Source organism: Capra hircus, chromosome 7 (genome assembly GCF_001704415.2).
Source record: "Capra hircus breed San Clemente chromosome 7, ASM170441v1, whole genome shotgun sequence".
Lineage (NCBI taxonomy): Eukaryota > Metazoa > Chordata > Mammalia > Artiodactyla > Bovidae > Capra > Capra hircus.
Window position 1 is genome coordinate 68,867,104 of NC_030814.1, and position 72,089 is coordinate 68,939,192.

Here is a 72,089-nt window from a genome sequence, read left to right on the forward strand (position 1 = left end):
AGGCTGTATATTGTCACCCTGCTTATCTAACTTCTATGCAGAGTACATCATGAGAAACGCTGGGCTGGAAGAAGCACAAGCTGGAATCAAGATTGCCGGGAGAAATATCAATAACCTCAGATATGCAGATGACACCACCCTTATGGCAGAAAGTGAAGAACTACTAAAGAGCCTCTTGATGAAAGTGAAAGAAAAGAGTGAAAAAGTTGGCTTAAAGCTCAACATTCAGAAAACTAAGATCATGGCATCCGGTCCCATCACTTCATGGGAAGTAGATGAGGAAACAGTGGAAACAGTGTCAGACTTTATTTTTCAGGGCTCCAAAATCACTGCGGATGGTGACTGTAGCCATGAAATTAAAAGACACTTGCTCCTTAGAAGGAAAGTTATGGTCAACCTAGACAGCATATTAGAAAGCAGAGGGTTCAGGATGGGGAACACGTGTATACCTGTGGCAGATTCATGTTGATGTATGGCAAAACCAATACAATATTGTAAAGTAATTAACCTCCAATTAAAATAGATTTATATTAAAAAATAAAAAATGAAAAGCAGAGACATTACTTTACCAACAAAGGTCCATCTAGTCAGGCTACAGTTTTTCCAGTAGTCATGTATGGATGTGAGTTGGACTTTAAAGAAAGCTGAGCACTGAAGAATTCATGCTTTTGAACTGTGGTGTTGGAGAAGACTCTTGAGAGTCCCTTGGACTGCAAGGAGATCCAACCAGTCCATGCTAAAGGAGATCAGTCCTAGGTGTTCATTGGAAGGACTGACATTGAAGCTGAAACTCTAATACTTTGGCCACTTGATGTGGAGAGCTGACTCATTTGAAAAGACCCTGATGCTGGGAAAGATTGAGGGTAGGAGAAGGGGACGACAGAGGATGAGATGGTTGGATGGCATCACCGACACAACGAACATGGGTTTGGGTGGACTCCAGGAGTCAGTGATGGACAGGGAGGCCTGGCTTGCTACGGTTCATGGTATTGCAAAGAGTGGGACATGACTGAGCAACTGAACTGAACTGAAGATTTAAACAAGGTAAGATTCAAACAAAGTAGAAACATAAATAAAAGCAAACAGAAATTCTAATTCTAGAGCAAAACCATACAGTATCTGAACTGAAAAAAATTAATAGAGACTAAACAACTGACTTGATCAAACAAAAGAAGGAATTTGTGAGATTAAAGATAATTTATTTGAGATTACACAGTCAGAGGAACAGTAAAGAATAAAAAGTAGTGAAAAAAGTCTATAGCACATAAGAGATTACATATACCACCAATAAATGCATTACAGCAATACCAGAAGGAGAAGAGAAAGGGAGCAAAAAGCTTATTACAAGTAATATTGACAATAGCGACAACAAAAGTACCTAACCTAGGAAGCAAAATGAATGCCCAGATTCATGAAACCCAAAGAATTCATAATGAATTAGAGAAGCCTTTACTGAGACACATCATAATTAAAAAATAAAATATTTTTAAAATCATTAAAAAAATTTACACTGAATCTATATTACCTCTTCCCAAGTAAAAGGTGTAATTAATTTACTTACTGAAAAGTATAAGAACTATAATAATTCTTATGTCTTAATCTGCAATAAAATTGCTTTGTTGAATATTTTTTAAATACCATTACAGCTAAGTAATAACATTTTCATTATTTATTTTAATACATGAAAATTGTTTTATAGTTTAATGTGTTTTTCCAGAAGAAAGTAAATGTCTTTTTTTTTTTAATTATAGGTGGTTTACAATGTTATGTTGTTTCAAGCATACAGAAAAACGATTCAATTACACATATATCTGTGTGTGCGCAGACACTCAGTCATACCTGATGCTTTGTGACTCCATGGATTATAGCCCACCAGGCTCCTCCCTTCATGGGATTTCCCAGGCAAGAATGTTGGAGTCAGTTGCCATTTCCTCCCCTGGCGGATCTTCCCATCTCAGGGACTGAACCCGTCTTTTACATCTCCTGCACTGGCAGGCAGATAATTTACCACTAGTGCCGCCTGGGAAGGCCTATCTATCTATCTATACACACACACATATACACACACACATGTATATATTCTTTTCCAATTCTTTGACACTATAGGTTATTACAAGATACTGAGTATAGTTCCTTATGCTCTACAGTAGATTTTCATTGGCTATGTATTTAATATCGGTGCTCGTTTAGCCGCTAAGATGTGCCAGACTTTTGTGACTCTGTGGACTGTAGCCTGCCCGGCTCCTCTGTTCATGAGATTCTCCAGGCAAGAATACTGGATTGGGTTGCCATTTCCATTTCCTGGGGCTCTTCCCAACTCAGGAATTAAATCCAGGCCTCCTGCATTGCACACGGATTCTTTACTGGCTGAGCTATGAGGGAAGCATTTATATATTCAGTTCAGTTCACTCGCTCAGTCGTGTCCAACTCTTTGCAACCCCATGAATCGCAGCACGCCAGGCCTCCCTAACCATCACCATCTCCTGGAGTTCACTCAGACTCATGTCCATTGAGTCCATGATGCCATCCAGCCATCTCATCCTCGGTCGTCCCCTTCTCCTCCTGACCCCGATTCCTCCCAACATCAGAGTCTTCTCCAATGAGTCAACACTACGCATGAGGTGGCCAAAGTACTGGAGTTTCAGCTTTAGCATCATTCCTTCCAAAGAAATCCAAGGGCTGATCTCCTTCAGGATGGACTGGTTGGATATCCTTGCAGTCCAAGGGACTCTCAAGAGTCTTCTCCAACACCACAGTTCAAAAGCATCAATTCTTCGGCGCTCAGCCTTTTTCACAGTCCAACTCTCACATCCATACATGACCACTGGAAAAGCCATAGCCTTGACTAGACGGACTTTAGTCGGCACAGTAATGTCTCTGCTTTTGAATATGCTATCTAGGTTGGTTATGACTTTTCTTCCAAGGAGTAAGCGTCTTTTAATTTCATGGCTGCAGTCACCATCTGCAGTGATTTTGGAGCCCCTCAGAATAAAGTCTGACAGTTTCTACTGTTTCCCCATCTATTTCCCATTAAGTGATGGGACCAGATGCCATGATCATCGTTTTCTGAATGTTGAGCTTTAAGCCAATGTTTTCGCTCTCCTCTTTCACTTTCATCAAGAGGTTTTTTAGCTCCTCTTCACTTTCTGTCATAAGGGTGGTGTCATCTGCATATCTGAGGTTATTGATATTTCTCCCGGCAATCTTGATTCCAGCTTGTGCTTCTTCCAGTCCAGCGTTTCTCATGATGTACTCTGTATAGAAGTTAAATAAGCAGGGTGACAATATACAGCCTTGACGTACTCCTTTTCCTATTTGGAACCAGTGTGTTGTTCCATGTCCAGTTCTAACTGTTGCTTCCTGACGTGCATACAGGTTTCTCAACGGGAAGGTCAGGTGGTCTGGTGTTCCCATCTCTTTCAGAATTTTCAAAGGTTTATTGTGATCCACACAGTCAAAGTTTTTGGCATAGTCCATAAAGTAGAAATAGATGTTTTTTTGGAACTCTCTTGCTTTTTCCAGGATCCAGTGGATGTTGGCAATTTGATCTCTGGTTCCTCTGCCTTTTCTAAAACCAGCTTGAACATCAGGGAGTTCACAGTTCATGTATTGCTGAAGCCTGGCTTGGAGAACTTTGAGCATTACTTTACTAGCATGTGAGATGAGTGAAATTGTGTGGTAGTTTGAGCATTCTTTGGCATTGTCTTTCTTTGGGATTGGAATGAAAACTGACCTTTTCCAGTCCTGTGGCCACTGCTGAGTTTTCCAAATTTGCTGGCATATTGAGTGCAGCACTTTCACAGCATCATCTTTTAGGATTTGAAATAACTCCACTGGAATTCCATCATCTCCACTAGCTTTGTTCATAGTGATGCTTTTCTAAGGCCCACTTGACTTCACATTCCAGGATGTCTGGCTCTAGATGAGTGATCACATCATCATGATTATCTGGGTTGTGAAGATCTTTTTTGTACAGTTCTTCTGTGTATTCTTGCCACCTCTTAATATCTTCTGCTTCTGTGAGGTCCATACCATTTCTGTCCTTTATCGAGCCCATCTTTGCATGGAATGTTCCCTTGGTGTCTCTAATTTTCTTGAAGAGATCTCTAGTCTTTCCCATTCTGTTGTTTTCCTCTATTTCTTTGCATTGATTGCTGAAGAAGGCTTTCTTATCTCTTCTTGATATTCTTCGGAACTCTGCATTCAGATGCTTATATCTTTCCTTTTTTCCTTTGCTTTTCACCTCTCTTCTTTTCATAGCTATTTGTAAGGCCTCCCCAGACAGCCATTTTGCTTTTTCACATTTCTTTTCCATGGGGATGGTCTTTTTTCTTTTTTTTTCTTTTTCATTTTATTTTTTTTTGCATTTACTTTTTTATTTTTTTTAATTTTAAAATCTTTAATTCTTACATGTGTTCCCAAACATGAACCCCCCTCCCACCTCCCTTCCCATAACATCTCTCTGGGTCATTCCCATGCACCAGCCCCAAGCATGCTGTATCCTGCATCAGACATAGACTGGCGATTCGATTCTTACATGATAGTATACATGTTAGAATGCCATTCTTCCCAATCATCCCACCCTCTCCCTCTCCCTCTGAGTCCAAAACAGTATACTAACACATATATATGGAATTTAGAAAGATGGCAATGACGACCCTGTATGCAAGACAGCAAAAAGACACAGATGTGTATAATGGACTTTTGGACTCATGGGGATGGTCTTAATCCCTGTCTCCTGTACAATGTCACGAACCTCATTCCATAGTTCATTAGGCACCCTATCTATCAGATCTAGGTCCTTAAATCCATTTCTCACTTCCACTGTATAATCATAAGGGATTTGATTTAGTTCATACCTGAATGGTCCAGTGGTTTTCCCTATTTTCTTCAATTTGAGTCTGAATTGGGTAATAAGGAGTTCATGATCTGAGCCACAGTCAGCTCCCAGTCTTGTTTTTGTTGACTGTATAGAGCTTCTCCATGTTTGGCTGCAAAGAATATCATCAGTCTGATTTCGGTGTTGACCATCTGGTGATGTCCATGTGTAGAGTCTTCTCTTGTGTTATTGGAAGAGGGTGTTTGCTATGACCAGTGCATTTTCTTGGCAAAACTCTGTTAGTCTTTGCCCTGCTTCATTCTGTATTCCAAGGCCAGATTTGCCTGTTACTCCTGGTGTTTCTTGACTTCCTACTTTTGCATTGCAGTCCCTTATAATGAAAACGACATCTTTTTTGGGTGTTATTTCTAAAAGGTCTTGTAGGTCTTCATAAAACTGTTTAACTTCAATTTCTTCAGTGTTACTGGTTGGGGCATAGACTTGGATAACTGTGATATTGAATGCTTTGCCTTGGAGACGAATGGAGATCATTCTGTTGGTTTTGAGATTGCATCCAAGTACTGCATTTTGGACTCTTTTGTTGACCATGATGGCTACTCCATTTCTTCTGAGGGATTCCTACCCACAGTAGTAGATATAATGGGCATCTGAGTTAAAATCACCTATTCCAGTCCATTTTAGTTCGCTGATTCCTAGAATGTCGATGTTCACCCTTGCCATCTCTTGCTTGACTACTTCCAATTTGCCTTGATTCATGGACCTGAGACATTCCAGATTCCTATACAATATTGCTCTTTATAGCATCGGATCTTGCTTCTATCACCAGTCACATCCACAGCTGGGTATTGTTTTTGCTTTGGCTCCATCTCTTCATTCTTTCTGGAGTTATTTCTCCACTGATCTCCAGTAGCATACTGGGCACCTAATGACCTGGGGAGTTCCTCTTGGTATCCTATCATTTTGCCTTTTCATACTGTTCATGGGGTTCTCAAGGCATGAATACTGAAGTGGCTTGCCATTCCCTTCTCCAGTGGACCACATTATGTCAGGTAAGAAAGCAAGAAATTTATATATTAAATGCTATATATTTCATATATAGTAGTGTGTATATGTTAATCCCTAGCCCCTTATTTATCTCTCCAATCTGCCTTAACAGTTTGGTAACAATGTAATTGTTTTCTATGTCTGTGAGTCTATTACTGTTTTGTAAACAAGCTCATTTTTTTCCTTTTTAGTTTCCACATACAAGAGATATCTTTCTCTGAATGACTTACTTCACTTAGGGTGATAAATTCTATGTCCATCTATGCTGCTGTAAATGACATTGCTTTATTCTTTTTTATTATCATATAATATTCACTGCATCTTCTTTATCCATACATCTTCAATTGATGTTTAAGTTGCTTCCATGTCTTGGCTATTATAAATTGAAATTATGCAACCTAAAATAAAGATAAAATATAATATTTTAAGATTATGTGCTGATATGTTTTTATTGAATTAATTTCATCTTATTTGATTTCTTAAATTCTGGCCAATATAAACAGCACTGAGAAATAATAACATATGCAAGCATGTCATTATTGTGTATTTACAGACAAAAAATGCAAAAAAATATACAGTCAAAAAAGTTTACAGACAAAATAATATTGGAACAATCTAAATTAAAAAAAAATATTATTTCCCTACTGAATTGACCATAAATACACCATAGAAAACTTCTGTAGAAATTATCAGAACTCTATCACCAACCTTGGCTTATGGCCATCTTGGGTTCTTAGAGACTTAAACTACATTTTCTAAGTCTCAATGGACATTCAAAATTCTAACTGAAAAAGAAAAAATTAAATTAAATCTCCAGGTAAAGAAGGCCTAGAATCCAATCATTGTTACTCTTGAATTTTAATGGAGATACTTAAAATGTAAATTATATATTTGTTTATAAATTTTTCAAGGAAGCTTAATCAGAAAGCGACTTTGTTTATATGAAGAAGTTTGGACTACTTTCAACTAAGCAAGCCAGTAAGTATTGAAAGCACTGATATCATAAAATGTACTAATCTTAATTATTTTTGTTTCAATTCACCACAAAAGAGGTTTAAGATAATTTATTCAGAATTAGCTACTTCTCTTCATGCTAAACAATGAAAAATCCAGGTATGCTGTTATCCAGGGAACCAAAAAAAAAAAAAATCTTTTCTTGACTGAAGTTAGATTAAGAGATAAAGTAATTTATACTAAAATGTGTATCAGTAAAAATTAAGAAAAAAAAATATGGTCTACTCAAATGCTTCTTCACTTTTATTTAGAGGTGTGAAGTACTTTATAAACCAAAAACTTATTATTATACAATTATAATGCAATTGATGTCACTTAAAAAATTGTGAAATGCTAGTAAAATGTAGTGAAATTGATAAAGACACCTGCTGATATTGCCTATGAACTATGGTTCTGGATTTATGGTGACTATTACATGGGCTTCAGTTTAGTTCATGTGCTCAGTTATGTCCAACTCTTTGCAACCCCATGGACTTCAGCATGTCAGGCCTCCCTGTCCAACACCAACTCCCGGAGTTTACCCAAACTCATGTCCATTGAGTTGGTGATGCCATCCAACCATCTCATCCTCTGTCATCCTCTTCTCCTCCTGCCCTCAATCTTTCCCGGCATCAGGGTCTTTTCCAATGAGTCAGAACTTCACATCAGGTGGCCAAAGTATTGGAGTTTCAGCTTCAGCATCAGTCCTTTCAATGAACACTCAAGACTGATCTCCTTTAGGATGAACGGATTGGATCTCCTTGCAGTCCAAGGGACTCTCAGGAATCTTCTAAAATACCACAGTTCAAAAGCATCAATTCTTCAGTGTTCAGCTTTCTTTATAGTCCAACTTTCACATCCATACATGACTACTAGAAAATCTATAGCCTTGAATAGACAGACCTTTGTTGGCAAAGTAATATCTCTGCTTTTTAATATGCAGTCTACATTGGTCATAACTTTCCTTCCAAGGAGTAAGTGTCTTAATTTCATGGCTACAGTCACCATCTGAAGTGATTTTGGAGCCCCCCAAAATAAAGTCAGCCACTGTTTCCACTGTTTCTCCATCTATTTACCATGAAGTGATGGGACTAGATTCCATGATCTTAGTTTTCTGAATGTTGACCTTTAAGCCAAAGTTTTCACTCTCCTCTTTCACTTTGATCAATAGGCTCTTTAGTTCTTCAATTTCTGCCATAAAGGTGGTGTCATCTGCATATCTGAGGTTATTGATATTTCTCCCGGCAATCTTGATTCCAGCTTGTGCTTCATCCAATCCAACGTTTCTCATTATGTATTCTGCATATAAGTTAAATAATCAGAGTGACAATATACAGCCTTGATGTACTCCTTTTCCTGTTTGGAACCACTCTGTTGTTCCTTGTGCAGTTCTAACTGTTGCTTCCTGACCTGCATACAGATTTCTCAATGGGAAGGTCAGGTGGTCTGGTATTCTCATCTCTCTCAGAATTTTTCCAGTTTATTGTGATCCAAACAGTCAATAAAGTAGAAATAGATGCTTTTCTAGAACTCTCTTGCTTTTTCCATGATCCAGTGGATATTGGCAATTTGATCTCTGGTTCCTCTGTCTTTTCTAACTCCAGCTTGAACATCTGGATATTCATGGTTCATGTATTGCTGAAGCCTGGCTTGGAGAATTTTGAGCATTACTTTACTAGCGTGTGAGATGAGTACAATTATGCAGTCGTTGAGCATTCTTTGGCATTGCCTTTCTTTGTAATTGGAATGAAAACTGACCTTTTCCAGTCCTGTTGCCACTGCTGTTTTCTAAATTTGCTGGCATATTGAGTGCAGCACTTTCACAGTATCATCTTTCAGGATTTGAAATAACTCCACTGGAATTCTATCACCTCCACTAGCTTTGTTCATAGTGATGCTTTCTAAGGCCCATTTGACTTCACATTCCAGGATGTCTGGCTCTAGGTGAGTGATTATAGCATTGTGATTATCTGGGTCATGAAGATCTTTTTTGTACAGTTCTTCTGTGTATTCTTGCCACTTCTTCTTAATATCTTCTGCTTCTGTGAGGTCCATACCATTTCTGTCCTTTATTGAGCCCATCTTTGCATGAAATGTTCCCTTTGTGTCTCTAATTTTCTTGAAGAGATCTCTAGTCTTTCCCATTCTAATGTTTTCCTCTATTTCTTTGCATTGATCACTGAGGAAGTTTTTCTTAACCCTTTTTGATATTCTTTGCTTTTCACTTCTCTTCTTTTCGCAGCTATTTGTATGGCCTCATTAGATGGCCATTTTGCTTTTTTTTTGCATTTATTTTCCATGGGGATGGTCTTGATCCCTGTCTCCTGTACAATGTCCTGAACCTCCGTCCATAGTTCATCAGATACTGTGTTTATCAGATCTAATCCCTTAAATCTATTTGTCACTTCCAATGTATAATCATAAGGGGTTTTTATTTAGGTCATACCTGACTGGTCTAGTGATTTTCCCTACTGTCTTCAATTTAAGTCTGAATTTGGCAATAAGGAGTTCATGATCTGAGCCACAGTCAGCTCCCAGTCTTGTTTTTCCTGACTGTATAGAGCTTATCCATTTTGGCTGCAAAGAACATAATCAATCTGATTTTGGTGTTGGGCATCTGCTGATGTCCATGTGTAGAGTCTTCTCTTGTGTTGCTGAAAAAGGGTGTTTGCTATGGCCAGTGTGTTTTCTTGGCAAAACTCTATTAGCTTTTGCCCTGCTTCATTCTGTATTCCAAGGCCAAATTTGCCTGTTACTCCAGGTATTTCTTGACTTCCTACTTTTGCATTCCAGTCCCCTATAATGAAAAGGACATATTTTTCAGGTGTTAGTTCTAAAAGGTCTTGTAGGTCTTCATAAAACCATTCAACTACAGCTTCTTCAGCATTACTGGTCAGGGCATAGACTTGGATTACCATGATATTGAATGGTTTGCATTGGAAATGAAAGAGATCATTGCATGGGCTTATCCTCAGCTAAACTGTGTTGTGAAGTATAGTTGAAAATAACTATGATACTCTATATAATAAAATACATGATGAATTTTATATGAATTAAAGCTATATTTCAGATATGAGAAGGTCTATTTGGCCATTACTGAAATAAGATATATATATATAGAAAAAAGCAAGAAAGTTGATGATAAACAAAATTCATTAACCAAGTGAAGAAAGATTCTTTGCATCTGCTCTGTATAGAGGAAATATCGTATCCAAGAATAGAATGCTTTAAAACAGTATACTCTGTTGTACAGCCATGTCTGACTGTTTGTGACGTCATGTGCTGTAGCCTGCCAGGCTCTTCTGTCCATGGGGATTCTCCAGGCAAGAACACTGGAGTGGGTTTCCTATTCCTCCTCCAGGGGATCTTCCCAAACCATGGATTGAACTAGGTCTCCTGCATTGCAGGCATTTTCTTTACCATTTAAGCCACCAAGATACCCCCTTAAAATAGTATAAGTAACATGAAATATAATCCCTAGGAGTAGAGATGCTTTCATGCAAGCACATTGTATAATCACATATAAACTGATTATATTGTATTAATGCTTTTTGGCAGTGTTGACTGCTCTTTGGATTGAAATCAGGTTTTTAGGTAATCATTTTAGGAAATGAGTGATGTAAGAGTTGATTAAGAAACAGAAAATTTAAAAGGAGTTTAAGGTCAAATGAGTGACTGCGCTGTTTAAAATACTGTTCAGCAAATATCGTAGAGTATGAAATGAACAACAGAAAGTAGTTTTGGACCTAAATGATAAATGCACTTTCTGAAAGGGAGGTGAGATGAGGGATTTGGAAGAGATAGGGCTTAATCTTATTGCAACATGCTTTGAATGTTCTCAAGTGATACTTGAAGAACAAACCTAACACTTAAGGACTGCAAATCTAAATAAAGGTTGTGGAGGATGGTCTTTTTTTTTTTCTACTTACTATAATTGTATACATATATACCTGTATGAAGAGTGATTATAAGACATTCATTACAAAATGGAATATATAATTAAGGTTAAAAAATAATGCCTAATGTTACCCATCTATGGACATATATGGATCATTTATATTTACAAATTCTGTTACATATATATGTATATATATATATATACAATTTGAATGATAATCCCTAGAAATAATCCAGGTAACTAACATTATATTTAGTTATAGTTATCCAATTTTTTATTTTTAGACATAAACTATGTATTATGCTTATGCTTTTAACTTTTGTATTTTGTTTTTTATTTCTTGTATATTTCATTAAATTCTTAGTAAAAACATAACAACATCTGAATAACCAAATACAGTGGTTTTGTGAGAATCAAATGCATTGTAGTATATAGAAACAACTTGAAAGTTATATAATCATGCAATTGTAGCATATGACAAGTGAGAAGAATATAAATGATCATGGCAAAGATATTAAGAAACATTCTAAAATTTATAGCTACAGTTCAGGGATATTATATATTTTAATTAACTGATGTTATGTTTTTCTCAAATGTAGCCTGTAATATCCTATGTTTTATTGTATGTGCTCTACATAAAAGATAGTTTCAGATAGTTAAATATTTCAGGGTTACATTTCTTATAAGTAGATGAACTAAAACTTTCAGTTCAGTTCAGTCACTCAATCGTGTCCAACTTTTTGAGAACCCATGAATTGCAGCACACCAGGCCTCCCTGTCCATCACCAACTCCTGGAGTTCACTCAGACTCACGTCCATCGAGTCAGTGATGCCATCCAGCCATCTCATCCTCGGTCGTCCCCTTCTCCTCCTGCCCCCAACCCCTCCCAGCATCAGAGTCTTTTCCAATGAGTCACCTCTTCGCATGAGGTGGCCAAAGTACTGGAGTTTCAGCTTTAGCATCATTCCGTCCAAAGAAATCCAAGGGCTGATCTCCTTCAGAAAGGACTGGTTAGATCTCCTTGCAGTCCAAGGGACTCTCAAGAGTCTTCTCCAACACCACAGTTCAAAAGCATCAATTCTTCGGTGCTCAGCCTTCTGCATGGTCCAACTTTCATATTCATACATGACCACAGGAAAAACCATAGCCTTGACTAGGCGGACCTTAGTCAGCACAGTAATGTCTCTACTTTTGAATATGCTATCTAGGTTGGTCACAACTTTTCTTCATTGTTAACCTAAGCTCTCTCTGGTGTGCTTGCACAATAAAGCAGAATGAACACATTCTTACTGCAAAACAAAATTTAGAGAACATATTCTTATAATTAGTTTCTGTCTTTGAAAATATTTGTTAATTAGTTATTTACCTAATAATTTTTATTCAGCATTGTAAAATTTCACTAAATAATAAGTAGAAACATACAAACATATAAGGACAAAATTTTATGTATGCATTCTAGATCTCTTTATATGGTAAAAATATTATTTTCAAACTGTATGATTTCAAAAATTGAAAATATGTTTTACTTGAATATTAAATACTACCATTCAAATTCCTAAGTCAGTTAACAAATATAAGTTGTAATGTACTCTTTTTCTCTTTTTAGTAGAGCCTACTGAAGAATTGATGTTTTTGAACTGTGGTATTGGAGAAGACTCTTGAGAGTCCCTTGGACTGCAAGGAGATCCAACCAGTCCTTTCTGAAGTAGATCAGCCCTTGGATTTCTTTGGAAGGAATGATGCTAAAGCTGAAGCTCCAGTACTCTGGCCGCCTCATGCAAAGAGTTGACTCATTGGAAAAGACTCTGATGCTGGGAGGGATTGGGGGCAGGAGGAGAAGGGGATGACAGAGAATGAGATGGCTGGATGGCATCACTGACTCGATGGACGTGAGTCTGAGTGAACTCCAGGAGTTGGTGATGGACAGGGAGGCCTGGCGTGCTGCGATTCATGGGGTCACAAAGAGTCAGATACGACTGAGCGACTGAACTGAACTGAACTGAACAAACGCTTGAAGGAATGTAAAATCTCATTGAAGTCTCCATGTAAGAAAACTGCATAGAAATACGCTTATCTAGACTCCAAATTGCTTCCCTTGTAGCTCAGTTGGTAAAGAATCAGCCTGCAATGCAGGAGAACCAGGTTCAATCCCTGAGTTAGGAAGATCCCTTGGAGTAGGAATGACAGCCTGCCCAGTATTCTTGCCTGGAGAAACCCATGGACAGAGGAGCCTTGCAGCCTACAGTCTATGGGGTAGCAAGAGTCGGACATAACTTAGTGACTAAATTACTACTACTAGATTCCAAAGGACACTCTTTCCAGTAATTTATTTCTGATCCTGTGAAAGCCATTTTACAATGCTACAGTTTCTCAGTAACTGATGGTAATCAAATTAATTCTTTTTTTTTTCAAATTAATTCTTATTATAACCATTTAGACTGATGTATGATCAGTCAATTTTTAGGAACTACAGTTGTCTTCCTGCAGCTAATGCATACAAATACCTCCCTATAAAATCAACCTGGTAATTTGGTTTACTGGTTTTCCAGCTCTAAATGTGATAAGTAAGGAACGTCATTTTGGGGAAAGGCCAGCATCTAAGTTTATTTTAGAAATCTTGAGAACAGAGGGAGAAATCCAAATTCCTGTGAAACCTGATAGAGAATGTCTTTGTGTTTTAAAGCAATGGTCCCCAACATTTTTGACATCAGGCACTAGTTTCAAGGAAGACAATTTTTCCATGGACCAGGACCTGATGGTTTTGGAATGATTCAAGTGCATTACATTTATTTTGCACTCTCTTTCTAATCTAATGCTGCTGCTTATCTGACAGGAGATACTGATCTGCAGCCCAGAGGTTGGGGACCCTAGCTTTCAAGAGTTTTTAAAGTCTAATCTGAAATGTCTTATAACATATCCAATAAAAGTAATTAAAGAGGCTTGTTAGATAAGTCCACGTTCTGATGCACTTCTGTAAAAAAGCACATCAGCTTTATGCTGAAATTAAGAATGATATTTCACTGAGAAGTTTTGATCAAGAGCGAGAAGAGTGTAGGCTTTGGTGGAAAATTCTCTATTATATAGACTCTAGAGGACTCTCTTCCATATTTTCCAATTTGATCACTATTTCACTGTACAGTTTGGATAACTCACTTTGTATCTTTGTGATTGAGACTACTTATTTTTTTAATAATAAAAATATAGTTTTAAAAACTGTATGCTTTATAAACTGCATGAATCACTAAAAAAGCATTTTTTTCAGTATTTCATTTCCAATTCTAAATATAAACATAGGGGGAAAATGGTTTGCAACAGAATTGATGTATATGAGTTTGCGTGAACTCCAGGAGTTGGTGATGGACTGGGAGGCCTGGCGTGCTGCAATCCATGGGGTTGCAAAGAGTCGGACACGACTGAGCGACTGAACTGAACTGAACTAACTAAACTTTAAGAAATGGTCCTATCTAATTCACTTTGAAACTTGTGCATCATTTGAATGGTTTTACTTGCTACACAGAATATGTATATCTATTATTTGAATTACAGTGACAATAATATGAATTTCCATTTGCAAATGAAATCTCTAGGCTCCTAGGTAAAGAGTATTTTATATTGGAAGCAAAATATAAATTATATTTCATTTATAAGCTTTAATGTATAAGGTTGTTCTGGGATCACGTGAAAATACCTTAAAGCTGGTATGTATGAGAAAAGAAAATATATATGAACATGAGTAAGACTTTGTGTTTCAAAACAGTTATCACATATATTCTTGACCTTCTACCATATATATAGAATTTCTATTTCAATGACAGCAATTTCTTTTTTCTTTCAATTTTTTGTGTTTGTCAATAAAAAGCAACTCATCCTTATTTCAGATATATCATCTCAAAATATATGAAATTTGAGGGACAAAATAGATAAGGATGTACTTCAGTTCAGTTGTTCAATCATATCCAACTCTTTGCGACCCCACGGACTGGATGTACTTATTTTGATAAATAGATAAATGGATAGATAGATAGATAGATTGAAGTAAAAAATAGCAACCCACTCCAGTGTTCTTGTCTGGAAAATTTCATGGACTGAGAATTCTGGCAGTCTACAGCACATGAGGCCACAAAGAGTCGAACATGACTGAGCGATGGATAGATGGGATTCTCCAGGCAAGAATACTGGAGTGGGTTACCATTTCCTTCTCCAGGGGATCTTCCCGACTCAGGGATCAAACCCAGGTTTCCCACACTAGAGGCAGACACTTTAACCTCTGAGCCACGAGGGAAGCCCAGATAGATACATAGATAGATAGAAAGAAAGAGAGATGGATCTGGGACTCCAGCCTTGCCAAATATATATTTAAAAAATCCGGCTAAAATTCAATATTCAAAAAAACAAAGGTCATGGCATCCAGTCTTAGCCCTTCATGGCAAATAGATGGGGAAAATATGGAAACAGTATTAGACTTCATTTTCTTAGGCTCCAAGATCAGTAAGGATGGTGACTGCAGCCATAAAATTAAGACACTTGCTCCTTAGAAGAATAGTTATGACAAACCTAGACAGTGTATTAAAAAGCAGAGACATCACTTTGCCAACAAAGGTCCATATAGTCAAAGCTATGGTTTTTCCAGCAGTCATGTATGGATGTTAGAGTTGGACTATAAAGAAAGCTAAGTGCCGAAGAACTGATGCTTCTGAGCTGTGTTTTTGGAGAAGTCTCTTGAGAGTCCCTTGGACTGCAAGGAGATCTATTGAGTCAATCCTAAAGGAAGTCAGTCCTGAATATTCGTTGGAAGAATTGATGCTGAAACCGAAACTCCAATACTTTGGCCACCTGATTCAAAGAACTGACTCATTTGAAAAGACCCTGATGCTGGGAAAGATTGAAGGCAGGAAGAGAAGGGGACAACAGAGGAAGAGATGGTTGGATGGCATCACCAACTCAAGTTTGAGCAAGCTCTGGGAGTTGGTGATGGACAGGGAAGCCTGGCATGCTGCAGTCCATGGGGTCACAAAGAGTCAAACACGACTGAGTGACTGAACTGAACTGACTGCATTATTGGACCTTGGGTTTCAAACAGTCATTTTTTTCCCCATGAGTAATCAGTATTAGTTTTCTGGGGGGACTGTGCTGGGTCTTTGTTGCTGAGCAGGCTTTCTCTAGTTGCACAGAGCAGGGACTACTCTCTAGCTGTGGCTGTGGTCTTTTCATTGTAGTGGCTTCTCTTGCGACATGGAGCTTGGGCTCTAAGGTGTTTGGGCCTCAATATTTGTGACATGTAGGTCAGTAGTTGTGGTGAACAGGCTTGGTTGCTCCTCAGCATGTGGGGTACTCCCAGACCAATGATCGCACACAGGTCTCCCTCACCAGCAGGTGGATTCTTAACCACTGAGTCACCAGGGGAGCCCCAGAAATTAGGTTTTAATGAGATCTGAACTAAAGTAGCTCCTCCAGGGATATCAGTTTTCCAGAGAATAGGACTCATTTGAGAAACAATATGGGTTATAATGGAAATCTCCTCTGGCTTAGGACTGAGAATGGTCCCTGTGGTCCAGAATGATGTTTTTCTTGGTGGATGCCTTCTTCACAAGGGTATCCAAATCAAGGTATTGTCTGGAGTTTAGTAAGAAAAGCCCTTCTGAAACAAGTCAATGGGACATTCAGGTGTGAGCAGGAACTGAATGAATAGATAAAATTCTCTAGCAAGCAGCTGAGAGTGTGAATGAAAAGCTTGGTTTTGGGCCATCCATTAACCCCCATTATCATATATGATTGGGAGAACAATGGTCCAGGGAAATCAGTCAGCACACGGTAGGTAACCTATGTATCTAATGAGAAAAAATTTTACTCCCTGCCACATCAAGGATTACCCAAGTATCCTCTAGTGAAATGATGGTTGTTTTGGGGGAGCCCATGGATGGTGCCAGGCCCCATCAGTCTTTGATCTTCATCAGTTTGGGAGCCCTGAATCCTCTTTGGGACTGAGGGCAGTCCTGATTCCAATGGTCTTTGTGGTGCCCTGAGGACAAAATAACAAGATGAGCATGAAGGGTCTCAGAATGTAGGAAGAGAGAAAAGCAGACTCTTATTGTCCCTCCTGACATGCTATAACCATTTTGGAATTTTTTAGCACTCCTGAGTAGCATAGTCTATCCCCCTCCAACCCCATATAAAGAAAGGTATTTGTCCTACTCTTCTCCTACTTCATATAGGGAATATATATGTAACTCATCCAATGAGCAAATGACTCACAAGACCCCTTACCCCATTCCTTTGTTCTGTGACTATAAAAGCAGATCAAAGACTCACATTCAGGGTTGGCTCTCCCTGATTGTTAGGAAGCTGACCTGCTTTACTGGAAGTGATTCCCCTCCTGCCCTTCACACAAATCCTGCTCTAATAAACTTTATTCTCCTTTCATTTTGCCTCATGTCTGGAAATTCTTTTCCAACCAATGCAGAGACTGTGACAGCCCTCTTATTTACATATCAAGAGGGATAGAGTCCTGGTGGATTTTTCTCATACAGAGGGCATTCAGTGGCCCTCCTTGTTGCATTTAAAACAAATCCCCTCTCAATTGGGTGGTGCCTCTGATCCATATTTTCTAGATCTGCCCCTGCATAAGTTTTACAAGGGAGGGTAACCCTGAGGTGGTACCAGGGCTAGGGCTATCTATCATAACTGTGCTTCTAGTCGTTGTCCTTGAATTTTAAAAATATAAGAAGAGAATGTGCTTCCAGGAAGTTAAGTGAGTGGACCTCCTTATTTCCTTTCACAGAAATAAGTCCTGACAGCAACTTGACAGGTAGTTTAATTGACTGGATCCATGATAGCCCTTGATTCTGGGGTAGGGAATTTGAAAAAAAAAAAAAAAGTGTTTACTTAAGCAGAAAAAAAAAGGGGGGCAGTAGGGTATTGCAGCCAACCAGCCATAAGAAAAGGTCTTTTCGGCAAACAAAACGGTGATGTCTCCATCTCTATTTGGTGAGCCTGGGATACCACTTGGATTAGTCAAGAAGAAAAACAGCCAGTGGGAATTAAAGTGATCTGCATCCAATGCCTCCATCCTTAAGAGAGAGAGGGAGGAGGAGGAGACCTAGACTCTGAGTCAACTAAGCAGATTATCTTTTAGCGCTCTCTGAGAAAGAAAAAAGAGAAACAAATAGAGTTGAAGGATAAGACTGGAACACAAGGCAACACAGTGATAATAATAGAATACAAAAGTCACCTTCAGAATTGGCCTTTGTGATTTTTAGCTTAGCATTGTTGGATCAGGCAAACAACAGGGTTAAAACCATCCTGTTGTGTTGTATTAGTTGCTCAGTTATGTCTGACTCCTTATGACCCCATGGACTGTAGCCCACCAGGCTCAGGTTAATAGGAGTTTGATCTGAAGGGAGCCAAACGAGGCTTACCTTTTCACAGAAGTAAAACCAAGACACCATCCGACCTGCTTGCAAAGCTGACAGGGAGGCTCAAGGATGAATGCACAGTCTAAGAAGTCAGAAGGGAACTAGAAAAGGAGGATATAAGAGAAATTCAGCCTGAAAATCTCCAGGAAAAGACAAGAAGTTATACAGCCATGACGCTTCGAAGACTAGAGATTTGAAAGCTTTTAAGAAAGGTGCTCGATCATGACCTCTGCACAGGGGTTAAATAAAGCATATGACCCTCTCAAGGGAATTGCACATCTGTGACCACTGTTCAGAACTGCAATGAGGTTGTGAACCCCAAGAGGCACCAGGGGAAGCCCAGGTCACAGATCTTATTGGGTACTCCTATAGTTCCCTTTTTGGGGCTCCCTGATGTGGTTCCAGTATCCTAGAACAAGGCTGAGACTAAGAACAAGTAGGGTCTGGAAATCAGGCTTGAGGAGCCACAGACAGAAAACTCATACAATCAGGTTGCTTATTACCTGCTTCACAGTCTTAATTTGGCAGTCTGAGTGATCATCTCAGTAGATCTTCTGGAGTCCAAAGAGATAGAGCAGTAGATCGAGGCAAGAAAGGCTTGGGGCTTGACATGCTCTTTCATAACTGGAGAGCTGGATTCCGCCAGATCCCCTAAGGGGCTACATGAATCTACACTGTTCAGGATGAGTCACAGCCCAATAGGCAAATCCAAATTATGCTCTTTGAGGTCCCTCTGTGTTAACCAGAAAGTGTTACAGGAGAAGGGTGAGCAAGATAATGATCATTTCCCAGGTCTTGGGCAAGTTCCTGGAATGGGCCACCAAGTGAAAATCTTTACACAGGAAAGAAATCAAGACCCAGAGAGATGGTATGGGGAGGGAGGAGGAGGGGGGTTCAGGATGCGGAACACATGTATACTTGTGGATACATGTTGATGTATGGCAAAACCAATACAATACTGTAAAGTAATTAACCTCCAATTAAAATGAATACATTTATTTTAAAAATAAAATAAAATTAAAATTAAAAAAAAAAGAGTGAGCCAACTTAAAGTGGGATAATTTGTATTTAGAAAGATATACCTAGGCAGAATGTGGACAGTTTCAGAAAGTGAGAGCAGCCCTAGGATATGGTTAGTTTTTAATGGGTTGGGGAATTTTGTACACTAACAAGTAAGAGGATTTTTTCAACTATTTGGGGAAAGGGGTAAGGGATGTCTAGGAACTGGGCCACTGCACACAGTTTGACCATTTATGGTCAGCCTTGGAATTGTCATGGTGCCTGAGGATGGTCAGTTAGATTGTTAATGTATGACAGCGAGCATATACTGAAGGTCAGTTCAGTTCAGTTCAGTTCAATCACTCAGTCGTGTCCTACTCTTTGCTACCCCATGAATCGCAGCACGCCAGGCCTCCCTATCCATCACCAACTCCCGGAGTTCACCCAGACTCACGTCCATCAAGTCAGTGATGCCATCCAGCCATCTCATCCTCTGTCGTCCCCTTCTCCTCCTGCCCCCAATCCCTCCCAGCATCAGAGTCTTTTCCAATGAGTCACCTCTTTGCATGAGGTGGCCAAAGTACTGGAGTTTCAGCTTTAGCATCATTCCTTCCAAAGAAATCCAAGGGCTGATCTCCCTCAGAAAGGACTGGTTAGATCTCCTTCAGTCCAAGGGTCTCTCAAGAGTCTTCTCCAACACCACAGTTCAAAAGCATCAATTCTTTGGTCCTCAGCCTTCTTCACGGTCCAACTCTCATATCCATACATGACCACAGGAAAAACCATACCTTGAATAGACGAACCTTTGTTGATAAAGTAATGTCTCTGCTTTTGAATATGCTATCTAGGTTTGTCATAACTTTTCTTCAAGGAGTAAGCGTCTTTTAATTTCATGGCTGCAATCACCATCTGCAGTGATTTTGGAGCCCAGAAAAATAAAGCCTGACACTGTTTCGACTGTTTCCCCATCTATTTCCCATGAAGTGATGGGACCGGATGCCATGATCTCCATTTTCTCAATATTGAGCTTTAAGCTAAATTTTCACTCTCCACTTTCACTTTCATCAAGAGGTTTTTTAGCTCCTCTTCACTTTCTGCCATAATGGTGGTGTCATCTGCATTTCTGAGGTTATTGATACTTCTCCCAGCAATCTTGATTCCAGCTTGTGCTTCTTCCAGCCCAGCGTTTCTCATGATGTACTCTGCATAGAAGTTAAATAAGCAGAGTGACAATATACAGCCTTGAAGTACTCCTTTTCCTATTTGGAGCCAGTCTGTTGTTCCATGTCCAGTTCTAACTGTTGCTTCCTGACCTGTATACAGATTTCTCAAGAGGCAGGTCAGGTGGTCTGCTATTCCCATCTCTTTCAGAATTTTCCACAGTTATTGTGATGCACACAAAGGCTTTGGCATAGCCAATAAAGCAGAAATAGATGTCTTTGTGGAACTCTCTTGCTTTTTCCATGATCCAGCAGATGTTGGCAATTTGATCTCTGGTTCCTCTGCCTTTTCTAAAACCAGCTTGAACATGTGGAAGTCACGGTTCACGTATTGCTGAAGCCTGGCTTGGAGAACTTTGAGCATTACTTTACTAGCATGTGAGATGAGTGCAATTGTGCGGTAGTTTGAGCATTGTTTGGCATTGCCTTTCTTTGGAATTGGAATGAAAACTGACCTTTTCCAGTCCTGTGGCCACTGCTGAGTTTTCCAAATTTGCTGGCATATTGAGTGCAGCACTTTCACAGCATCATCTTTCAGGATCCGAAATAACTCCACTGGAATTCCATCACCTCCACTATCTTTGTTCATAGTGATGCTTTCTAAGGCCCACTTGACTTCACATTCCAGGATGTCTGGCTCTAGATGAGTGATCACATCATCATGATTATCTGGGTCGTAAATATCTTTTTTGTACAGTTCTTCTGTGTATTCTTGCCACTTCTTCTTAATATCTTCTGCTTCTGTTGGGTCCATACCATTTCTGTCCTTTATTGAGCCTGTCTTTGCATGAAATGTTCCCTTGGTACCTCTAATTTTCTTGAAGAGATCTCTAGTCCTTCTCATTCTGTTATTTTCCTCTATTTCTTTGCACTGATCGCTGAGGAAGGCTTTCTTATCTCTTCTTGCTCTTCTTTGGAACTCTGCATTCAGATGTTTATATCTTTCCTTTTCTCCTTTGCTTTTTGCTTCTCTCCTTTTCACAGCTATTTGTAAGGCCTCCCCAGACAGCCGTTTTGCTTTTTTGCATTTCTTTTCCATGGGGATGGTCTTGATCCCTGTCTCCTGTACAATGTCATAAACCTCCATCCACAATTCATCAGGCTCTCTATCAGATCTAGTCCCTTAAATCTATTTCTCACTTCCACTGTATAATCATAAGGAATTTGATTTAGGTCATACCTGAATGGTCTAGTGATTTTCCCTACTTTCTTCAAATTAAATCTGAATTTGGCAATAAGAAGTTCACGATCTGAGCCACAGTCAGCTTCCGGTCTTGTTTTTCTTGACTGTATAGAGCTTTTCCATCTTTGGCTGCAAAGAATATAATCAATCTGATTTCGGTGTTGACCATCTGGTGATGCCCATGTGTAGTCTTCTCTTGTGTTATTGGAAGAGGGTGTTTGCTATGACCAGTGCATTTTCTTGGCCAAACTCTATTAGTCTTTGCCCTGCTTCATTCTGTATTCCAAGGCCAGATTTGCCTGTTACTCCTGGTGTTTCTTGACTTCCTACTTTTGCATTGCAGTCCCATATAATGAAAAGGACATCTTTTTGGGTTGGTAGTTTTAAAAGGTCTTGTAGGTCTTTATAGAACCATTCAACTTCAGCTTCTTCGGTGTTACTGGTTGGGGCAAAGACTTGGATTACTGTTATATTTCATGTTTTACCTTGGAAACGAACAGAGTTCATTCTGTCATCTTTGAGATTGCATCCAAGTACTGCATTTCAGACTCTTCTGTTGACCATGATGGCTATTCCATTTCTTCTAAGGGATTCCTGCCCACAGTAGTAGATATAATGGTCATCTGAGTTAAATTCACCCATTCCAGTCCATTTTAGTTTGCTGATTCTTAGAATGTCGACATTAACTCTTGCCATCTCCTGTTTGCCCACTTCCAATTTGCCTTGATTCATGGACCTGACATTCCAGATTCCTCTGCAATATTGCTCTTTATAGCATCGGACCTTGCTTCTATCACCAGTCACATCCACAACTGGGTATTGTTTTTGCTTTGGCTCCATCCCTTCATTCTTTCTGGAGTTATTTCTCCATTGATCTCCAGTAGCATATTGGGCACCTACTGACCTGGGGAGTTCCTCTTTTGGTATCCTGTCATTTTGCCTTTTTATACTGTTCATGAGGTTCTCAAGGCAAGAATACTGAAGTGGTTTGCCATTCCCTTCTCCAGTGGACCACATTGTGTCAGACCTCTCCACCATGTCCGCCTGTCTTGGGTGGCCCCACACGACATGGCTTAGTTTCATTGAGCTAGACAAGGATGTGGTCCTAGTGTGATTAGATTGACTAGTTTTCTGTGATTATGGTTTCAGTGTGTCCGCCCTCTGATGCCCTCTTGCAACCCCTATCATCTTACTTGGGTTTCTCTTACCTTGGATGTGGAGTATCTCTTCACAGCTGCTCCAGTAAAGCGCAGCCATTGTTCCTTACCTTGGATAAGGGGTATCTCCTCACCGCCGCCCCTCCCAACCTTGAACGTGGAATAGCTCCTCTAGGCCTCTGCTTTATTGACTATGCCAAAGCCTTTGACTGTGTGGATCACAATAAACTATGGAAAAGCCTGAAAGAGATGGGAATACCAGACCACTTAACCTGCCTCTTGAGAAATCTGTATGCAGATCAGGAAGCAACAGTTAGAACTGGACATGGAACAACAGACTGGTTCCAAATAGGAAAAGGAGTACATCAAGGCTGTATATTGTCACCCTGCTTATCTAACTTCTATGCAGAGTACATCATGAGAAACACTGGACTGGAAGAAACACAATCTGGAATCAAGATTGCTGGGAGAAATAGCCATAACCTCAGATATGCAGATGACACCACCATTATGGCAGAAAGTGAAGAGGAGCTAAAGCCTCTTGAAAGTGAAAGAGGAGAGTGAAAAAGTTGGCTTAAAGCTCAACATTCAGAAAACGAAGATTATGGCATCTGGTCCCATCATTTCATGGAAAATAGATGGGGAAACAGTCGAAACAGTGTCAGGCTTTATTTTTCTGGGCTCCGAAATCACTGCAGATGGTGATTGCAGCCATGAAATTAAAAGACACTTACTCCTCGGAAGAAAAGTTATGACCAACCTAGATAGCATATTCAAAAGCAGAGACATTACTTTGCCGACTAAGGTCCATTAGTCCAGGCTATGGTTTTTCCTGTGGTCATGTATGAATGTGAGAAGTGGACTGTGAAGAAGGCTGAGCGCCGAAGAATTGATGCTTTTGAACTGTGGTGTTGGAGAAGACTCTTGAGAGTCCCTTGGACTGCAAGGAGATCCAACCACTCCATTCTGAAGGAGATCAACCCTTGGATTTCTTTGGAAGGAATGATGCTAAAGCTGAAACTCCAGTACTTTGGCCACCTCATGTGAAGAGTTGACTCATTGGAAAAGACTTTGATGCTGGGAGGGATTTGGGGCAGGAGGAGAAGGGGACGACTGAGGATGAGATGGCTGGATGGCATCATGGACTCGATGGATGTGAATCTGAGTGACCTCCGGGAGTTGGTAATGAACAGGGAGGCCTGGTGTGCTGCGATTCATGGGGTCGCCAAGAGTCGGACACGACTGAGCAACTGAACTGAACTGAATTGAGACCCTGAAGGTCAGGATCTACTAAAAGTCAAATGTTCTGCCATCTTAGGCCTATTTTAAAAAGTCCTACCAGTTTTTGCCATTTACTGTTTTGATCACTGGCTGTCATTTTTTTAAAGGTTGTGTCTGGTCGCTTGCCCTCCTGTCTCAATGATTTGGGCTATTTCAGAGAGTTACTCAGTTTTTCTGTGTCTCTGTCATGTATACAGGAAGTATAGATGTTAATAAACTTCCTTTTTTTTTTTTTTTCTGTTAACCTGACTTTTGTTACAGAGGATAGCTCAGCCAAGAACTGTATGGACAGAGGAAAAAAATTTTTTTTCTCTTTCCTACTATTTACCAATAACATAGGGTATGCTGCTTTTATCTTTCAGTTTAGTTCAGCTCAGTCGCTCTGTCGTGTCTGACTCTTTGTGATCCCATGGTCTACAGCATGCCAGGCTTCCCTGTCCATCACCAACTCCCGGAGCTTGCTCAATCTCATGTCCATCGAATTGGTGATGCCATCCAACCATTTCATCCTCTATCATCCTGTTCTCCTCCTGCCTTCAATCTTTTCTAGCTTCTATCTTGCTTCTCAGCAAGGTCCAGGGGTTTGATGTGATTCCCCTAGGCCATGAAGCATCAGGTCCAACAATAGATACATATATATTGATTCCATTGTTTACCACCTGACATGTGGAAGGGTCTGGAATAGACATTCGTGCTCAGTTCCAAGCATCCTTAGAATATTTTCAATAATAACAACCGACAAAACAGCAGATTTTACCATCATTTTCTGGTTTCCATGATGCCATTCATTTTCTATTCACTCATTCTGCATTTATTACAGCATGTAGTATGTATATTTGCTTAGGTTCCTAGAAATAAACTTTACTTGTTTAAAGGTTTGTTTTGCCATTAATGCTCTCTTGTTGCCGTGTGAAATTCTACCTGAACATGTGTGTGAGCAGACCTACTATACTGGGTGGCAGCTACAGCAAAGAGTTCTGGTTCAGTAGCAGGACTTATGTCAACTCAAGTGGCAGTACGTGTGTGTGTGCTTGGAACTCAGTTGTGTCCAACTCTTTGTGACCCCATGGACTATAGCCTGCCAGGATCCTCTGTCCATAGTATTTTTCAGGCAAGAATAATGGATTGGGTTGCCAGCGCTTCCTCCAGAGGATTAACCCACATCTCCTGCCGTGCAGGCAGATTCTTTACATGCTTAATCATCCACAGAAGCAGGATCTGTTTATGTCAGCTCAGGTGGCAGTATATGAAGCAAATGGCCTGGCCTACCATGCGTGCACATACATCTGTGTTCAGATCTCCCAAGACATCAAGGGATGGGCTGCCTTGAAACCTGGATACAGATTGGTGGTGGTGATAAGAGCAGCTGCAGATGCAACTACAATGTCAGATGTGGTCACTGACTAGAAAATAAGGAGCTTTGCCTGGAAGAAACAATGACCCATGGTGGAGGTAGGGACCAAATTAAACTTCCATCCTAAAGCTCAGTTTGTCATGTACAGAATTATTCACTACATCACTTCATCACTAGAGTGCCAGGACAAATGCCAAGAGCTCAGGCAGTCAACTTTTTCACTAAATTACTACAAAATAATAGTGTAAAAATTGTCATTGAAATAAAACATATCAGGAAATTGTAAGCATTCATGAAACTGTACAGAAAGTAAGTTGTTTTCTTTAAGCTGTTTCAACATTACAAATCAAATATCCAAAGTTTTAGAAATAGAAATGACATTTAAAGGTTTTAAAATTAATGTGAAAGATTACTCATAGAAAACAATACTTTATTTAAAATTATAAGAAACAATCATTAGCAAATTTTAACTCAATTTACCTTCTAATTGGATGTATGATAATAAAATGAAAGAAAAGGCATTTGAAACCTCATGATACTTGTAGTTTCCTATACACAGTCTACAAATTATGAGAAATTTGACAGAAATAAATGATGACACAGACTGAATATATATTTAAAATTAAATTCAGACTTACATGAAACTGATTTGTGTGAATTGATAAAGTAAACTTGACTTACAAGAGAACTTTTTAGAAAAAGAAATTCTCCTTTTGAATTATTAGTTCCACATGCACTAAAAGTTACATTTTGGCATAATTTATCAATAATTCCATCCAAGGTTTTCATAACTCACAAATACTCCTAATGGCTTCAGTAATATTAGCAGAAAGATTCATTTCAAAATTAAAAGTAATCAGTAATTAACTGAAAACTTTGTACTTGTCATCTCTGACTAAAAAAAATTTAACTACATTAAAAAAACAAATTTTCTAAAAGTATAAATTTTGATAAATTCATAGAAATGAGAGTGAAAAAAGGCATAGCCAATAACCACATATGAAAATAGTGATTACTTTTTATTATGCATAAAATTGTGACACAAAATATTGTTTGCAATTTGTATTATATTTCATATTTAACAAAATAATCTTGAAGAAAAAAACTATATTTGAGCAAGGATAATGGCAACCTTTTTTTTCTTTTTAACTAGACACTTCAAATTTTTTATCCTTTCAGTTAAGCATAATGTTTTTATCACTGTACAGTAATGAGTGGATTTATGTTCAAGTCTTGGTACACATGGACAAAAGGCTTTGTCTACATTTTCACAGAGCAGAGTCTCTGAGTTATTCTTCTCAATGCTTCCATTACTTCCTTGTTTCTCAGGCTGTAGATAAGAGGGTTGAGCACTGGGGTCAAGATGGTATAGAAGACAGCCAGAGCCTTGTCCTCTGTTGGAGATAGAAGGGCTCTTGGAGTTAGATAGGTATAAGCAAAGGATGCATAGAAGAAAGTCACCACAGTGAGGTGAAGGCTGCATGTTGAATAGGCCTTCTTCTCTTCTGAGTTCATGTGATAGAAAGCAAAGAGAACATGGCCATAGGAACAAGCAATAACAATAAAAGGCAACACAAGAAATAGGGTAATACTCACAAACACTGTGCACTCATAGACCCTGGTGTCATTGCAGGCCAGAGTCAACATGGCTGGGAAGACACAGAAGAAATGATTTGATGGCCCTGGATCTGCAATAAGGGATATGGAGGGCATATGTGGTGTGGGCCCAGGAGTTGATAGAGCCCATTATCCAAGATCTTGTTATCAACACACACACTCTTTTGCTGATTCTGATGGGATAGTGAAGAGGAAAGCAAATGGCCACATAGTAATCATAAGCCATGGATGTCAAAAGCAATGCTTCTGCAACTGCTAAAGTCAGAAAGAAGAAGCTCTGAATCCCACATCCAATGAAGGAGATAGGCTTGTTTCCAAACAAAAATTGGAGGCCATTTTGGGGACAATGGTGGAGATGTAATTTAGGTCAATTAAGGAGAGCTGACTAAGAAGGAAATACATTGGTGTATGGAGATGCATGTCCAGAAAGATGTGAAGGATCATTGACACACTGCCAAATATGCCATTAAGAAAATAAGAACAATGAAAATAAAAAGAAGCAGGCTGACTCTTGAAGGGGAGAACAATCCAATTAAGATGAAATTATTTGATGTTCGATTATAGGTTTCCGTGAGTCATTAATATGTTTTTTCCTAAAAGCAGACACAAGAGCAATTAAGTATAAAAGAGTAAGTTATTCTTAAATGACTAATTTAGTTCAGTCATAAAAATTCTGAATTTTTATCTATTTTAGAGGATAAATTTAAATTTTAAGCCAGAGATTGAAAGTTGAAAATGCAAACATTTTTGCCAAAGTTTTCCCAGAAATCTTTGAATTTACTTCTAAAAATTATGAACTCATTAGGATAAGTATTTTTTATTGCCTACATGAACTCAAGTATTATCAAAATCAGATGTCATAGTTGAAATATATTCAAAGGACATCAATGCAAATGCATACATTATATAAATTCTGTAAATAAATATTTATTACCATTAATGAATTATTTATCTTTCACATTCAAACCCTAAAGCTTACCTCTAAAACTGTATTAATGTATCACCTGATGATGAGAAGCTATTAACATTTTTCTTTCTTCAGAATTTTTTACATAGAAATGTCAAATCAAGCTTATTTGAAGCCAATTAATATCATTTGAAACACTGGGCTGGAGGAAGCACAAGCTGGAATTAAGATTGCCATGAGAAATATCAATAATCTCAGATATGCAGATGACACCACACTTATGGCAGAAAGTGAAGAGGCACTAAAAAGCCTTTTGATGAAAGAGAAAGAGGAGAGTGAAAAAGTTGGCTTAGAGCTCAACATTCAGAAAGCTAAAATTATGGCATCTGGTCCCATCACTTCATGGCAGATAGATGGGGAAACAGTGGAAACAGTGTCAGACTTTATTTTTGGGGGCTCCAAAATCACTACAGATGGTGAGTGCAGCCTTGAAATTAAAAGACACTTACTCCTTGGAAGGAAAGTTATGACCAACCTAGACAGCATATTGAAAAGCAGAATAAGACTTTGCCAACAAAGGTCTGCCTAGTCAAGGCTATAGTTTTTCCAGTGGTCATATGGATGTGAGTTGGACTGTGAAGAAAGCTGAGCACCGAAGAATTGATGCTTTTCAACTGTGGTGTTGGAGAAGACTCTTGAGAGTCCTTTGGACTGCAAGGAGATCCAACCAGTCCATCCTAAAGGAGATCAGTCCTGGGTGTTCATTGGAGGGACTGATGCTGAAGCTGAAACTCCAATACTTTGGCCACCTCATGTGAAGACTTGACTCATTGGAAAAGACTCTGATGCTGGGAGGGACTGGGGGCAGGAAGAGAAGGGGACGACTGAGGATGAGATGGCTGATGGCATCACTGACTCGATGGACGTGAGTCTGAGTGAACTCCGGGAGTTGGTGATGGACAGGGAGGCCTGGCATGCTGTGATTCATGGGGTTGCAAAGAGTCAAACACGACTGAGTGACTGAACTGAAATGAATATCATTTGGCCCATTCCTTGCGAAGTCTAGGATGAATTCTTATTGTCAAGTACCATTTACACAAAGTCATTCTCTTCTTCCTCCTCAATAATATTCTGAATACTATAGGTAACGTAGACCCTTTACCTGAACATCTATAAACTGTGCCCCTTGTAGCTTTTGTGAATTTACTCAAGGTCTCCCATCAGCATAAATTTTATTTTTTAATCATTATTTGATAAATATTGCCTTACATTACTTTGCTGTATTCATTTTTCACCACTTTTTGTACTTAAAATTATTTTCAATTCTAGATGAGTGTGTTCAGTTAAGCACATATATTTATAATATCCTCCTTCTTAAAAACCTATTATGATGATTAAAAAATAGACATATAATAAACTAAAAGGGAACAGGGAAGCATATGGCACAATGAGAGATGAAATATTCTAGTTCTTTTGAAAGAAGAACTTTGAATAGAGAAGTGGTCAATCACTTAACGGAAAACAGAAAATGACATTCTGAAAGTATTCTCATGAATGAATATTGGAAAAAGCATTCTCAGTAATATATAAAAATTTATTAATTCTACACTGCATGTTGTGTTTTACTTGTAAATATTATTCTAGAGCCAATTTCTTCTAGACTTTTAAAGGAATTACTAAACATGAAAGAGAAAGCTGAATACATGTGCACATACATAAACACATATTGAAACACACAATCATATAAAAATATGAGTTAAATAATTGTGAAAATGAAGAAAAGAATAGTTTAGAAAATGATTTATCTCTTCAAAAAAGTATAGGATATTATTAAACCACATACCACTAGATATGTAAAAGATAGAGATAAGAAAGTCTTTTTCAAATTAAAAAATGATGATCAATAAAAAGATTAAAGGGGAGTTTCAAACACAAAATGGAAAAAAAATCCTACAGAATTAATTTTTAAAATAGAACAGCAGCAAACATCTAATTATGTTGCCATATTGAAGAGATATTAGAGAAGTAAGATAAGGAAACCAACATATATGTGTAGTCATTCCTAGAAATGCATATAAAAACATAATGAAAGAGTTAATAGTATCAAAGAAAAATACTTTTAGTATTGATATACATGAGTCACTATATTGAAATAGCATGAATAGAAAACAGAAAAATAAATGAGAAATACTATATTGCAAAAAAACTTCTTTAGAATTTCAAATGTCTTCTTGAATATATTTTCTGAATATTCTCAACATTGCCTATAAATACATAGATCTAAAAATGTCTTAACAGTAAAAATACCAATAATGAGAAGAATTGTATAGATAGAAATATACACTAAAATATCATGATTTTAAAATAATTTGTATTTTAAGGAATCTCCACACTGTTCTCCATAGTGGCTGTACTAGTTTGCATTCCCACCAACAGTGTAAGAGGGTTCCCTTTTCTCCACACCCATGCCAGCATTTACTGCTTGTAGACTTTTGGATCGCAGCCATTCTGACTGGTGTAAAATGGCACCTCAACTGCTGGGCATACACACCGAGGAAACCAGATTTGAAAGAGACACGTGTACCCCAGTGTTCATCGCAGCACTATTTATAATAGCCAGGACATGGAAGCAACCTTAATGTCCATCAGCAGATGAATGGATAAGATAGCATGGTACATATACACAATGGAGTATTACTCAGCCATTAAAAAGAATACCTTTGAATCAGTTCTAATGAGGTGGATGAAACTGGAGCCAATTATACAGAGTGAAGTAAGCCAGAAAGAGAAACACCAATACAGTATACAATCCATATTCCATATATATGGAATTCCATATTCCATATATATGGAATTTAGAAAGATGGTAACAATAACCCTGTATGAGAGATGGCAAAAGAGACACAGATGTATAGAACAGTCTTTTGCACTCTGTGGGAGAGGGAGAGGGAGAGGGAGAGGGTGGGATGATTTGGGAGAATGGCTTTGAAACATGTATAATATCATATAAGAAATGAATCACCAGTCTAAGTTTGAGGCAGGATATAGGAGGCTTCACAGTCCAACTCTCACATCCATACATGACCACTGGAAAATCCATAGTCTTGACTAGACGGACCTTAGTCGGCAAAGTAATGTCTCTGCTTTTGAATATGCTATCTAGGTTGGTGAAGAAGGCTGAGTGCCAAAGAATTGATGCTTTTGAACTGTGGTGTTGGAGAAGACTCTTGAGAGTCCTTTGGACTGCAAGGAAATCCAACCAGTCCATTCTGAAGGAGATCAGCCCTGGTATTTCTTTGGAGGGAATGATGCTGAAGCTGAAACTCCAGTACTTTGGCCACCTCATGTGATGAGTTGATTCATTGGAAAAGACTCTGATGCTGGGAGGGATTGGGGGCAGGAGGAGAAGAGGATGACAGAGGATGAGATGGCTGGATGGCATCATGGACTCGATGGACGTGAGTGTGAGTGAACTCCGGGTGTTGGTGATGGACAGGGAGGCCTGGCGTGCTGCGATTCATGGGGTTGCAAAGAGTCGGACACGACTGAGCGACTGAACTGACTGACTGACTGAAGGCAGTTCTATTTCCAGTTTTTTTAGGATTCTCCACACTGTTCTCCATAGTGGTTGTACTAGTTTGCATTCCCACCAACAGTGTAAGAGGGTTCCCTTTTCTCCACACCCTCTCCAGCATTTATTGCTTTTAGACTTTTGGATCACAGCCATTCTAAGGATATACAATCTGCTATAAAATATTTATATACCTTGTGAAACTAACTTCAGTCAAATGAAGTTTTCTTTTTGAATTCTCCAGCTAAAAGCAGGCCTGGCTGTATTGCTTAGTATAAGCAGAAGTACTTAATTCTGAATAAACTTCTCTTAAGCAGTTGCTGAAGAGTCCCTTCTCTTTGGTGGCAAATAGAAGTAAAAATACAATTAATACCTTTTATTATATCTGCATTTTCACACACTCACTGGCTTGATTAGCTGAAAACAGCCCAAACTTCTTCATGGGAGCAAAGTAATTTTCTGAGTAAAATTCTTTGAAAAATTTATAAATAAATATATTAATATTTATATCTCTACAGCTGACATTTTAAATGCCTTCATTGAAATTCAGGGGTCACAGTGAATTGATTCTAGACCTCTTTACCTGAAACTCAATTTAATTCTTTTTTTCTTTTTTTCCATCCACTTCAGTTCAGTTCAGTCGCTCAGTCGCGTCTGACTTTTGCGACCCCATGAATCGCAGTACACCAGGCCTCCTTGTCCATCACCATCTCCCGGAGTTCACTCAGACTCACATCCATCGAGTCAGTGATGCCATCCAGCCATCTCATCCTCTGTCGTCCCCTTCTCTTCCTGACCCCAATCCCTCCCAGCATCAAAGTCTTTTCCAATGAGTCAACTCTTCAAATGAGGTAGCCAAAGTATTGGAGTTTCAGCTTCAGCATCATTCCCTCCAAAGAAATCCCAGGGCTGATCTCCTTCAGAATGGACTGGTTGGATCTCCTTGCAGTCCAAGGGACTCTCAAGAGTCTTCTCCAACACCACACTTCAAAAGCATCAATTCTTCGGCACTCAGCTTTCTTCACAGTCCAATTCTCACATCCCTACATGACTACTGGAGAAACTATAGCCTTGACTAGACGGACCTTTGTTCCATCCACTTAGGTACTTAGGAGTATCCGCTGAGACTTACATAATATCAGTTAAATCACTAGCAGCCCAGGATGGCCACAAGCCAAGGTTGGGGTAGGAGTTCACACAACTTCTATAGAAATTTTCCCTGGTGTGTTTAGTATCAGTTGGTGCAGAAAGACACCACTTATTTATTTAGATTCTTCCAATATTATTATGCCTCTAAATTTTTAGATCATATATTTTATATGTTGTTACTCAGTAAGTGCACAGTATTGATATTTCTGCATATACTGATTTATTTCCTATTATGATTATATTGGCCAAATATAAAAAATCAAATAGAATGTGTTTAATTTAATAAAACATGTGAGCAAAGATTCTCTAAAATATCACACTTGTGACAATAGTTTTCTTTTGGTAAAACTCATTACATTATAAAAAATATCATGTAATAGTTATAATTAAATTATAATTAAATTGGTAATTTTTTCATTTAATAAGCTATCTAATGAAAATAATATGTACTTTGGTGCAATGATATTGAGAAAATATTCAACAATAAATTTTATTGCAGATTATAATGTGTTCTTATATTTCCAATAGTTTTCAGTAAGTTAATTAATTGCACATTTTATTTGACAAGATGTAATATTGATTCAGCTTACATTTTTTAAATATTTGATTTGTGAATTACAATGTGTCCAGAGGAAGATTTCCTTATGTTTAATTTATTTTGAGTTCTTTGAGCTTCATGGATCTGGATGTTCACTTCCCTCCCCAGATTTACAGTTTCTATATTGTTTTCATTTACTACATTAAATTAACTTTCGCCTCCCTTTCTCTTTCTTTCCTCCTTTTGGGATTTCCATAATGCATATATTAATGACTTATACTATCATACAAGTGCTATACATTTTTTTCCATTCTTTCTCACAGTTTTTGTTGTTGCTATTATTGTTCTTTTTGGTAATCTCTGATCTCATAGATAATTCTTTTGCTTGATCTAGTCTGCTATTTAGTCTCTATTGCTTTTTTTTCAGTTCAATTACTGTGTCCTTCAGTTCTAGGGTTAGAATTTGTTTGGTTCTCTTTTACAGTTTCAACTTTTGTTGAACTTTTCATTTTGTTCCTATATTGATTTTCTAATTCTGAATAGTTGTTTATGTTCTCTGCTACCTCACTAAGCATTTTTAAGATAAATATTCTGAATTATTAGTCAAATATTTTTCAAATGGAATTTGTGATATCTTTTCAGATTTTGAGAATTTCCAGGAGAGGGCCAAGTGACAGATATGGTTGTACTGATTTGTCACTTTATATAATTCTAACTTTTTTCCCCCCAAGTTCAGTTCAGTTCATTTATTCAGTCATGTCTGACTCTTTGCAATCCCAAGGACTGCAGCATGCCAGGCCTCCCTGTCCATCACCAACTCCCAGAGTTTGCCCAAACTCATGTCCATTGAGTCAGTGATGCCATCCAATTATCTCATCCTCTGTCATCCCCTTCTCCTCCAGCCTTCAATCTTTCCCAGCATCAGGGTCTTTTCCAATGAGTCAGTTCTTCACATCAGGTGGACAAAGTATTGGAGTTTCAGCTTCAACATCAGTTCTTCCAACGCACACTCAGGCCTGATCTCTTTTAGGATGGACTGGTTGGATCTCCTTGCAGTCCAAGGGACTCTCAAGAGTCTTCTCCAACACCACAGTTCAAAAGCATCAGTTCTTTGGCACTCAACTTTCTTTACAGTCCAACTCTCACATTCATACATTACTACTGGAAAAACTATAGCCTTGACTAGATGGACCTTTGTTGGCAAAGTAATGTCTCTGCTTTTGAATATGCTGTCTAGGTTGGTCATAAATTTCCTTCCAAGGAGTGAGTGTCTTTTAATTTCATGGCTGCAGTCACTATCTTCAGTGATTTTGGAGTCCCCCAAAATAAAGTCTGACACTGTTTCCCCATCTATTTACCATGAAGTGATGGGACTGGATGGCATGATCTTAGTTTTCTGAAAGTTGAGTTTCAAGTCAAAGTTTTTGCTCTCCTCTTTCACTTTTATCAAGAGGCTCTTTGGTTCTTCTTCACTTTCTGCCATGAGGGTGGTGTCATCTGCATATCTGAGGTTATTGATATTTCTCCCAGCAATCTTGATTCCAGCTTGTGCTTCTTCCAGCCCAGCATTTCTCATGTTGTACTCTGCATATAAGTTAAATAAGCAGGGTGACAATATACAGCCTGGAAGTAATTTTTTCCCTATTTGGAACCAGTCTGTTGTTCCATGTCCAGTTCTAACTGTTGCTTCCTTACCTGCATACAGATTTCTCAAGAGGCAGTTCAGGTGGTCTAGTATTCCCATCTCTTTCAGAATTTTCCACGGTTTATCGTGATCCACAAAGTCAAAGGCTTTGGAATAATCAATAAAGCAGAATTTTTTTTTTTCCTGGAACTCTCTTGCATTTTCAATGATCCAGCGGATGTTGGTAATTTGATCTCTGGTTCCTCTGCCTTTTCTAAAACCAGCTTGAATATCTAGAAGTTCACGGTTCACGTATTGCTGAAGTCTGGCTTGTAATATTTTGATCATTACTTTACTAGCCTGTGAGATGCAGGCAATGGTGAGGCAGTTTGAGCATTCTTTGGCATTGCCTTTCTTTGGTATTGGAATGAAAACTGACCTTTTCCAGTCCTGTGGTCCCTAAATTCCTCCTCAATTGAGGTGAGGAGAGAGTAGGCAAGAACAATGGAGTAGATTGCCATTTCCTTCTCTGGGGGATCTTCCCAACCCAAAAATTGAACCTACTTCTCCTGCACTGGCAGGCAGATTCTTTACTGCTGAGCCACCAAGGAGCCCCACTTAATGAATATCATATATTAATATAATTTTAATATTATAAGCAGTATGCCCAGAATAGAATATATTTTAATGATAATAATATATTCCATTATCTTTGTGTTACAGTGAATATAACTGACATAAAACATTGTGTTACATTTAGGCATAGATGCTCTGATATATATGTATGTGTGTGCATGTGTGTATATATATATATATATATATATATATATATATTGCAAAACTTAGCATGCATGTATGCATATATTGCAATAAGATTACCACAATAAGTTTAGTTAAAATCCATCACAAACAATTACAATTGTTTCCTACTGATAATAATTTTTTAATCTACTATTTTAGCAACTTTTAAATATAAAATGTATCATTTTTTTATTATAATTACAATGCTCTTCAGTACATCCCTAGTACCTATCTCCAAACTGGTAATTTATACCTTTGACGAACATTACCTTAAACTTTTAATAACATTGTAGTGCTTGAAGTATAATTTTAAAATTTATGTGGCTCTCTTTCTCCCTTTTTATGTATGTGTGTATACATATATATGTGTATATATATATATATATTCCAAATCTACTGTAATTGGAATATATGTATGGTCTATATTTATATGGAATATATAATTATATTCTATATTTATATGGAATATACACACATATATATAAATATGTAGAGAGAGAATCATATAAGTTTTTATAAAATTATTTTCCCTGGTAGCTCAAACAGTAAAGAATCTACTTGCAAAGCAGGAGACCTAAGTTCGATCCCTGGGTTGCGAAGATCCCCTGGAGAAGGGAATGACAACCACTCTGGTACTCTTGCCTGGAGAATTCCACAGAAAGAGGAGCCTGGTGGGCTACAGTCCCTGGGGTCACAAAGAATCAGACACAACTGAGCGACTAACACACATATGTATAATCAATACAATGCAATTTTATTATAAAATATTTTTACACCTTCTTATAATTTTAGTGGGAGAAAGTTGAAAACATTGAGCCATATTTGACTTTCTATTAGAGACTGACAATTATAATTGGTACCATAGAGAGGAAGGTATATTTTTTAGATATATGTATTTGCAAGGCAAATGCCTGTGATAAACTTTATCATTATCAAGATTTTGGAAACATCTACTTCTTTCTACAGTTGAAGAGATAAGAATTTTTTATTATCTTTTCAGAAATATGAATAACAGATATCATCTAAATATAACTGTGGAAATAGAGATTTTTTCTATTGCTTTTTCTGGACAAAGTTACTTTTGAGCATATTTTTAAGTGCTTCTAGAACATCTTTATTCCTAAAGCTGTAGATAACTGGGTTGAAAGATGGTGTGAGGATGGTGTAGAATATTGCCAGGAACTTATCCTGGCCTGGAGTGTGATACTTTTTATGTCTCATGTATGTGAAAATAAATGGCCCATAGTACATTATAACTACAATCATATGGAAGAAACAAGTAGAAAATGACTTTTTCCATGCCTCTGATGATTTCATTTGGAGGACAGTAAGGAGAATTTGGACATAAGATGCAAAGATTAGAGAGAAAGGGACAAGCAGAAAAATGATGCCACTTACATATATTCCTCGTTCATAGAGTGTTGTGTCCACACAGGACAACACCAACATGGCAGGGACTTCACAGAAAAAGTGGTCAATGACTCTTGTGCCACAAAAGGGAAAGTGAAGTGCATAAGCTGTGTGAACTATGGAGTTGATTATCCCAATAAACCAGGCCCCTCCAGCCATGAGAACGCTGACACAGTCATTCATAAGAATGGGGTAGCGCAGTGGGTGGCAGATGGCTACATAGCGATCGTAGGACATTGCTGCCAGGAGAAGGCACTCACCACCCAAGAGGGTGAGGGAGAGGAATATCTGGAAGCCACAGGCTGCAAATGAAATCGTTTTGTTGCCTGACAGAAAGTTAGTGATCATTTTGGGAACAATGTTGGAAATATGCAAGATATCCATAAGAGAGAGATGGCTAAGCAGGAAGTACATTGGAGTATGAAGTCGTAATTCCCTGCGGATAATGAGAATCATGACTGTATTTTCTGTTACAGTCAAAACAAAAATGGTGAATATAAAAGAGAAGAATACCAGACTTGCTTGAGAAGAAGTAAAGAGTCCCAAAAGAATGAAGTCATTGCTGAAAGTGTGATTCTCATGCCCCGTCATGAATTCCTTATTTTACCTATAAATAAATAAATAAATAAATAAATAATCAAATTAGATCTAAACAGAAAAGGGGGAAAAAGTAGTGTGAATCTCAATCTTGCTTACACTTAGCTGTATGTGAAAATGAGAGTTACTGACGTGTATTTTGCAATTAAAGCCAAAGGAATTTCAAGCAACTTTTGAAGTGGATATTTTTTGTAATACGATGTTTATCCATTAAATTAGCTACTTTTAAAAAATTTATTTATTTTTTAATTGAAGGATAATAGCTTTACAGAATTTTGTTGTTTTCTGCCAAATATCAACATGAATCAGCCATAGACTACTTTTTTTTTTATTATGGAATAAACAAATTCTGATTTTACATTGAATTCCTTGAAATTTTGAAATCAATTTACTGCAATTTTATGAGCTTTAAATGATCAGCATATGAATGAGGTTTGCAGGATATATGCATGTAAATTTGGTCCTGACTGTTTTTACTGGTTTGACTTACTAGCTCAGTAAAAAATCCATATAGATGTAGATTCAGATTTCAGGCAGTGGTGCCTGCCAAGAACTGGTTGATCATAAGTCTTGAACATCAGTGGTTACTGACAATGGAAATTCAATATGTCTGTATACAAAGCTGTTGATGTTTTCTCATGCCTGGAATAATTTTGTCCTCCTGATTTTTTTTTCCCTATAGTCATCCTGATTCAAAACTTAATACATCATCTTAGTATTGAGTATGGGTAATGTCTAGTCTACTCACATTGAGTCCCTGTACCATCATAAGTTCTCAAATGCTTATTTTAAAAATTAGTGATTTATGTTTGTCTGGTCCCTGTTATCAAAGGTTTCTAATGATGTATCAATTATTTTACATTTTTAGAGAGTGTGCATTTTCTCCACAAGATTGTTTATTGTTTTGTCTTCAGGTACTAGAAACACTCCATAGCACATTCACTAAATCCTTCATCATCCTACTTCTACCATCCTGCCACTATCTATGAGGCACCTAAAGTTTCAACAGCTCTCCTTTATAACCTATTGCATGATCAGTCAATCAAGGATCTGGAAACATACTCCCAAGATGCTAGAATGATGAAAAAAATATCTTGTATCACAGCCAGAATCTTGAATGAAATTTTATTCTTGAATCAAAAGAGGAATACTCTAGTGGTGAGTTTGCTTGCTTTATGTTCAAAGTGGAGACATATGCATTACATGTCTTTTTTTTTTTTTTTTTTTATTTAAAGTCACTCAGTTGTGTCCGATTCTTTGTGACCCCATGGACTGTATAGAGTACTGGAGTGGGTAGCCTTTCCCTTCTCCAGAGCATCTTCCCAACCCAGGGATCGAACCGGGGTCTCCCGCCTTGCAGGGGGATTCCTTACCAGCTGAGCCACCATGGAAGCCCAAAATCTGACACTTGCAGTTTGTCTCCTCCTGGCGCTTAAGAGATAAAAAGTGTCTGACACGTGCAGCCTGTTTCCTCCGTTTGGAGACCCCTGGCCTTCCTGCCGGTTACCCTCTCATTCCTCCCTTTTCTTTTAGGAGGATTATAGCCCCTTCCAAATTTGTGCAACTCTTACCCAACATAAAGTCTCTTTCCTTCTAGCATCAAAATTTCCTTGTTTAATAATGCTAAATTTCAGAAAAGAGATATGCAATGCAGTTTATATACTTGTATTTTCTAGAAGAATCTTGAAGATGAATCATAGAAAATGCTATCACTTTTAGGTTTTATTTTAGCTAAAAACACAGCCATATTTCAATCCTTCCTCAAAGGAAATAAAAAGACCTTCATATTCTTTACTCAGTGAACGTACCACACTCTAATCATTATCAGTTTTCATTTATCAGGATTTTCAAAATACACTATAAACAAAATCAAATTATTTGTCATTCTTTACTAGATTTATCATTATAAAATTAAGCACACACAATATTGTTTTACATTTCCATTTAACTAGAGGTCAGTTATTCATTAATCTTGGTAAGACTGCATATTTATATGTTAAAGAAATATTTGTATGTTCTAACATCTTGTCTTTACATTAAAGTTATCATTGTAATGTAAACAAATGCAAAAACACCAAATCATTTCTTTCTGAAAAATACTTGCTTTGAAAAGTATTTAATTTGGAAATCCTAGGAAATACTAAATCTGAAGATTTATATTTTGCAGTATATGACACTGCCATTTACACTTTTTAAGTATTCTATAACTTATAATATCAGTGACTTGTTTGATAAAAGAATGATAAGTTCTCTCAGAAAACTTCAAATATCAGACTTAGTTGGTGAGCAACTGACTTGAAATAACTGGTTGTTATAAACAATTCAATAAACTGAATAGATTTTCATTGAAAATTGAATTACCCTAAAAATGAATGAAATAGAAGTTTTCACTTTTAAGAAGTTGATATGGAATATGGGTAGAAAATTGTATGATAGATATTACCTAGCCTGAGGGCTGGTGTGCTTTTGACTCAGATAAAGATATTAATCATAAATATAAAAAATAGAAATATAACCTAAATTTTTCTAATGCTTTGAAGAAACGAACAAGAAGTTACAATGTAAACACATATCTTTTATGTCTCTTCATGATATAAAACACCAATTAATAATGAAGTTTGAGTTGAAATGAATTTCTATAAAGTCAGGATAATAGTGGTACATTTTTCACATTAATCTTTTGAAGATTAAGTGAAACACATTAGACAATACACTACATAATACACACATGCATTGTTATATAATAATACATACATACATGTAGTCTATACATACATGAACACACACACCAAACAAAGATCGGCACATTGTAAAAACTCAAACTAAAGGTTATTCTTTCTTCTTATTATTATTTTTGTTTCTATGACTAGTGTTAGAATTTCTATCATTAATAAATTGTTATATTTAAAATACACATTTAAGCCATTATATAGGCTTATAGAGACAGGGAGAGAGAGAAATAAACAGGACCTTAGAGAATATAATCAGGTAACTGGAAGTAAACTTTAATGAAGTGAACCGGAAATTCAATTTTGTTCACTATCTGTTAAAATTAGCGACTTTCTGGGAGAGAAACCAACTCTGCATGCTGAATGAAGGTGTTTAGATTGGCTTCCTCACACTTATACACATGTATAGATCTGTGTGACAGAGGAAAGTAATGTTTTTTGCTGCTTCTTATCCTGAAATCAGTCAGGAGCTGTTCACAATTTCATCTGAAATAGCCAATGATATTGCCATTACACATTTCTTGCCCTGCAGACTTTTCAGAGTACTACATCATGCCCCAAGGAATTATTGTAAGATGATCTTACTTCTGCCTCTTCTTGCTGCCTCCTCTCCAGTTAAAGAGAATCTTGTGATTAGCATCTCACATTAATATCAAATTCATCATCTACAATGCTGAACTGCACAAGTTCCCTTAAACAATGAGTGATCCCATTGCATATAACTGCTCCATACAGAAATCAGAAAATCATTCTAACTTCTCTTTGTGTCTTCCCTCTTCCATTTGCAAATCACCATCTCCTACTGATTCTATGCAAATACTTCTCATGGGTTATTCCACATATAGTTGTGTGCTATATGTGTCCATGGAGGCTCTAAGGCATCCATTCTACTCTTTAAATTAAGTAGACCTGTATGAGCTCTGCAACACCTGAATAGTATCACATGCTTCTCAAATCTACTTGAATCCAGTGGAATGTGTTCAAGTAGATAAATTTAGACAACAGAAGTGCGTTGGGACTGTGTGCAGAGGCACACACCTTTCTTGTTCCTTCATCCTACTAGTTTGAATCTGCATGTGATGATACTTGGTTGTGCATTCTTCCTGGAAGAGTTATACAGGAAACAAAGCTCAGGGATTCAGGAACAGAAAATTGTAAGATACCATAAATTATCCTATTGATCTTGACAACTAAGTATATTAGCATGAGATAACTCACTAAAATGTTCAAAAATTGATTTGAGAAGGAAAAAAGGAGTAGGTTGTTCTGTGGTAATCATTTTCTATCTTTAACATTCCTACTAGATCACTGATTTTTATAGGTAACCAATCTAGTATAATTTTAGTATGTTTTATCCAAAATGTCTAATACTTGGCTTTATGGAATAGAATCTGAAAGTACTCTAATATTGTAATGATAATTTGAGTAGTCTTGTGCCTCCCATTACTCCCCACATAAATACTCTTTTTGCTCTAGTTTGTTAGTTTTCCTAGAACACAGATTTAAGAATGCAAATTTCTGCTGGGTACGTTAAATTAAATAAATACATAAACATAAAATAAGATCTCCTTACCTTTAGTTCCCATTTTATGAAACTGAAGTATTTGTACTCGTTTAATTTTGTGTTTTTTTTTTTTTTTTTTAATCTTTGCCTATACCCTCTTCTCTCTTCCACACAGTCTTCTCCATCACTGCTAGGGACTTTATAGCCTTCTACTAAGATTTTATGTTTGCTCCTTCATGTGCACAGATTTCCTTGATATTTTTCGAACTGTCTTCTCTCCTTCCCTTTCTTGCTCAGGACTATACAGTTATGCCAGGATGCCATATCTGTTCTAGAGCCTCTCCATTTATGCTTAATTATACTCTCTACACATTGAACATGACCTATCCACTCCTTCTTAACCTGGGCTCGGAAGTCTTCCCAAGGCCCATATCTCACCCCATTTCATTTTACTCATTTCTCACTACCCAGAAAAGGTCCTTTTTGTTGAGCTTTTTCCATATCTAACACACTAGCCCAACTGGTGCCTCATAGGCTACAAGCAACACTCTCCTCAATAGGCCTTTGCTTATACCATTCAGGCATCTGATTCAATATTATTTCTTACTTCTTACAGAGTGTTTGAAAGACATGGGTGATGCCTCAATCCAGGCACTTCCTTTGACATAGCTGAGGGTTTACAGGGACATGGGGAATAAATGTCTTGAGAGGAGCAATAAGAAACTGAGAGGGCACCCACCTCTTGAAGTCCTGCTGTGTGTGGCTTCTGGGAAAGAAAACAACCACCCTTTGATAAAGTGACATGGGAAAATGTCCCTATGGAACAGTCAAAGAAAGAAGTTGAAAAAAAAAAAAAAAAGGCATGAGGAAATACTTTGTATGGAGAAAGGTATGGACGCTGAAACATAGATTTTCCTCTGGGTGCTATGGAAGAGTTTATGTGAAAGGGTTAAAGGGATAGTCTATTTAAGTGTTAATTGTAATGTTAATTACAATGTTAATTAAATGTAAGTATTAATTATGCAAAGTGGTATAAGCTTTTGATGAGGGAGAGGGAAATTGCCTTCTCTGAATCCTTTCCCATCATTCTCTCTTTCCTTTGTATATTTTATTTCTACTTTTTTTTTTTTAAGTCACTCAGTCATGTCCAACTCTTTGCAACCCCATGGATTGTAGCAGACCTGGCTTCTCCATCCATGGGGTTCTACAGGCAAGAATACTGGAGTGGATTACCATTTCCTTCTCCAGGGTATCTTCCCCACCCAGGGATCAAACCCGGGTATCCCGCATTGGAGGCTGATGCTTTAACCTCTGAGCCACCAGGGAAGCGGTTTGCAACTACTCTTCCTGTTAAGGTTTCTGTGTATGACCTGTTCCTTACACTAGGTAGAGGCTCCAGGGCAGGCAACTTGGTGGAATTCACTTGCTGTTGCATTGAGTCTCCTGGCTGTTTGGGCATCATTAGATGAACTTGATTATTCTACAGACTGCCTATTACGGAGGGGGGTGAGGATGCGGGGGAGGGGGGCATAAAAAGATTAAAAAGATCAACTCACTTCACCAAAGTGATTCTGCTTATTTTTTAATCTTCAATAGTTTCATGAGTCAGTTAAATGATCACCAAACAAACTGAATATATAAGTGAACATAGCAAAAACATTTAGCTAATGTACTTATTTTACATATAATTATTTTGCCTGCCAGCTCTAACTGAACATTTACAAATATCAGATAGCATTTTAAGTATCTTATATTTATTAGAACTTTACAGTTGATTATTATTTAATCAAAAAAATCTTCATAGATTCTACAGATGTTAAGCAACATTCTAAAGGTCATACAGATTATCCAGTTTCAAGCCCTGAAATTTTTGTCTCAGAACTCACATTCTAAAGTAGTGTATCCCCACAAACTCTACCTACTTTACCACAAACTTTAACAGCACAGACTCCATTTGACAATATCTTGTTTTTAATGAAGGGCAAGGATGGCTATTTCACATATGTGCTCATATGGGAAGCAGGAGGTGTGTTTTCAGTCTAATTTTTTAAAACTGATATTCTTGAGCATATATATATATATATATATATATGTCTCAATAAATATGTCTCCATTTTTTAAAAATAGAGCTAATGTTGAACTTTTCTCATAATTATGATAATAATTAAAATAAGAAACAAATCCAAAAGTCTACAAACAATAAATGCTGGAGAGGGTGTGGAGAAAAGGGAACCCTCTTACACTGTTGGTGGGAATGCAAACTAGTACAGCCACTATGGAGAACAGTGTGGAGATTCCTTAAAAAACTGGAAATAGAACTGCCATATGACCCAGCAATCCCACTGCTGAGCATACACACCGAGGAAACCAGAATTGAGAGACACGTGTGCCCCAGTGTTCATCGCAGCACTGTTTATACTAGCCAGGACATGGAAGCAACCTAGATGTCCATCAGCAAATGAATGGATAAGAAAGCTGTGGTGCATATACACAATGGAGTATTACTCAGCCATTAAAAAGAATACCTTTGAATCAGTTCTAATGAGGTGGATGAAATTGTAGCCTATTTAACAGAGTGACGGAGAAGGCAATGGCACCCCACTCCAGTACTCTTGCCTAGAAAATCCTATGGACAGAACCTGGAAGGCTGCAATCCATGGAGTTGCTGAGGGTCGGACACGACTGAGTGGCTTCACTTTCACTTTTCACTTTCATGCACTGGAGAAGGAAATGGCAACCCACTCCAGTGTTCTTGCCTGGAGAATCCCAGGGACGGCGGAGCCTGGTGGGCTGCCATCTGTGGGGTCGCACAGAGTAGGACACGACTGAAGTGACTTAGCTTAGCTTATACAGAGTGAAGTAAGCCAGAAAGAAAAACATCAATACAGTATACTTATGCATATATATGGAATTTAGAAAGATGGTAATGATAACTCTGTATTCGAGAAAACAAAAGAGACACAGATGTATAGAGCAGTCTTTTGGACTCTGTGGGAGAGGGCGAAGGTGGGATTACTTGGAAGAATGGCATTGAAACATGTATAATATCATATGTGAAATGAATTGCCAGTCTAGGTTCGATGCATGATACAGGATGCTTGGGGCTGGTGCACTGGGATTACCCAGAGAGATGGCATGGGGAGGGAGGTGGGAGGGGGGTTCAGGATGGAGAACACCTGTACATCCATGGTGGATTCATGTTGATGTATGGCAAAACCAATGCAATATTGTGAAGTAATTAGCCTCCAATTAAAATAAATAAATTTAAATTTAAAATAAATAAATAAAAGTAAAATGGAATTACAATAAAAAAGAAACAAAGTGCAATGTTAAGCAAAATGCAGTCACAAGGTTATTCATGAATTAAGTACTTTGTATGTTTATTATTATTGTTATTTTTCATATAAACTTTTTATTTTCTATTGGGGTAGGTGATGCAGTCATAAAGCAATTGCATACTGATACAGGAGACACAAGAGATGTGGGTTCAATCCCTGGGTTGGGAAGATCCCCTGGATCAGGAAATGGCAACCTACTCCAGTTTTCTTGCCTTTAAAATGCCAGAATGGCATTGAAACATGTATACTGTCATGTAGGAAATGAGTCGCCAGTCTATGTCCAATGCAGGATACAGCATGCTTGGGGCTGGTGCGTGGGGATGACCCAGGGAGATGTTATGGGGAGGGAGGTGGGAGGGGGGTTCATGTTTGGGAACGCATGTACACCCATGGTGGATTCATGTCAATGTATGGCAAAACCAATACAGTATTGTAAAGTAAAATAAAGTACAAATAAAAATTAAAAAAATTTTTAAAAATTAAAAAAATAAAAAATAAAATGCCAGAGACAGAGGAGACTACATCCCATGGGATTGCAAAGAATCAAACATGACTGAGTGACTAAGCACACACACAGCCCACTAACAATACTGTGATAATTTCAAGTGAAGAGTGAAGGAACTCAGCCGTACATGTATGTGGATCCATTCTCCTCCAGACTCCCCTGCCATCCAGACTGCTGTATAGCATTGAGTAGAGTTCCATGTGCTATACAGTAGGTCTTTGTTGAAAATCCATTTTAAATAGAGCAGTATTTACATGCCCATCCCAAACTCCCTATCCCTGGTCCCCATTCTTCCCCTGACAATCTTAAGTTCATTCTTTAAGTCTGTAAATATCTTTCTATTTTATAATTAATTTCATTTGTATCATTTCTCTTTAGATTCAACATATAAGGGATGTCATGCGATATTTCTCCTCTGTCTGACTTACTTCATTCAGTATGACATTCTGATGTTAAATTGCTAACTCTGTCATAGTGAAGCTGTGATTAATCTACTTAATGTACCTTAAGTGGACTATTGAAATAGAATACTTAGTGAAATTATCCTTTAATCGATGAATGGCCCTGTTTAGGAGAACAAACATAGTTTAAAATTTTTGAATAATGGTTGAATTTTATTAAAGACTTTGAAACACAATATTCAGTTTTAAGCTAAATGTAGGAATAGTATTTCTTCTAAGTCTCTAGGTGTCACTTCCAAAATACTCCAGGAACCTGAACAGCTGTTTCTGTCCCATGCTCCTTGATATTGTCTTCTTTAGGTCATATTTCTGCTTAATTCCCATGACATAAAGGAAACAATTTGAACAAAAATACTTTGTAACAAAAGAAAAAGTTGAGAAAGCTGGGATTCAGATCAAGCAAAAATGGCAAAATAAAACATTTAAATTTCTAAATTGGATTCTAAACAAGTTATTTAAAATTATTGTCTTACAGTTACCTTTATATTAATATTCAATTTCTTTATCTTTGGAGAGTTATGTGTGCATAGATGCTAAGTTCCTTCAATAATGTCTGACTCTTTGTGACCCTATAGACTGCAGCCCACAAGCTCCTCTGTTCATGGAGATTCTCCAGACAAGAATACTCGAGTGGGTTGCCATGACCTCCTCCAGGCGATCTTCCCAACACAGGGACTGAATTAGTGTCACTTATATCTCCTGCATTGGCAGGTGGTTTCTTCACCACTAGCACCACCTGGTAAGCCCGAGTTATGCATACATATTTGTAAATACATAGACATATAAACAAATATATATTTGTAGATATTTTCTTTGAAAATCCAATGGCCTTTAATTTTTCCAAATTTCTTCAGTTCAGTTCAGCTCAGTTCAGTTGCTAGGTTGTGTCTGATTCCACTACCCCATGGACTGCAGCAAGTTAGGCCTCCCTGTCCATCAGCAACTCCCAGAGTCTACCCAAACTCATGTCCGTTGAGTTGGTGATGCCATCCAACCATCTCATCCTTTGTTGTCCCCTTCTCCTCCTGCCCCCAATCTTGGCCTCTAATTATTTTCAAATTTCTTAGCTAAAACTAATTGTGGGTATGTATTCAGCAGGTGAAATAAGGAATATATTGATAAAATAAGTTTCCTTCTTTAAGACAAGACAAAAATTTGAACATGAACATTTTATCTGCCCATTGGATCTCCTTCCACCCTATTGCTGTCCTTTCATGGATCAGAACCAGGTGATCCGGAGTTGACAATAAGAAAGCGAAAGAGAGAAAGAAGCTAATATTCCCTGGTTTATACAGAGAATCAATAAAACTCTAGATCAGGGCTTGGACTGCTCACGAAGGCACAGGGTGCCCTCTAGAGGGAGTCTTGAAAGCCCAGGCAGGAGAATGAGCTCAGGGGGTTTCCACGCTCCAGAGAATTAGCCAGAGGGAGAAAGAGAGAGAGAAAGAAAAAAAGGAAGAAAGACACGGGGACCCAAGCTCTGATGGAGCAAGGGTGCATTAGTGATCTTTCTGTGAGTATATATAGGCTATTGTACAAGGAATTTCTTTCAACAATGATAAAGATCAGAACACCAAATGTACAGCAACCTTTACCAAGAGAACAAGGAATTAACAATGGTCAGAAGATCAGGAGACAATCCCTATCTCAAGAAAGAGGGTTGTGACTAAGCAGTTTTGCCGTAAGGAGAATGTTTACTGAAGGAGAGTCATGCATGTCTCATCCTATGACCTCAGTCCTGTGAACAGCATGCCGTTTCACTCATTCCTGTTGTGAGGAACTGAAAAGGAACAGAGGACTTATGAGAAATAGAAAACAGCATGCAGGAATCCTGCTGTTAAATGTTCCCTGACACCATTCCTCCAGTGTGTATTGTACATCTGCATTATTTATTAATCAGACATCCTCAAAGTCAGAAAAACCTACTATAAAGATTTTTTGTTTTTTTTTCTGATACCAACCTCATAACTCCTTAGCAGTTAATGTTCCCTTCTCAGTCTTGTAAAGAATCATGATGACTTACCATTTACCTTGTACATGTAGATATCTTTGGTAAACTTTATGTGCAATCTCAAGATATTATTTCACTTAAAGATAGTGGTTGGTACTGAACAGATTGGAACAGATGGCTTGGGGAGATATGGGCTGGATCTAATGAAAGATGTTAGCTTAAATACTTATGACCTTATTAAGGTTACTAGCTGTATAACTTGTATTCTGTTTCTTTTGCAAGATTATTTCTTGTGTTACTAAATGTGTGACTGAGACTGATAAAAATAATGGTGACTAGGCATCTTGAAACAATTGATCACATGTACAGTTTTATAAGATCAATGACTGTAATAGTGTAACTCTAGATATGAGAAGAAGCAACAAGAGTTAATCATTTCCTGGGTCATAACATCCTGGTTTTTGGCTACAATTAAAGGACTTAATCCACCATTAGCACATTGAGTGTCCTCTCAACAAAATCCTTGGCTGATCTGGAAATGAGCAGTCCTAGCACTGCGAGACAAACCAGTCATAGAATGCCTCTCAAAACTTAGTCAAAATTGACACATAAAGGAAGGAGATTATAAAATAAAGAATGTTTCTCACCATCCAGTTACACAAGAATCAAGTCATTAAACATTGCAGTTGCTAACATACATTATACTCTTAAAGGTGTTCTAGGTGAAGATCAGGATATGGAATTTGGTGCTCATGGAAAACTGTTAGAGCTGACCCTCAGATGGATTTTTTTCCAGGAGAAAGTTTTATGAACTCAGTTTCTTGCATTGTCCCATATTTAAAATAGCACTAAAATCATTATCTAAGATATCCCTTTCAAATGGCAGTAAACATCTCCAAAATGTGTGCTTGATGGCTTGTATTCCTTCATCAAAATCACATATATACTAGCTTTCCCCTGGCCTCATAGGGACAGGTCTCAGAGCTCTCTGAGGGATTGTCTCTGAGATTATAACCCTCAAGCTGACTTGAATAAAATTTTCCATTTCTTTCATAGACTGACTAATGATTAATTTTTTTCCTCCATAATGCATTGAGCAGCCAAACTTTAAACTTTATAATCTATTTTTTATCTGCCTTCCTTAGGCGAAGAGTACATAATAAAAGAAAAAAAAATCAGATTTCCAATGACATGATTCCATTAATATAATTGAAATATTTTATTACACTGCATAATTAAAAGAAACAAAGTTACAGCTTCAAATCCAATGGAGGTGAAATAGATTCATTATATACATTCCCAGATCAATGAAAATAGAAAATCATCGTGAATTAAGTGGAAATAGTGATGTCAGAAAGTGTATACTTGTATAACAAGTAACAAGTAATTTATTTAAAAGTTCTAAACATTCCTGTAAACATCATGTGTTATCTATCAGTAAACCACAAATTTGTGCTTGATTTAGAAGCACAATTTTTTTTTCTTTTTTCAAAGACTGGATGAATCTTTCAAAAAGAAAGACATACAAATATGAAATAAGCTAATTCAAAAGTCATTTTGAATTCAAAAGCATCATTACACATTGATGCTGCTGCTAAGTCACTTCAGTTGTGTCCAACTCTGTGCAAACCCATAGATGGCAGCCCACCAGGCTCCCCCATCCCTGAGATTCTCCAGGCAAGAACACTGCAGTGGGTTGCCATTTCCTTCTCCAATGCATGAATGTGAAAAGTGAAAGTGAAGTCTCTCAGTGGTGTCAGACCCTCAGCGACCCCATGGGCTGCAGCCTACCAGGCTCCTCCACCCATGGGATTTTCCAGGCAAGAGTACTGGAGTGGGGTGCCATTACACATTAGGAAAACACTAATTAGACCAAATGAGTACATTAAATAAGACAGACAAAATAAAAAGAAACAGTAATATCAATAACTTGGAGCAACTGCTACTTGTGTCTTCTGCTAGCAGGAGTTTAAAATCCAACATCCACACTGAAAACAGATTATTAAAAACGTATTCATACTGATTCTTTGCAACCCCATAGATAGTAGCCTGCACCAGGATCCTCTGTCCATGGGATTTTCTAGGCAAGAATACTGGAGTGGTTTGCCATTTCCTTCTCCAGGGAATCTTCCTGACCCAGGGATCGAACCCAGGTCTCCCACATTGTAGACAGACACTTTACCATCTGAGCCACCAGGGAAGTCCAATAAAAAGAAACAGTAATATCAATGACTTGGAGCAACTGCTACTTGTGTGTTCTGCTGGCAGGAGTTTAAAATCCAATATCCACACTGAAAACAGATTATTAAAAACGTATTCACATTTCTACCAAAAAAAGTAAAAACATATGATCACAGACCAAAAAAAAAAAAAAAGAGAGATTAATCATAATAGCTCCAAACTGAAAATAGCCCTGATGCCTATCAAGAAAATAATGCATAAATAAATGGTGATTCATACCAATAACAAAGTACTACTTAGCAATGAAAGAAACAAATTACTGATAGTGTAAATTTGTGTAGGAATCTTTAAAGGCTTTTAATTTGAAATAATCCCAGAGGGATGGTATAGGGAGGGAGGAGGGAGGGGGGTTCAGGATGGGGAACACATGTATACCTGTGGCGGATTCATGTTGATGTATGGCAACACCAACACAATATTGTAAAGTAATTAACCTCCAATTAAAATTTAAAAATTATATTTTAAAAAATAAAAATAAATAAAAAACAAAAAAGAAGGAAATCTGAAAATACAATGAAATAAAAAGGAAATAATGATATTAAAGACAAGAAAAACACATACAGTACAATTTCATTGATATAAAATTCAAATACATCTTAAAATAACAGAGATACAAATCAGAAATGTATGTGTCACTGGGTTGAGTGATTTCACTGATAAAGGACATGAGGGACATTTTTGTTTTGGTAAAAGTTTTGTCTCTTGGTACTGGATGTAAGTTACAAGTGCATATACTATGGAAACTGGCTTATGGGAAGCCTATGTCTGTGAGTATTCTAGTGTTATAAGTTATATCAATTTCTTTTAAAAAGCAACAAATTTCAACATTGTTTGAAAATTTTCTTCATTCTTTGAACAAATATTTATTGTGAAGTGGGGTGTGCTGCTGCTGCTGTTGCTAAGTCGCTTCACTCGTGTCCTACTCTGTGCGACCCCATAGACAGCAGCCCACCAGGCTCTGCTTCCCTGGGATTCTCCAGGCAAGAACACTGGAGTGGGTTTGCCATTATCTTCTCCAATGCATGAAAGTGAAAAGTGAAAGTGAAGTCGCTCAGTCGTGTCCAACTCTTAGCGACCCCATGGGCTGCAGCCTACCAGGCTCCTCCATCCTGGTAGGGATTTTCCAGGCAAGAGGATTTGTGATTAACAGGTTTTTAATAATAGTCTGATTTATTGACCATAGCTTAGCAAATAATCCCAAAGTATGGAAGTCTATATGAATCCTAAAGTAAAACAGAAATAATACACGGAGATTGTAAGGTAAGGGAGTTAGAGAAGGCGAAGTTCAGAAAAAGAATGATGCAGGCACTTTACAGGAACAGATCACCTTTAATGAGGCGAGAAGCGGCAGCAGTCAGATTAGCTAGCTGGCATTGGCACCCCACTCCAGTACTCTTGCCTGGAAAATCTCATGGAAGGAGGAGCGTGGCTGGCTGCAGTCGATGAGGTCGCGAAGTCTGACAGGACTGAGTGACTTCACTTTGACTTTTCACTTTCATGCATTGGAGAAGGAAATGGCAACCCACTCCAGTATTCTTGCCTAGGTAATCCCAGGGATGGCGGAGCCTGGTGGGCTGCCTTCTGTGGGGTAGCACAGAGTCGGACACGACTGAAGCAACTTAGCAGCAGCAGCAGCAGCACTTATCTAAAAAAAGAGTAAGTATATATAGGCATGTATGTGGAAAGTTACTGTCTTAAGGGGGCCTGTTCTTCTCCAAGGTTGTTCAGAGTAGTTATCTCTTAAATGGCTGGGGCAAGGAATTTTGGAGACTGATCAGAGGCTGGACTGGCTGGGAGTTGGGCGTAATCAACCTTAATGTCCATTTTTCCTTTGAGTGAAAGAGTTCTTTGTTTTGCATAGAATGTTGGGGAGGACCTGAAGGGGAGTTTTAACTCCAGGCTATTTTAAGCAATGTAACTTTCCTTCAGAGATATAATGAGTATATACTCTCTCAAGGGAATTTTACAAACACACTGTACAATCTTGAATGTTAGGGCAAATAAATCTAATGTTAATCAAGACTTAAAGTAGTACACAGATCCATACACTTTCTTAGAGCTCCTATGACCTCACTGTTCTCAGACTATAGATGAGGGGGTTTAGCACAGGTGTGAAGATACTCTAAAATGCCGACACAAACTTGTCATGGTTAGCTGACCTGTAGGATTTGGGTCTCATGTAGGTAAAAATAGCAGCTCCGAAAAAGACTCCTACCACAGAGATATGTGAAGAGCAAGTGGCAAAAGCCTTCTTGCAGGCTTCATTAGAACACATTTGGAGAACAACAGCAAGGATGAGACTATAGAAAATCAAGATGAGGGAAATGGGGATCAGGAGCATTAACACGCAGCAGATGTACATGACATACTCAAAAACAGAAGTGTCAGCACAAGCCAAACGCACAGGAGTGGGAGCCTCACAAAAGAAGTGATCAGTCTCTTGGGCACTGCAAAATGAGAAATTCAGGGTTGCAGCAGCTTGCATGAGCCCATCAGCTGCACCAAGGAACCAAGACCCCAAAATCATACTGAGGCATAATTTCCAACTCATGAGGACTGGGTATCTCAGTGGATGACAAACAGCAACATAGTAGTCATAGGACATAGCTGCCAGGAGGAAGCACTCACCCTCTCCAAAACTAAGAAAGGAGAAGATCTGGAACTCACAGCTAGTGGCGGAGATAAACTTTCTGCCAGTCAAATAGTCAACAGCTGTTCTGGGCACAACAGTGAAAATCAGCATCAGGTCCATGAGGGAGAGTTGGCTCAGTAGGAAGTACATGGGCCTGTGGAGTCTGGGGTCCAGGAAAATCAGGAGAAACATGAGGGCATTGCCCACTGGGGAGGTGAAAGCAACTATCAGAACCAACACAAAGAGAAGTTGGTGGGCTCCAGTGTGGTTAAAGAGACCTAGGAGAATGAAATCTGCAGTGATATTCCAGTTTTCCATGATTTCAAACAAAAGTGATACTGCACATGGAGAAATACATGAGGGTTACATATGCATGACATACCAAACTTTATTGAAACACACTGAAATCCAATAATTTTTCTTGACATCAGTTAATATTGGAAGTTATTTTTACTTTCAAAATAAGATGACATACTCTTATGCACAGGAAGTAGAAGAACTGAGTCTGTAGATGGAAACAACTTAATTTGAAATTGTTAGTGCATTTACTTTAACTTTGCGAAGCTATAAATTGAAAACAATAGTGACCTTCTTAGCAGTATCCCCCTCCAATGTAATCCCATAAATCTGTTTAAACCTTCATAACTGGAAACGATGTTTTGTGTAGGGAGAAGTTTTCCCTGCAAATTCACCGGAACACAACTTTTATTGGATAAAGAATAAAATAATCTTCTTACTTCTTCACTCAAACACAGAGATGAATTTAATTTCTCCTTCAGTTTCATGAGGATCTAAGTCCTCAAAAGCATTTTCATCTCTGATATCCTGGAGCCAAAGCTGTTTTAGCTAGTTAAATAAATACAACCATAACTGAAGAAGTAAGGAGGCTAATTCAGTTTCGATGATATGTTGTGATCTAGTGAAGTGACCTGACAGAAAGAGTCTTCTTCTTCCACAGTCATTCTCTTTACCCACACTTTTTACATCCATCTCATACTAGTCAATCAAGAAGGAGAAAGGCATTGTAAAAGGCTCACTCAATTCTTAATTCCACTGCTTGATCGTCATCTTACCATTATCACTTGCCAGATTCTACTGGAAGGTTTAGCCGGTTGTTTTAAAGTAAGATATCATGGAAATTCCCATTGTCAAATGCATTTCATATTTTCCAGAACTTCATGATCTGCACACTAGCTTTGTGTCTAATAATCAGTCTGAACTGCTAATAGTATATGCATTTCCAACTATAGCCCTCAGTGTCATTCTTCTGAAATACCTCAAACCCTCCTGCTGTATTTCTTTGACTTGAATCCTTCTAATAAGAAAATATTCCATTATTTTCATTCCTATTTTGTTGGAAGGTTGTCCCTGTTTAAACCTTCAGAAGTTTAATCCTGTTTAAAAATCAATAGGTAACTCAGTAACTATAGGATGTTTGGCAAGTTTCTTAAATTGTGTACTATCAATACAGTGGAATTAAGTACGTTCATACTGGTTGTGACAGCATCGTGAATATTAATCTCCAGACGCTTCATCATCTCCAACTGAAACTATTACCAGTTAAACAATAATATTCCATTACCCCTTCTCCTCAGCCCTTGAAAATCACTGTTCTACTTCCTATCTCTATAAAAGTGACTACTCTAGGAACATTAGATAAATGAAATCATGCAGCATTTACTTTTATGTTATTTTTGATTAGTTTACTTCACTTATTGTAATGCCCTCATAGTTTGTCCATGCTGTGATAAGTCAGAATTTCCTTTCATTTTAAGGATGAACAATATTTCTTCATATGCACATACTACATTCTACTTATTAATTCATTTCACTTATGGACATTTGTGTTGCTTTCACTCCAGGTTTGCATTTAATTATTGATTTAATAGGATTTTTTTCTTAATTCATAGTAATTGTTTTTAATTTTGCATAGATACATGTATAAGCATAAAATATTAATTTTAACCAAAAATTTTGCTTATACCATGCATTTCCTTATTATGATGTTTCCACTTGTATTAAGAATTTTATCTATTATGATATCACTAACTCAATTTCTCAATGGACATAAATGGTATGACTGTATGTTTTAGTTTTGAGTGAGATAAGTATATACAAACAATAGTCATCACAAATATAAATGATTAGTCAGCATAATTGTGTTTAGACTGTCTAATGGAAAGGTCTACTATATGTGTCAATTAAATGAGTGGTATGGACGGAGGAGCCTGGTGGGCTGCAGTCCATGGGATTGCTAAGAGTCGGACACGACTGAGCGACTTCACTTTCACTTTTCACTTTCATGCATTGGAGAAGGAAATGGCAACCCACTCCAGTGTTCTTGCCTGGAGAATCCCAGGGATGGCGGAGCCTGGTGGGCTGCCATCTATGGGGTCGCACAGAGTCGGACATGACTGAAGCGACTTAGCAGCAGCAGCAGCAGCAGCAGCAGCAAGGAATTATACTTCCTAAAATGTGAGAATGTTTTATTATTTGGTTCATTGAAATTTCTATCTTTTCATATTACAAATATGTGATAATTTCAAATAGTGAATTTAATTCAAATAGTGAATCTATTTGCCACTATTTAAAATGTCTGTAAACCTATAACAAGAAAATTTTTGTGGGATATTTTCTAAAATTGGCTATGGATACAAAGTGTGGTGAAATGTTTAAATGAAGAATAATTCATCTTGTAAATAAAATATTTACAATGGCATTACATGGACAATAAAAGCTTACCTCTAAACTAGGGTAGGAATAGGAATATGTAATATTGTAAAAATAAATATTTTTTCTTTGGCACTATGGTTTCAGAATGTTAAAGATGTTCTGTCTTTCATTCTGACTATATAGTCTTTCATTTATAGTGTTGTAAAGTTGTGATATTTTTACTTTAAATCACAAACTCATCTCTTTTACAATGCTACCCGAAGGCACAAATACAGCCTCTCTTATTTTCTCATAGAGCTATCATAGAAAAGTTAAAACTGTCTATGATTTTTATTTCTATATTTTTCTAATCCTTACTTTCTTCACTCAACATTAAAATTATAAATTTGCCCCAAGAAAACAGAGAATTAATCAATCTATTCTGTAAAAACTAAAATGATAATAGCCAAATCATTTATTTGATGTAATTTCAGGTTATTACAAGTACTTTAACCCAATGATTATGCCAGCTAACATATGTTTAAGTTCTTCAGGTTGTAGGGTACATAGTCAAAAGGATTTTATCTGTAAAACTATATAGAGAAAGTGAAATAACTGTGGACTTTATAGAGTTCAAATTTAATAAGCAAACCTAAGAAATATTTAGAGATTAGTATCATTTATTCACACAAGATAAAAATGACACACTCCAAAAGTCTGCATCTGCATCCCCTCTGAGTGGCATCTTCTTATTGTTCCTCTTTGAATGGAGGAAAGCTTTTCTAGTTTTGGAACATCAAACGTGCCCATCACAGTGTTTGCATTGACCTATTAATGTGTGTGGCCTATTGCCATCTTATTCTAAATTTGTATGCTAAGTTGCATCAGTCATGTCCAACTCTTTGTGACCCTATGCACTGTAGTCCACCACACTCCTCTGTCCATGGGATTCCCCAGAATACTGGAGTGGGTTGTCATTCCCTTCTCCAAGGGATCTTCCTGACCCAGGGATCAAACCCTCCTCTCTAACTTCTCCTGCATTGGCAGGTGGGTTCTTCACCACTAGCACAATCTGGGAAGCCCAGTTCTAAATGTACTATCCTATTAATATGTCAGAGCTGCAAAAATATGACTCTTTGTATAACAAAGATATTTAATTTTCAAGGATTTTAGAAGTCCCTAAAACTTCAATATATTTTCTTACATGCTTTCATGATGCTATGATTCATTAAAACAAGAAAGAATTATTTACACAAAGAAAGCTAAAATGCAAATAAACCTGGAAAGAGATGTCTATTTAAAAATACATTGAATGGACTAATCTGATTCTAGCATTACTTGCTTAAACTTTAATAAGGAGGAAAATTTAAAGAGTGTGCTATTGAAAGACAAGATTTGGTCAAACTCAGCAATTAAATTCATAAAGCCTATGATAGAATTCAGCTACTTTTCTTTTTGAAATTAAATTGATAAACTAATGGTATATTTTAAGTTTCATTTAGTTTGTATCTATGTAACATAACTATATATAATTTTGTATTTGCATGCTTGTGTCTATGTAATAAATGCATTATAATAGCAAGAACAATTATAGCAGATTACATTTTTGTGTCAAGAAATTTGCAATTTGATTATATCTGGGATAATTTTTATAATCTTATTATTGGTTTACTTTTTATTTTAAAAGTCCAGGGAAAGTATGTTTTAGCTTCATTTTTACCACCCCTGTAACTTTGTGTTGCTTAAGAGTAAATATAAGAATCGCCTTCCACAAATGAAAATATACATATGTGTGTGTGTGTGTGTGTGTATATATATCTTTCTCATGGAATAGTTAGTGGGAAAAGCTGCCTCTGTAAAATATATATATATATATATATATATATATATATGATATTGCAAATTGCTTAATCCAGGTGAGAAGTAATAATTGTTATTTTGCTTGTTTTAGGAAGGGAGCACCACCTAGATTTTCATTCTAACTCTACCTTTGGATGTTGAATCTTATCAAAGTGTCCAATCTTACACTGATTTAGAACATAATTGACCTTCTGAGTGAAACCTTACCTTTAAGGTCAAACTATATTATTTCTTTGTGCTTTCCTGGTAGCTCAGCTGGTAAAGAATTCACCTTCAATGCAGGAGATCCCAGTTCGATTCCTGGGTCTGGAAGATCCCCTGGAGAAAGAACAGGCTATCCACTCCAGTATTCCTGGGCTCTCCTGGTGACTCAGACCTGGGTTCCATCCCTGGGTTGGGAAGATCCCCTGGAGGAGGGCATAACAACCCACTCCAGTATTCTTGCCTGGAGAATTCCATGGACAGAGAAGCCTGGCACACTACAGTCCATAGAGTTGCAAAGAGTTGGGCATGACTGAATGGCTTTCACTTTCATATTATTTCCTTTGCAAAGCTATATTATTTCCTTTGTTAAACCTCAGACTCCAAGTTAAGTAACAGTAGTACAGCCTGACAGGTAGTTTATCAGATTTCAAGCAAGACATTTGGCAAGAGAGTAACAATCAATGTCAATAAAATTTATGCTTTCCGTTTTGAATATTGTTTCATGTTGGTCAGAGTTGTCAGAGCAATGCTCTGGAAGCACAGCTGTAGACAGTGCTGCCACTGTCAGATGGGGGAAATAGACATTGAGCAATATACATGAAATATTCTGTTGTTTCCCAGGGGCATGAGTATGAAGATCAGGTACACTTATATCCGAGGGAAAAATTGACATACCACTCAGAATTTCATCACGAAACTGAAGTGACAGTGAATCTTGGGGTCAAAATTGAGAGTAATTTAAGATTATTTATAAATATTTGAACATAATTTAGAGAAATCAGAAAGTTTGTAACAGACCCTTATTTTAATAAGAAAAAGATGTTCTGCTCAACTCTTCTCCAGGAGGTATGTAGAAATTAAATACTTTCCAGACTTCATAATGACAGACTTCTTTGAAAAGGGCATCTAATCGGTGCTGATACCTGGCTACAGTGCAGTCAAGAAGTTACACCTGAGCAGATAGGAAGTAAGGGAAATAAATTCTACTCTTCTGTTTCCCTCTCCTCTCCTAGGGTTAAAGAGACACGCTAGGCAATTCATGGGACATAGACAAAGTACAATATGACCTGTATCCCAGAAGTAGGAAACAACATTACTAATAAACATCACTAATCAATCATTTCTCCTTTAATGTTAACAAATGTCTTATTCCATTAATTTCTTCACAAAACCAGTTCATTCACTTTCCAAAGGAAACAAGTAAAAATCTCATTCAGTTATGGGTGTTGAGCAGTTACCCACAGATCCAGGAATGTTCTTATATCTGATGACCTGTGAAATACATGTCATCCAAATACCCAACATATTTGGTGAATCAAGGTCCTGAATATAGCAATAAACATTCCCAAATGGAAAAAACAGTGAGAGGAATATAGTAATATGTTCTCAGACATTCTCAGTTTTTACTGGACAGCCATATAATTTTTAACTCTAATATGGATGAAGAAAATTAATAAAGTCATTTTTGTAGTTTTCTCATTTTTATTGTCACTGGAACATTCCCCTTAAATATTCTTCATTTTTCTAGTTTTTATTTTTTTTTATTTTTTTAAATTTATTTATTTATTTATTTATTAAATTTTAAAATCTTTAATTCTTACATGCATTCCCAAACATGAACCCCAATTTAGGAAAATATTCTTCATTTTTCAAAATCCAGATTGCCTTCTCTAACTTGATATTTGTAGAAAATAATCTTACTGTGACAAATTGGTTTTCTCAGCCAACAGTCTTTAGATACATGTTTGAAGTCTGTGTGTGATTTATTATTGCTTTATAAATATTCTCTGCATTCTGCCTATTTCCATGTGGAGAGTGAACGTCACTGTCATACATGTATATGCATTATGTATATGTAATCACACACAAACACATACTTGTGTATGTGTGTGTATATGCATGTATATTGGCTTGGCTAAGCTATATTTTGTTTGGCCTAATGCCTTGTATTTCAACATCTCTATCTGTCAATTCCACACCAAGATCTTTAGAGACATCATTTTTTCCCCTTTTATCTTGCTTCTTTTATTGCCATGAGAAGAAAATGTTTGAGCATATTGTCTATTTTAACACCTTAAGTTGTCTGTGCCTGGTTTCCTAATTTATAAAGCCAAAGGTTCCTGTGACTATACTGTTATAAAAATGGAAACCACTATCTATTTTCAAACAGAGCAGAGTAATTCAGATAATTAACCTAATAGGAGGTAAGAATTCTAAGGGGCCAAATGGGGGAAAACTGAATCAACCTAGCAACATGCAAGCGTGGTAAGTTTCCATCATTCCTGTAAATCAAGGTGCACCTGAATGAGTAGCATCCTGAAACTGAAGAATAGGGCCCACTTGAAGAATCTGAGTAAAAAGGCAGGTTAGACTGTATGATTTGAAACTATATAGAGAAAGAATAGCTCTCTCAAGGAACCTGGAAACAGGGAAAGTCTCAACGACTGCCAAGGATACTAAAGAAAACAGAGAGACAGCTAATGAAAGAGAAAAGTATTTTTGATTATGTCCTATAGAACTTCCAAGTTTTCACTGGAGATTGTACTGAGATTTTCTGTAGAAAACCAGATGGCACATAATCATGAAAATTTTTATCTTCAGCTATAGATCTTTGCAGAATAAAAATAGTGAAATTATCTGAAAACAAGCAAATGAAGACTTGCATGCTGATTAACAATAATATCTGTTTTATATTTTGCTTGTGAGTATTTTTAGACATAGTAATAGTTTTCCATCAAATTTATTTTATTTTACTAAGTCTAAATCTATTTACTGTTGGGTTGATATCTGCCTAATAAATCTAGTCTCATTCTTTAATTTTCTAGCATGCTACATTTTTTTCAAGTTTAGATATGTCTGCTTTAAACCCTAATTTAGCCTCTTTCTTTTTCACTTGTAACATTAAGTATATTTACATTTTCCAAAAGAACTGACATGTAAAAAATAAAAATATATAATTTAACTCAAATTATTATCATACATACATAATGCTGTATAAGAAGCCACCATAAAACTTACTGGTTTGAAGCTATAACTTTAAAGCTATATCTTTTATTTTTATTTTTGCTTTATTTTGCTTTACAATACTGTGTTGGTTTTGCCATACATTGGCATGAATCAGCTATGGGTGTACATGAGTTCCCAATCCTGAAACCCCCTCCCACCCCATATCTAAAGCTATATCTTTCCAGTACTATGGGATTGCTAGGTCTAGTGGAGCTGTTCTCTTTTGGTGTACTTTCTTTAGAGGTGGTGCTTAGAAAGCTTGATGGAGTTGTCTGAAACTTCTCTGGGCTGGGTGTCCAGAAAGCCTTCTTTAGGCACATGTCACTGGGTCACTATTGATCCACCAGGCTGCACTCTCCAGGGAAGTTTGATTTTTTAAAATGACCTACAGATTCCATCTGGGCTTTCCAGGTAGCACTAATGGTAAAGAACCTACTGGCTAGTGCAGATAGACTTAAGAGATGGGATTTGATCCCTGGACAGGGAAGATCCCCTGGAGGAGGGCATAGCAACCTACTCCAGTATACTTGCTTGGAGAATCCCATGGACAGAGGATCCTGGCAGGCTGCAATCCCTAAGGTCTCACAAAGTCGGAAACAACTGAAGTGACTTAACACATTCACACACACACACACACACACACACACACATACACACAGATTCCATCTGAGTACTTAACCATTCAACTCAGTTGAGTCAGACAATTTTTTTTCAGAGATCAGGGTCTTACAGGTGAAAAGTAGAGGTTTATTTCTAGTCAAACCTAATGCTGAAAGTGTACCTTTTATATCCCTGCTTTATTCACATTCCTTCTCTCTGATCTTTACCTTTGGTTTGACTTGTGGTCTCTCATTTTTTCCCATGAAACACGAGGTCATGAAAACAAATATTTGCTGATTTTTCATAATTGATATTCTTGGTAAAGAGAAGACATCCTGGCATTTGATTTTTCAGATTCCTGCTTTCACTTCAATTTTCAATTCTGATAGCTATAGTTATAGGTATTCTTATATAGATGTCTCACTATACAGACTTATATATAGATAAATATGCAAATATATAAGCATAATATATAGATTTTCATATATATTTCCAAATCTATCTATAGATCCATCTAACTCTTTGGATTTGTCATGTAGTTATTCTGTCACACACTCAAATAATGAAGTCTGTATCATTTAATTTTCATCTATTTCAATTTAAATTAAATGTTAACTATGTTTAAACTACAGAAATGCTATAGTTGTAAACTTGCATAGCTGCACTTCAGAGAGTTTAATACACAAGGGCATGTGCTCTTAGGTGACTGACTTCAGAGGGTAACTCCTGATCATTTCATATCAAATTCTGATGTTTTTGCCTAAATTACATTTTGAAATGTTTTGTTTGTAAAACATCTGTGGATCATATATGAAGGCTGAAGTAGTGAAATATTCCTATTAATATGAAATATTCTCAAACAGTATAATAAAAATTATCTATCAGAACAACGGTTCCAGATTTTTTGAAGTAATTTTAAAATGATGACATTATATTTGTCATGGATGCCAAAAAAAAGCATGCATTAATTGGAGTACATGAAATTAAAAGATGCTTACTCCTTGGAAGAAAAGTTACGACCAACCTAGACAGCATATTAAAAAGCAGAGACATTACTTTGCTAATAAATGTCCATCTAGTCAAGGCTATAGTTTTTCCAGGGGTCATGTATGGATGTGAGAGTTGGACTATAAAGACAGCCGAGTGCCGAAGAATTGATGCTTTTGAACTGTGGTGTTGGAGAAGACTCGAGGGTCCCTTGGACTGCAAGGAGATCCAACCAGTCTATCCTAAAGGAGATCAGACCTGGGTGTTCATTGGAAGGACTGATGTTGAAGCTGAAGCTCCAATACTTTTCCACCTGATGCGAAGAGCTGACTCATTTGAAAAGACCCTGATGCTGGGAAAGATTGAGGGCAGGAGGAGAAGGGGGTGACAGAGGATGATATGGTTGGATGGCATCACCAATTCGATGAACATGGGTTTGGGTGGACTCCGGGATTTGGTGATGGACAGGGAGGCCTAGCGTGCTGTGGTTCATGGGGTCGCAAAGAGTGGGACAGGACTGAGCGACTGAACTGAACTGGAGTACTATCACAGTTACTTTATTGCTGTTGTTGTTTAAGTTGCTAAGTTGTGTCCAACTCTTTGTGACCCCATAGACTGTAGCTGCTAGGCTCTTATGTCCTTGGGAATTACCCATTTCTGGAGTGGGTTGACATTTCCTTCTTCAGGAAATCTTCCTGACACAGGGTTCCAATGCAGGTCTCCTGTACTGACAAGGAAATTTTTTGCCACTGAACCAGAAAGACAGCCCATTACAGTTATCATTTCAGTATTGAAAATAGAAGCTTTAAAAAACAATAACATATTTCAAAATAATCTACAATTTTGGCCAATTTCAGCAGAAGCAGCTTATCTGTGTTTCAAGGAGTATCAGCAGAAAAAGGTGTTGGAGGATCCACTTTCTCAAGGGCTTAAAAATGTGTCCTGACTGTCAAAGGAAAGCTTGTCTGGGTATATGTGCTGAGAGCCTCAGTTTCTCTCCATGGGCTACAGACATTGTCACAGCATGGGATTTACATAAGTGTATAAATAGGAGTACAGCTTATACACTTCCATTCAAAATAAGAGAGAAGGCAGATAACCACTGGTTCATAACAATTCTGAAAATTTTCTGGGTACTTATTGACTTTTTTTTGATGAATACGTCTCTCAGATATACTTTTCATGTTTCTTCCGAGTCACTGTTGCTCTACAAAAAGAAAGCTCTCCTTCTGACTGCGTGGCCATCTTATCTTGTATACTTCTACATCCAAGGTAGATACTTCTATCAGAAAAATAATACTAACAAACATCGTGCACTTTCTGTAAATCTTATTTGGATTCACTCCATGAGACAAATTCCATAGCTATATACCTTCATGAAATATATTCTTCTCTCTCTTCTGGGACTCCTATGAAGCTGCTATACTGCAATGCCCCTAAACATTCATTAGAGGTGATATTTTTGCTGAAAATTATCTACAAGTCATAACCTTAAAATATCAACTGAGTTTAATGTCTGCCTGCAAATATTTATAAACAAGGACAATAAAGTATCTACGTGACCTAATCATGGATTGAACATACAGTCACTGCTGCCATGCATTAGGGTAAAAGGACTCAAAAGGGTCTTCCCAGATTTAAAGAACAGGGACATAGATTTCAGTTCTTAATAGACTATTGAAAGTGACCTAGTGGAGTTTATAAACTGGCACATTTTGCAGACATTTTTGGAATATGCAATTTATCATTGCTACTTATATATCATTATGCATACATATAAAAGGAGTTCTGTCATATTTTTTTTTAAGTCTAACTAGATCTCACTTAGAACATGAAATATATGTTGTGACTCTAACCAATACTAGCCATCAAAAACAACTAAAGTGTATGAAATTATATGTATTAAATCTGATTTATAATTAGTATAGTTTTATACCTGATAATTCGGAGTTTGCAGTTTTATGAGGTAATTTATATTTATTAATATTTTAAATATTATTTACATATATAAATTTGTTATTTATATGTGGAAAAAGACATATTTATATATGAAATTATAAATAAGCATAGATTACATGGATATATTGTTATGCATTGGGCTGAATCCACCTGTCAGTGCAGGAGATACAAAAGATGCGGCTTTGATCTCTTGGGTCTGGAAAATCCTCTGGAGTAGGAAATGGAACTTTGCTCCATTATTTTTGCCTGGAAATATTCCATGGACAGAAGAGCCTCCTGGTGAGCTACAATCCAAGGGGTTGCAGAATTGGATGAAGCTGGTTTTAGAAAAGGCACAGGAACCAGAGATCAAATTGCCAATATCAGCTGGATCATGGAAAAAGCTAGAGAGTTCCAGAAAAACATCTATTTCTGCTTTATTGACTATGCCAAAGCCTTTGACTATGTGATCACAATAAACTGTGGAGAATTCTGAAAGAGATGGGCATACCAGACCACCTGACCAGCCTCTTGAGAAACCTGTATGCAGGTCAGGAAGCAACAGTTAGAACTGGACATGGAACAACAGGCTGGTTCCAAATATGAAAAGGAGTACGTCAAGGCTGTATATTGTCACCCTGCTTATTTAACTTCTATGCAGAGCATACCATGAGAAACGCTGGACTGGAGAAGCGAAAGCTGGAATCAAGATTGCCAGGAGAAATATCAATGACCTCAGATATGCAGATGACACCACCCTTATGGCAGAAAGTGAAGAGGAACTAAAAAGCCTGTTGATGAAAGTGAAGAAGCTGGCTTAAAGCTCAACATTCAGAAAACTAAGATCATGGCTTCTGGTCCCCTCACTTAATGGCAAATAGATGGGGAAATGTGGAAACAGCGTCAGACTTCATATTTTTGGGCTCCAAAATCACTGCAGGTGGTGATTGCAGCCATGAAATTAAATGATGCTTACTCCTTGGAAGAAAAGTTATGACCAACCTACATAGCATATTCAACAGCCGAGACATTACCTTGCCGACTAAGTTCCATCTAGTCAAGGCTATGGTTTTTCCAGTAGTCATGTATGGATGTGAGATTTGGACTGTGAAGACAGCTGAGTGCCAAATAATTGATGCATTTGAACTGTGGTGTTGGAGAAGACTCTTGAGAGTCCCTTGGACTGCAAGGAAATCCAACCAGTCCATTCTGAAGGAAATCCAACCAGTCCATTCTAAAGAACCTAGGTGTTCTTTAGAAGGAATGATGCTAAAGCTGAAGCTCCAATACTTTGGCCATCTCATGCGAAGAGCTGACTCATTGGAAAAGACTTTGATGCTGGGAGGGATTGGCGGCAGGAGGAGAAGGGGATGACTGAGGATGAGATGGCTGGATGACATCACTGACTCGATGGACATGGGTTTGGGTGAACTCTAGGAGTTGGTGATGGACAGGGAGTCCTGGCATGCTGCAATTCATGGTGTCACAAAGAGTTGGACACGACTGAGGGATTGAACTGATCTGAACTGAGCGCACATACACACACACGCACATTGTTACATATATTTACATATTGTAAATTATTGTAATATATGTAATTACATATATTGTAATATATGTAATATGTATTACATATCTAATACGTATTACATATGTAATATGTAATACATATATAATATGTAATACATATGTAATAAATATTATATATATAATATATAAATATGTAATATATATGTAATATATTACATATTTCGGAGAAGGCAATGGCACCCCACTCCAGCACTCTTGCCTGGAAAATCCATGGACAGAGGAGCCTGGTGGGCTGCAGTCCACGGGGTCGCTAAGAGTCGGACACGACTGAGCGACTTCACTTTCACTTTTTACTTTCATGCATTGGAGAAGGAAATGGCAACCCACTCCAGTTTTCTTGCCTGAGGAATCCCAGGGACAGGGAGCCTGGTGGGCTGCCATCTATGGGGTCGCACAGAGTCGGACACGACTGAGGCGACTTAGCAGCAGTAGCAGCAGCATTACATATTTACATATATAAATTGTATCTATCAATAATTTACATATATAAATTATGAATAAATATACACAAGTATCTGAGAAGGCAATGGCAACCCAGCCTAGTACTCTTGCCTGGCAAATCCCATAGAAGGAGGAGCCTGGTAGGCTGCAGTCTATGGGGTTGCTGAGAGTCGGACACAGAGCGACTTCACTTTCAGTTTTCACTTTCATGCACTGGAGAAGGAAATGGCAACCCATTCCAGTATTCTTGCCTGGAGAATCCCAGGGACAGGGGTGCCTGGTGGGCTGCCGTTTATGGGGTCGCACAGAGTCGGACAGGACTGAGGCGACTTAGCAGCAGTAGCAGCAGCACACATAAGTATGGCTTCCCCGGTGGCTCAGCAGATAAAGAATCTTCCTGCAATGCAGAAGACACAGGAGATGCGAATTCTATCCTTGGATTGGGAAGATCCGCTGGAGGAGGAAATGGCAACTCACTCCAGTACTCTTAAAGGGAGACTCCTACGGATAGAAGATCCCGGTGGGCTACAGTCCATAGGGTCACAAAGGATCAGACGTGACTGAGCAACCAAGCCCACATGCACACATAAGCAAGGAGTAGAAAATGGCAGCTCACGCCAGTATTCTTGCCTGGAAACTTTCATAGACAGAGGAGTCTGAAGGGCTAAAGTCCGCGGAGCTGCAAAGAATTGGACATGACTGAACATGCACATACAAAAGCATTTATCAGTGTATATTACTTCATTAATCCATAATCTACAATCTGTGCATCACTCAAGTACACTTTCATAAATAATTTTCAAATGATTGATTTTCAATTTCCTATGACTTGAAATATAGTGTAAATTCTTAAGTTATATTTATTTAGAATGAATCACGTTGCAGATTGAAGTGTGAATTCATATATTCACATATTATTCTCTAGTTTTATTCTTATTTAATTCATTAAATGTAATGGGAAAAAAGATTTAATACATAATTTTATTCTGGCATTTCAGCTTCAAGTATCTGAAAGCTTATTAGGAGGAAAGTTTTATAATAATTGGAGCTATGGATGAATTTTTTTTCTCTTACTTCTTGACCATCTACAAATGCAGTGTTTTATTTGAGTTGATATGGGCTAATTAAATGAAATATATTTGGTAGATCATTCAGAAGTTATTAAAATTTAAGAAAAGATAGTCTCTTCAATAAAGGGTGCTTGGGAAAATTGGACAGCTAATGTGAAGCAATGTGACTAGAATATTTTCTCATACAATATATCTAAGTGAATTAAAAATGGGTTAAATACCTAAATGTAAGAAACTGAAACCATAAAACTCATAGAAGAAAAAATAAGCTGAACAATCTTTGATTTATAGGAGGAGCAATTTTTTGATCTATCTCAAGGCAAAAGATGTAAAAGCAAAAAGAAATCTACAAAATGAAGACAACCCACAGAACAGCAGAAAATATTTGCAAATGATTTGATCAATGAGGAGGTAATATCCAAAACATAAAAACAGCACATGCAACTCAAAATTTAAAAAAATGTACAAATGATCTGAATAGGTATTTTTCCAGAAATGACATATAGAATGCTAAAATGCAAAACATAGTTACTCAGCAAGGTTAATTATTAGAGAATCACGAATCATCTCAAAACAATGAGCTATAAGCTCCTGCCTGTCAGAGTAACTATCGTTAAAACATTTAGAAATAACCAATGTTGTATGAAGAAAAGAGAATCTTCAGATATTGGAGGTGGAAATGTAAATTGGTGCAGCTGACATGGAAAACAGTATGAAGTTTCCAAAAACTAAAAATAGAACTACTATATCATCCAGTAATTGCACTCCTGGATATATATCCTGAAAAATGGAAAAATTAATTCAAAAAATACATGTACCCCCATGTTCATTGCAGCACTAGTAACAATAGCCAAGATACTAAAGTGACCTAAGTGACCATCAACAGATAAATGGATAAAAGCAGATATATATATATATATAAATATATATATATATATATATATATATTTCAACTAAATGGTACTCAGTCATAAAAAAGAATGAAATTCTACCATTTGCACCAGCAAGGATAAACCTAGAGAATGTATTATGCTTAGTGAAATGTCAGACAGAAAAAGAGAATCTAAAAATTACTACAAATGAATGCATATAACAAAGCAGAAAAAGACTCACAGATATTGGAAAAAAAAAAAAGAAACTAATGCTGAAATATGGGCTGGATGACTCACAAGCTGAAAGCAAGATTGCTGAGAAAAATATCAACAACCTCAGATATGCAGATGATACCAATCCATAGGCAGACAGCAAAGAGGAACTAAAGAGCCTCCTGATAAAGGTGAAAGAGGAACGTGAAAAAGCTGGCTTAAAACTCAGCATTCAAAAAAACCAAGATCATGGCATCCAGTCCCATCACTTCATGGCAAATAGACAGGGAAAAAGTGGAAACAGTGACAGATTTTATTTTCTTGGGCTTTAAAATAACTTTGGATGCTGACTGTAGCCTTGAAATTAAAAGACACTTGCTCCTTGGAAGAAAAGCTATAACAAACCTAGACAGCATATTAAAGCAGAGATATCACTTTGCTGAAAAAGGTCTGTATAATCAAAGTTATGGTTTCTCCAGTAGTCATGTATATGGATGTGACAGTTGGACCATAATGAAGACTAAGCCCTGAAGAAGTGATGCTTTTGAATTGTGGTACTGGACAAGATCTTAAGAGTCCCTTGGACAGCAGAGAGAGATCAAACCAGTCAATCCTAAAGGAAATCAACCCTGAATATTCACTGGAAGGACAGATGCTGAAGCTGAAACTCAAATATTTTGGCCACCTGATGGGAAGAGCCAACTCATTGAAAAAGACCCTGATACTGGGAAAGAGGGCAAAAGGACAAGGCGGGTGACAGAGGACAAGATGGTTGGATGGCATTACTGACTCATCGGACATGAGTTTGAGCAAACTCCAGGAGATAATGAAAGACAGAGAAGCCTGGCATCCTGTCATTCATGGGGTCACAAAAATTCGGACATGGCTTAGGGAATGAACAACAACCAATGAAGAAAGGGAAGGTGGCAGGGCCATTAGTTGTGTGGAACTAAGATGTACAAGCAAATGTGTTTAAGATAGACAAGGAATAGCACAAGAAATTAGAACCATTGTTTTGTAATAACTTTTAATGGAGAAAAATCTGTAAAAATGCAGAGTCACATTGCTGTACACCTGAAACTAGTATAATATTGTAAATCAATTGTTCAATATTGTAAATCAACTATGTTTCAATAAAAGAGAAGTCACTAAAATTCAGATTTTTAAGAATTTTTGACAATTATCTTAATTTGACTCATGTGGAAAATTCTTAAAAAGGTGGGAATACCAGAACACCTTAACTGTCTCCTGAGAAATCTGTATGCAGGTCAAGAAGCACCGGTTAGAACTGGACATGGAACAACAGCTGCTACTGCTGCTGCTAAGTTGCTTTAATTGTGTCCAACTCTGTGTGACCCCATAGATGGCAGCCCACCAGGGCTAATCCCTGGGATTCTCTAGGCGAGAATCCCTCATCCCTGGGATTCTCTAGGCAAGAACACTGGAGGGGTTGCCATTTCCTTCTCCAACGCATGAAAGTGAAAAGTGAAAGTGAAGTTTCTCAGTCGTGGCCGACTCTTAGTGACCTCATGGACTGCAGCCCACCAGGCTCCTCCATTCATATGATTTTCCAGACAAGAGTACTGGAATGGGTTGCCATTGCCTTCTCCATGGAACAACAGACTGCTTCCAAAATGGGAAAGGAGTACAATAAGGCTGTATATTGACACCATGCTTATTTAACTTATATGCAGAGTATACCATGCAAAATGCCAGGCTGGATGAAATGCAATCTGGATTCAAGATTGCCAGGAGAAATATCAATAACCTCAGAAATGCAAATATTCAATCATGTATGGCAAAACCAATAAAATATTGTAAAGTAATTAACCTCCAATTAAAATAAATAAATTTATATTAAAAAATTATTGATGAAAGTATGCTTGACTAATAACAAACTATAGATTATCCATTAATGAAGTAATGAAATGAAACAAAATGCTAATTTCTCAGTCATGTTCTACTCTCTGCGATCCCATGGACTGTAGCCCGTCTGTCTTCTCTGTCCATGGGATTCTCCAGGCGAGAATACTGGAGTGTGTTACCATTCCCTTCTCCATGTGATCTTCCCGAACCAGGAATCAAACCTGGAACTCCTGGAACTTCTGGAACTCCTGGAACTCCTGGAACTCTTGGAACTTCTGAGCCAATTTATCAATGTGCATTACTTTCCACATCCTGGAATACAAAGTCAAGTGGGCCTTAGGAAGCAACACTATGAACAAAGCATCACTACAAAGTTAATGGAGATGATGGAATTCCAGTTGAGCTATTTCAGATCCTAAAAGATGATACTGTTAAAGTGCTACACTCAATATGCCAGCAAATTTGGAAAATTTAGCAGTGGGAATAGGACTAAAAAAAGTCAGTTTTCAATCCCAAAAAAGGCAATGTTAAAGAATATTCAAACTACCACACAATTGTGCTCATCTCACATGCTAGCAAAGTAATTCTCAAAATTCTCTAAGCCAGGCATCAACAGTACATGAACTGTGAAATTCCAGATGTTCAAGCTGAATTTAGAAAAGGCAGACAAACCAGAGATTAAGTTGCCAACATGCATTGGATCATTGAAAAGGCAAGAAATTAACAGAAAAGCATCTACTTTTGCTTTATTGATTACTCCAAAGCCTTTGACTGTGTGGATCACAACAAACTGAAAAATTCTTCAAGAGAAGGGAATACCAGACCACCTTAACTGGCTCCTGAGAAATCTGTTTGCAGGTCAAGAAGCAACGGATAGAATTGGACATGGAACACAGATTGGTTCCAAATGGGAAAGGAGTACATCAAGGTTGTGTATTGTCACCTTGCTTATTTGATTATATGCAGAATGAGTACATCTTGCGAAACATTGGAATCAAGATAGCAGGGAGAAATATCAATAACCTCAGATATACAAATGACACAATCCTTAATGCAGAAAGCAAAGAGGAACTAAAGAGCATCTTGATGAAAGTGAAAGAGGAGAGTGAAAGGCTGATTTAAAGCTCAACATTACAAAAAACTAAATCATGGCATCTGGTTCCATCAATTGACGCCAAATAGATAGGGAAACAATGGAAACAGTAAGATACTTTATTTTATTTGGCTCCAAAATCACTGCAGATGGTGACTGCAGCCATAAAATTAAAACACGCTTCCTTCTTGGAAGAAAAGCTATGATGAACCTAGACAGAATTTTGAAAACCAGAGACATTATTTTACTGACCAAGATCCATATAGTCAAAGCTATGATTTTTCAGTAGTCATGTATGAATGTGAGAGTTGGACCATAAAGTAAGCTGAGCACTGAAGAATTGATACCTTTGAACTATGGTATTGGAGAGGACTCTTGAGAGTCCCTTGGATGGCAAGGAGATCAAACCAGTCAATCCTAAAGGAAATCAGTTCTGAATATTCATTGGAAGGACTGATGCTGAAGCTGAAGCTCAGATATTTTGGCCACTTCATACGAAGAACTGACTCATTGGAAAAGACCTTGATAATGGAAAAGACAGAAGGCAGGAAAAGGGGACAAAAGAAGATGAGATGTTTGGATGGCATCATTGTCTCAATGGACATAAGTTTGAGCAAATTTCAGGAACTGATGATAGACAAGAAAGCCCGGTGTGCTGCAATCCATGGTGTCACAGAGTCAAACATGACTGCCGGAGTCCAGCTCCAGCAGCCAGGGATTCAGCCTGAAGGGGTGGGCGG

The 72,089-nt window shown here is 37.5% G+C and overlaps 2 protein-coding genes and 1 pseudogene across 2 annotated transcripts; all 3 read right to left on the minus strand.

Moving 5' to 3' along the window:
* Positions 26,643-27,574, minus strand: LOC106504016 (annotated as a pseudogene).
* Positions 36,643-37,590, minus strand: LOC102172144 (olfactory receptor 2AJ1-like). Its single transcript, XM_013965435.2, has one exon. The coding sequence runs from the start codon at positions 37,588-37,590 to the stop codon at positions 36,643-36,645; it is 948 nt and encodes a 315-aa protein (XP_013820889.2).
* LOC102171865 (olfactory receptor 2T12-like) lies at positions 52,448-53,275 on the minus strand. Its single transcript, XM_013965438.2, has one exon. The coding sequence runs from the start codon at positions 53,273-53,275 to the stop codon at positions 52,448-52,450; it is 828 nt and encodes a 275-aa protein (XP_013820892.2).

Coding starts and splice junctions, on each gene's coding strand:
- LOC102171865 (XM_013965438.2), bottom strand. CDS start 53,275: ATGGAAAACTGGAATATCACTGCAGATTTCATTCTCCTAGGTCTCTTT.
- LOC102172144 (XM_013965435.2), bottom strand. CDS start 37,590: ATGACGGGGCATGAGAATCACACTTTCAGCAATGACTTCATTCTTTTG.